Source organism: Phodopus roborovskii, unplaced genomic scaffold, assembly GCF_943737965.1.
Source record: "Phodopus roborovskii unplaced genomic scaffold, PHOROB, whole genome shotgun sequence".
NCBI classification, from domain to species: Eukaryota; Metazoa; Chordata; class Mammalia; order Rodentia; family Cricetidae; genus Phodopus; species Phodopus roborovskii.
Genome location: NW_026125391.1, coordinates 11,656,418 through 11,728,506, shown reverse-complemented (window position 1 = coordinate 11,728,506; position 72,089 = coordinate 11,656,418). Strand labels below are relative to the sequence as shown.

The 72,089-nt window shown below is 41.5% G+C and overlaps 2 protein-coding genes across 2 annotated transcripts; one reads left to right on the top strand and one right to left on the bottom strand.

The window, feature by feature from the left end:
* Window positions 1-24,252: 24,252 nt before the first annotated feature.
* On the top strand, window positions 24,253-31,898 carry Agr2 (anterior gradient 2, protein disulphide isomerase family member). The gene is made up of 7 exons (XM_051175092.1): window positions 24,253-24,393; window positions 24,611-24,674; window positions 24,787-24,839; window positions 26,127-26,200; window positions 27,298-27,361; window positions 29,451-29,534; window positions 31,658-31,898. Exons 1-7 carry the CDS (start codon window positions 24,255-24,257, stop codon window positions 31,705-31,707), a joined length of 528 nt encoding a protein of 175 aa, XP_051031049.1. The 5' UTR covers window positions 24,253-24,254; the 3' UTR covers window positions 31,708-31,898.
* Window positions 31,899-38,828: 6,930 nt separating this feature from the next.
* Tspan13 (tetraspanin 13) lies at window positions 38,829-67,410 on the bottom strand. The gene is made up of 6 exons (XM_051175091.1): window positions 67,147-67,410; window positions 47,316-47,483; window positions 46,299-46,379; window positions 45,214-45,327; window positions 43,707-43,820; window positions 38,829-39,878 (listed from the first exon to the last, which is right to left on the bottom strand). The coding sequence occupies exons 1-6, from the start codon at window positions 67,207-67,209 to the stop codon at window positions 39,804-39,806; spliced, it is 615 nt and encodes a 204-aa protein (XP_051031048.1). The 5' UTR covers window positions 67,210-67,410; the 3' UTR covers window positions 38,829-39,803.
* Window positions 67,411-72,089: the final 4,679 nt, after the last annotated feature.

Genomic DNA, 72,089 nt, shown 5'->3' with positions numbered 1-72,089 from the left:
ACAGCTATCATATAATTCTTTGGTATGAGAAGGAAATCTTTCTTATTAATTTACCCCAAATAATAAGTTAAACTTGATGCGTTTTCATATTGGATTTGGCAAAATGTGGACAAACTTAGAGAAACTACCTGGGAGCCTGAGGAGATAATTCTGTTCACGGTTCAGGCATGTTCACATCGGTCTAGCATATTGGTACAATAAAAACCCCTTTACTGTTTGTTTCAAAAATTTCAAGCTCTAAGATCCAGAAGCCAGTCAATTTTCTGTCTTCATCTTTTGAATATGGATTTTCTCTTTTTTCTTTCTTTTTTTATTTTAATTTTTTTTCATTTTACGTACCAACTGCAGTTCACTCCCCCTCCCCGCTTCCCTTCTCCCAGTGCCCCCCCCCCTTCCCCTCTCCCTACTCCCATCCACTTCTCAGCGCAGGGGAGCAGGGGGTGTAAGTTTTCCCATAAAAGAATCAGGCCAGAGGCAAGCCTTTGGGGTGACACTGTGTGAAACAGAGCTGAAGGCTGTTTTCCATGTAGGCGTCTTTCAGAAGCAAATTTAGCTGCTTCAAGGAACAACTCTCCAATCCAGGATCACTTTCCAGTTCCGGTAAATTCACTCTTAAGTCCCAGAGCAAACACTTCAGGGAGAGCTGTGAGATCAAGTTCAGCTAAACATCCTCATCTAAAACAAGGGTCACTGATCATTACAAAGATACACACCTCTGTGACTTAAGGTTTTTGGTTTTTGGTTTTCTCATTTCCTCTGTCCTTGTTAGGAATGGAGCAGTGATGATCTCCTTCCCAGAGTAGCCAGCCCGGCTGACATGAACATGGCAAGGGCAAGTTGCCAAATGGCTTCTTAATTCCATTCTTTATTCACGATCATCAGAACAGAGAATCCACAAAGGCATCCATTTACGTAGAGCTGATGGCAATGCAGCCCCTTGCTGACTCCATTACTGTAAAAAGATTTCTGTAAGAGAACCTGAAAGCAATCTCTATGGGCTGTGACAAATACACACACCCTTGCAGACATTTTATCCAGCAATCTTAGCATGGGGCAGTTCAAACAAAGCAGGGCCCTGTCTGTCTGTCAATTGCCTTTTCCTGAGATCAGGAGAAACAGGCTACCCACCTGGATCCGGCTCTTTACAGGGGGTGTTGGCTCGTTGTAAGCAGATGGTGGGTTTATGACTTCAGTGTGCTGTATATTTCTCAATAGACAAATATTTGCATTGGACCAGAATAAATAATGGGGAAAAAATCTCCTTGAACTAAGCTTTCAAAGAATGCCTGAAGTTTAGGGACAGCTCAGCATTCAGAGGCCTGAGTGAATGAGTCTCAAGCCCTGCCCTTCCTGTTGCTTAGACCTAAAACCTGTCCTGGAAAATAAAAGCAAATATTTGGAAGGTACAAACATAGTGAGGTGTGTTTGAAAATCAATGTGTTTCCTCCATTCAAAGAAATCTGCAAAAAGGGCCAGAAGAAACATTTTAGTGCTCAAAAAGGAAAAAAAGAAGTGTAAGTCATACTGGCAACTGTACCTGCAAATGTGGCCTGTTGGCTTTTTTCTCTTAATGCTTTGCACTGTGTCTTTCCACCGTACGACAGTATTCACTTTTCCCTAGATATGAATACACTGCTCAGGAAACTTGAGTAAAAGGTTTAGCGGCTTTACCAGAATTTCGGTTTCCCCTTACAACGGTCAGAGCAAGAGTGTGTGGGCCTGTCTTTCCCAGCTCATTTTTCTTGTTTTTGTTCCCCGTGCACCTGGTAAAAGGGCGGGTGCTAAGCATTTGACCTAGCTTCTCAGCTGAACTTAACAGAGCTGCCTGCTGCGGATCTGTGAAACATGGGTTTCAGCGCATGTGGGGAGCTGCAGGGAACGACAGGACACAGGTGCTGGGGGAAACCCGGAAAACGTGGGATCTTATTATAATAGCAACAAAAGAAAAGCAAGCTTCAGCCCCTGGAATATAAACTCAGGGATGGTTTTTATTCCTCTAAAATTTGACACTTTGGCTTCTAAAATTGATGAGGTGGAATTGGAATTCTCTCCAAAAAGGAAGGAGCTTGAACCGTAAACTCTCATCCAACACGGCTGAACATTTATATTTGAGACAATTTGACTCATCTGAGCTTCTCTGAAGAGTGAGATAAGAAACTCAATTTCCAAAGTGCTCCTCCTGCTCCCGGAGGGGAGGTTGAGAGAAACTCAAGAATTGGATCTTTTACTCAAGAATGGTCGCAGGTGGCTAACGCTGGGACAGAATCCCAGAAGCCTCTAGAAGAAGGGAGTGGAAGGACTGGTGGAAGAAGGTGGGACTCACAGTCCTTTGAGTATGGCAACCGAGAGATGGTGAGGAAGTTATGGAGAGAAGCAAATGTACGCATATATCGCCTCATTACCCACATCTTGCAGCACCTCTCCGGCCAGTCGGAGGAAGTTTTTAAATCTCTTTTGTGAAATAGAGAGATATGATGCCTGAGTTATGTGAATTAAATCTGGTCCTTTGGTCAGATATTTTGCTTAATAGTGATTCTTTATCCACAAAATTTTGTCTTCAATGTACAGGTATGAAAATATAAGCAGAAAGCACATTTAAATTATTTTAAGGGTATTTAAGAACCATTTAATAGCTCAAATTTCAATCACGCCTAAATAAACTGACAGCTATACCACCCCTCACCCCACCTCCACACCCACAGCCTACCACTCCTATCCCCGCCTCATTCAACTGGTCAAGATTTCAGAGTAAACATCTCTCCAATACGTGTGTGTGTGTGTGTGTGTGAGAGAGAGAGAGAGAGAGAGAGAGAGAGAGAGAGAGAGAGAGAGAGAGAGTGCGTGTTCTTGGGCGCATGGACATACCTGGAACCAGCTAAAATGCAAGCACTTGGGCACACCTGTGACAGATTTTCCTGATTGATCATTAGAGGAGGGAAGACACACAAGAAAGAAGCTTTTGTTTTTGTCTGTGTGCCTCCATTCTCATCGTTAAGTTTATCAATCCCGATGCCAACACATTCTGTCTCTAGTGCTAACGCAACAGACACCTAGACCTTAGCACAACTGACTCCATGATAAAAGGATCAGATCATGCACCCAGAATGTACACATCACCACCTACCAAAACCAAAACAAAGACCTAATCCGTTGAAGTCCACAGGTCTGGGAAAGTCTCTAAATGTACTAGCCTTGCTTTTTGGCATCTGTAGCGCTGCTTCTAGCTACTTGTTCTTGTTAACTGAAATATGTCAATACAGAGTGTGAGTTTTGTGATTAAAAGCTCACCCAGAGGAAGGTTCAGTGCTACACTGGGATCCCAAACACCCAGTGTAGTGTAGTAACAGACTGGCTATTAAGAATTTCCTATTGGCTTAAACCCATGTCCAAGCAGTTTCTCTGGTGAATACCCCACAGAAATGGAGAGAGCATTCTTAAGCAAAAGTAACTTAAGAGAATTGGTTGTTCATATCCCTAAAAGATTGGCTTTGAAAATAAGAGACATATTTTTCAATATGGCCCTGGGTTAAGTGAAACCATGAGAGCTGAGGTCCTTGAGTTGTGTTGGATTGTGTCCACACTGTTCTCTATCATACACACAAAGTAGATATTAATTTATACTTTGGTAGAAAACTATCAGTGCAGTAATGTAAAGAGTTTTTAAAGAGATTATCATTCTCCTATTATTAACACTAACAATGTTGATATCTTTTATTTATTGACACCTATCACATAGCAGACATCGTGTAAATAAACAATCATTAGTCCTTACAACAAGCCCTGCAAGGCAGCTATTACCACACCTATAAGTGTCTGTGCCAGAGGGTGTGATTCTCTCTGGCTGGCCCCAACCACCCAGAATATGGCAGAATATGACTATAAGGAGAACTATATTGCAAGATCGAAAACAAAAAACAAAAAAAATTGTTTCACCATTTCTGTTAAAAGGAGATCACAGAAGAAATTCCAAGTTCAAGAGAAAGCAATTGCTAACAGGAATTAGAATGCCAAGACTGTGCGGGATGGTTTTGGTTGGTTTGGGTTTTGTTGTTGTTGTTGTTGTTTTGTTTTGTTTGTGTGTGTGTGTTATTTGTTTTTTTTTTTTTTTTTTGTTTGTTTTGTCAACCTTGACACAGGTGACAATCAGTTGGGAAGAAGGACCTTCAACTGAGAAAACCCCTATATCAGATTGACATGTAGGTAAGATTGTGGTACATTTTCTTGATTGATGAATAATGTCACTGGGGACAATGCCACACCAGAGTAAGGATCTTTGCCATGGAGAGTTGGCAAGTACGCTACATTCCTCCATGCCCTCTGTTTCAGTTCCTGCCTTTAGGTTCCTGCTTTGACTTTCCTCAATGGACTGTGACCCAAGATATGTAACCAAAGTAACCTTTTCCTGCCCTTCCCGTCATGTCTTCATCACAGCAATGGGAAATTAACTAAGGCAGCATTCCAGGCAACCCAAAATAATGAGGGTATGTGTCTAAGAGACCAGATAGACTCAATGGACAGCAAAAAAAGACAGAATAAGAAAAAAAATCTGTCCCCCTGTCAAGAAGTAGAAGAGGAGGGGTCACTCTAGCCACAACTAAGTCCAAATTATTGTATAAGAGAATTCTAATATGTTGCTTGAGTATGAATATTCATGCATTTGTGGTATAGGAGAGAAACACTTGTATCTTCTATACATTTTTTTTTTTTTTTTTTTTTTTTTTTTTTGGCCGAAGGACCAAGTTTAATAGGTAAGTTTGGATGCAGTGGCAGAGTTTATCTTCACTTTCTGTAACAGTCTTTAAATATTTGTATGCCAGGAACTTTCCATCCCTGACTTGTGAATACCCAGACTCTTTCACTATAATGGTCTTTCCTTGCAGGGTGGGATAATGCAGGATCTCTCCCACTTTTGCACTAAAGCAGTAGACTCTGATATAAATCCCTTAACTCCTTCTAGCCACTTGCAAAATAAGGTACTTTAACCACTGATTTCTAAAACCATTCTCAAGTGTAAAACCTCATGATTCCACTGAAAATATTTTAGAGGCAAACCAATATGGGCATTACTTTGAAGACTCTTAAAGAGTGATTTGTGGATTAGAACAAAATCTAGTCATTTTTATAACTATTAACACAACTTAATAATGACCAACTTTTATAACTTTTCCAGTTCTTCAGCATCATTTCAATTTTTTTTCAACTGTCTTGAACACACAATATCAACCATTTTCTCACAGAACATCTATTTTTCCATTTTGTTTCCATATAAAGTTGTCTTTCCATGGCAGCTAGATGGTACCGAAGATGTTTTAAATGATGTTTCATGGGAGCCACCACCGAGGTGTTGCTAGAGCCACACATACCAGTTTAAGAATATAACTTGAACAACAATCACAAGAGAAAAAACTATTTGACACATTTGTGGAGTAGAGAGACTCATTAAACAGCACATCTCTGGATGTCTGAGGAGCTAGGATGGCATTGTCTTTTGAAACTATATTTTCCTTTATGTTAAGTCGATGAATAATGATAGTGACACCACCTTCCTGAGTGGTGGTCTTGACAGCTAAATAAGACAGTGTGTGTGAGGAAAATGAATGCACGCTGAAGTGATAACACTGTAGGGTACAACTCTACCTTCTGAAAACTGGTTTCCATATCAACAAAACAGTGGTTGCATTCAATACTAGTTCTATTTTGGTGAGGTACCGTCATTCCTCAATTCAAGAGCTCCTGAAGTTTGTTGCCTGGAATGCTCATGTCTTATCAGATGATATTGGTCATTTTATTAAATGACAGTGCTGAAAACCCTTCCAAATATCTTTCATTGGAATCTCCTAAAAGAAAGCTTGGCTAAGCAAAGTTAAACAGACTCTCTTCTTGCAGAACTTCAACAGGCATTTAATATGCTAATGTCCAATCCTCCACAGGGACATTATACCATGATTTCTAAGCTTATTCAGCCATAGAAGCAGTCTCCAGAGGGCATCTCTGGGCAATAATGTCTAGCAAGTATCACTTAGGAAGCACAGCACTAATAAGCTGTTTTCTTCTGTTTAACTTGCTGAATGAAGCAGAATCTGTTCACTCTGTACCCAGAGCTGCAATTCCAGACACAAAGAATGGAGGCAGGGTAGTAAACACTGAATCCAGCTGGGCTAAGTACTTTACTAACAACATTAAAATAAATAAGGCTTCTGGGCAGCAGATACACTAGAGAAAACACATCTTTCAGTCTCCAGGTTTTCAAGTAAAACTGTTAGGTAGGTGATTGTCATTCTGTCTAAATTCAGGCATACACAATACACACACATCTCACTTCTCACTTTCTGCCCATATTCTACAGGCCTGTGTTTTGGTGATTTTCTTTTTCCTCTCTATTTTCATGTGTAAAGCTCTAAATAATTGGGAAATTTAATGAAAGACAGGGCAGGGAAGCAAATAAGAACTCACTTGGGAACCAGATTTCCTGGGTAAAAGCCACGGTCAGATTCTAAAACTGACCAGCTGTGTGGCTCCAGAAAAGTGAATTTACTTCCCTGGGCTTCAGTTGTCTCCAGTATAAAGTGAAACAAGAATATAAGAATCTGAGAGATTGGGATGGTCCTGTTAGGATAGGGATGGAGAGGGAAAGCAAGAGGGAGAGATATCTTGATAGAGGGAGCCGTTATGGGGTTAGGGAGAATCCTAGTGCCCAGGAAACTCCCATGAATCAACAAGGATGACCTCAGCTTAGACTCCTAGCAATAGAGAAGAAGCAATAGCCTGAACTGGTCATCTCTTGTAATCAGATTGGCAACTACCCTAATTGTCATCATAGAACCTTCCATCCCAGTATAACTGATGGAATCAGATGCAGAGATCCACAGACAAGCAACACTACACACAACATATGCAGTGTTGGACTCGAACCCATGGCTTTGCATATGCTAGGCACACCATCAGAGGATCTTTCCAAGAAAGGAAAGAACAGGAAATTCTAAGCCTGTTGGCCTCTCTTCTAGACCATCTTTGCAGAATCCTAGTTGTAGCATTTTGGGTAAGGGAGCACTTCTGAACTTTCTATTTATCCTTCAGGAAAAAAACAAACACCTACCCTTTATGCTGCGTGCAACTGGCAGAGAAAACTGAATCTAAAACTGCTCTGTGAATAGCAGATTGGGCCACTTAGAAAAGATGTTGTCAAAAGAAGAAACAAAGAAAAATACTGTCCCTTCACTTGAGTCACTTCTTACTCTATTTATGAGTTATGAGCTCATATGAAAGCTCATGGTCATCTTTGGATGTAGAGGAAACCAGAGTGTCACACAAACTGGTGGACCAGTAAATACACAATAGGGCATATAAGAAACAATATTCACCGAAGCAACCAGTGTGCAAGGAATTCCTTCTAGATGCCCGGGAACTCTAGTCAGCCAGCTAGTCTGGCTGAATCATGTATTGTGAGGCTCAGTAGCTGCAGGACTGGATTTGTATTAATGACCATTTCTCCTGTCACATACTATGTAGCTGATCTTTATGATGTCACATCGAATCTTAGCTCAATAGTTCTTTGTTTGTAAATGGCTGTGTACTTCAGGAGACTAGGACTACTGGTAAGTTCTAAAGAGTTCACACTTCCTCAAAAGGAAAGCCTTACTGAAACCCAGCCTCCTTACTGATAGTGTATCAGGGACCGATTCCCAGTGGCAATGCGTGCTTTGTTAGCCATTCCTGTTCCTCTCTCGGAAATTTAACAAACATTATCTGAAAGGTCATGGGTCCTTCCTGTACAGCAGCACTAAAGGTATTTGTGGAGCTTTTAATATTTAGCCAGCCCTTTACAATCTCACTGTACATTTTCCTTTTAGCAAGCCTATGTGGTTTGTTACCATCACACTCTTTGGGGATGAGGAAGCTGAGGCCCCAGCATGCACACCAGTTACCAAGGGTCACCACCAATCTGTCCTTGCAGTTCTAGTTAAATGACAAGTCATCCATTAAGTTGAATGACATTTTAATATTTAAACAGAATTATCCTCCAAACACAATTTACCCTGCAGAAACTTAAAAATGATAGCTCTAAAAATAAATAGATAGATCAATCAATCAATCAATAAATAAACAATAAAGGTTTCAAATCTACCACCTGTACACAATTAAAAACATTCCTATATTAATACTAAAGTTTTTGTTTCTTTCTTCATTATCCTTTCCCTCTTATTGCTAAATTCTCCTTATTATTTGCTAAATTATGAAAATAATTTGTTGTTCTCTTTGCTCAGATTAATATTAACATTACATAAGTGAATACCACAGTCAACTACAATTCTTAAATTTTAAAAAATGGAGGAAGTCAGTAAATGAAGACCACAGTTACTACATGACTTCTGTAATTAAGAGCAGTTTGGTTTCCTGAGGAAAGGCCATAAGCTCTGGCTGTCTGAAGCCATCTCAGGATGGTGATCTCTGGCCCACAGAGGAACTGGACAGTCATTTGCTCACTTTTACTGAGACCATTCCCGCCATGATTATCATTTTGAGTCTTCTTTTCCCAATACCCAATTTCCACTTACGATAAAATCACTTTCCATTTGCAAAGGAGATCCAAGTCCACTTCGCTGAATTGAATTCCTTTTCCTCTCCCTCCTCCAAATTTCTTTCTGCTGTACAAGGAGAGGTAGTGTCCCTTCTTTTAAGAAAAAGCCTTCCAGCACATTCTTCCCCTACATCACGGCTCCTGTCCTTTCATTCCTGTCACCTTTAGGAACCCATTGACCACAGCAGTTGAGTCTCCCCATGCTTTGCTCATAGTGAGCCTACTTGGGTTTTGCTCCTTCCCTGCACATAGTTGTGTTCTCTGTAGCTTATCGTTCTGATGGTAAGTGAGGGGTGAAATAGTGGATAATGGACTGAATGTTTAGAAGAGTAAGTAAGCATTTACAATAGTCTAAGAACAGTGCTTGGAACTCATTAAGAACTCAAAAAATGTTATATATTACCTAACTTGTGACACTGTCTTATCCCCTTACTTGTCTTTCTCATTACACAATCCCATTTCACAATTGTGACTAGAAAACAAATAATAAAAATCCTTTGCCCACCAAGCTTTTCAATATGTGGTGAGGAGGGTGGCAGCCTTATATTATTTAGAACTCTTCCAACCTATTTTCCTTTTTATAGAATATTTAAGAACGAAGAATAATTAAAAGGAAGACTATTTACCAAAAGGTCCTTGGCTAACAGCCAAGATCAAAACCAGACACATAAGCATTTATCACACTGCCCAGTAGGGTGTTGGTGACACAGCTACCCAACCAGCTCTATTGTTGTCTATATCCTTACACTTTAAAAACAACTGTAAGTATTCCCTCTGCGAAATTGTCTCTTACCCATTAGTAACTGTGATGGTGAACATGAATTGTCAGCTTAGTGGGATCTGGACCGCTAAGGAGACAAACTTCTGGGAAGGTCTGTGACAGTTTCAGGACTGGGCTAGCTGGCATGGGAAGACCCATTCTGCTAATAACAGGAGGTACCGTCCCCTAGACTAAAAGAAAAAATGCAAGCCGAATACCACCTTCTTCTCTCTCTCTACTCCCTGACTACAGCTGTAATGTAAGCAACTGCCTGCTGCTCCCAGAATCCTGACTTCTCCACTACCATGGACTGTACTTTGAAACTGTGAGCCAAAACAACTCTTTCCCCTAGGTGCTTTCCACAGGGTATTTTGTCACAGTAGTGAAAAGAGCAATGGATATAGTAATTATGTCTGAAGCTCAATCTATAGGAGCTTTGTAATTATTTTGTGCTTGTCTCCCCCCCCCCCCCCAGGTATTAAGTTCCCTGAAACTTCAGTCACCTTTATAACTCAGTCAGGTACCTAGCACAGTGCCACACTTAGAGGCAAAAGCAATCTTTTTCTGTGTACAAGAAATCAAATTAAGGACAGCCCCCAAGAATGTTGAAAGGGTGCTGCAGGGATACGGAACAGGGTCCAAGGATACTGCAGCAATATAGGACAGCTTCGGAGGATGCTGCAGGAATACAGGACAGGCTCTGAGGATGCTGCAGGGGTGCTCCTGAGATTCTTGTGTCTTCTCTTGGGCTCTTTTCCCTCTGCTGGTTTGTCTAACTGTGATGTAGTAGTTCTTGTTTTATCTAATTATATTTTATTTTGTTATGTTTTCTAAAAATAAAAAACAAATTACAGATGCCCTTCACCCATAATCCCACCCACTCACTCACTTTTCTTCCCTCATCTTGCTTGCCTCTTCCTAATATACTATGCACACCATACAAACTTGTTTCACTGTCCTTCTTTCTTCCCTGAGATGTACATTCCACAGAGCCATGGTTTTACTGCTTATTCATTGATGAATTCCCTACTGCTGGGAAAGTGGCTGAAAATGGCAGACACCCCAATTATTTGTGATGGAAATGAAATTTCCCTCACCTTTTCTTCGGCCACAACACAGAAACATTGCATATACCACACTCACACATTCTTGCACACACACACTGGGTACTATATTGGGCATATTAAAAAAAAAAAACACGCCAATATTTAAATATTGAGTTTCCTCAAATCAAGATAATACATCCTGGGTAATATAACAACATCCGCATCACTGGCTTGGATTTTCTCTTTTTAATGTTTACACTAGTGCAAACATATCCTGAATGTTATCATGTCTCATTTCTAGGAGAAATACATAAAAGCAGGAACCTGATGCCGGAAGAATCAGGTGCTGTTGCATTCCACCCACCCTGGACTGGGCTTCTGCCATGGCACCCATCTGCCACTCTACAACTTTGCCCTGACCACCTGACTTGTTCAGGCTTATCCACTGGTCCCCCTTATCTACTCCCCACCTAGTCTTCTTTTCCAAGGTCAATGTGAGCAAAGCCCAGGTAGGGCTGTCCCCACCAAGACTCCAAACAAAGCCACTCCCATGTTACCATGGAAATAATCACTCTTCAGACAGCACTTTTCATGCCATCTTTCTGCTTCCTGCCATGAAGAGAATAAATACTTAGTTAAGGCAATCACACCAGGAGTTACATTAACACAAATCAATTCAGGCCTGTTATGATCTGATCTACTCTGATTGACAGTTCTGGAGACTACTCAAAATTGTCAGTGGAGGACTGGGAGCATTTGCCTAGCAGGAGGGGCAATGGCCTGAATACAAACCCCAACATTGTTCGCTTGTCACCCCCAACTCCCAACCTGTCCAAAACAAGGGCAAGTGAGATTGGCATCATTTTGACAGAAGTGAAGGCACTAGAATTGACTTCATGTCTACTGAAGCTATGTACGAGGGGAAGGAGCCTGGAAAATACCACCCACTAACCACGCAATGTGTCCTTTGTAGAAACCTAGCAAAGGCAAGAAAAACTCAGTAAGATGTATTCTTATGCTAACACAATAAAATTCTCAGTCTGTCGTTGAGGCACATAGAGAAATGGCTCTTCCACAGCCTTCTTAATGTGTAATCTACTAAAGAAATACTTACAAATGGTTATGAGCCAGAGACATCATTCAGATACCTAACTCAGGGCTAGCTCAAAGGCTCTCTAGAAGGCTGCAGTGTGGTTCAGTGAGAGAGCTCTTGCTTTGAGTGCATGAGGTCCAATCCCCACTATCATAAAAAATGAGACAAAACAAAACCAAAAACTACACAAAGGCTCTCTAGAAACCTGTCTACAACTCAGCACACTAGACTCCAATCTTCTAGTAGAGCTCACAAACAGAAAGCATAGAGTGCTGCACACAATGTATCTCCCATGGAAGGTAAAACAGCAAGGACTTCTTAAACACCACTAATTCAAAGATGCTTACTTGTGGCGGAAATGTTTATAATGAAAGACATACTGTAAAAGAAGGTTATAAAAATAGGCAGGTGGACTGAGAAAGATTTCAATAAATGCCTAAGAATGAAAACTGGGGTGAAGCTGATTTGGTCATGGTGGATGATTTTATTGATATGTTCTTGGATTTGGTTTGCCAGTATTTTATTGAGTATTTTTGCATCAATGTTCATGAGGGGGATTGGTCTATAATTCTTTGTTACATCTTTATGTGGTTTGGGTATCAGAGTAACTGTAGCCTCATAAAAGAAGAAGTTTGGCAATGTTCCTTCTGTTTCTATTGTGTGGAACAATCTGAGGAGTATTGGTATTAGCTCTTCTTTGAAATTCTGGTAGAATTCTGCAATGATGCCATCTAGTGCTGGCCTTTTTTTTTTTTTTTTTTTTTTTTTTTTTTTTTTGGTTGGTATATACTTACTCATGAGTGAATACTAGATGTAAAAAAAAAGGATCCATGGCTCCAGAGAAGCTAGGTAACAAGGAAGGGGGATTAGATAAAATCTCCTGGTTAAGCTGGGAATGGGGGGAGGGGTAAAGGGGAAATGATGAGGGATGAGAACATGAGGAAACAAGGATAGTTAAGTTGGGGGGAAGAATGGAGTAGACAAGCAATGAAAGAGATATCTTGATAGAGAGAGTCATTATGGCATTAGAGAAAAACGTGGCACTAGGGAAATTCCCAGGAATCCACAAGGATGACCCCCAGCTAAGACTCCTAGCAAAGGTGGAGAGGGTGCCTGAACTGACCTTCCTGTGTAATCAGCTTGGTGAATACCCTAATCATCACCATAAAGCCTTCATCCAGTAATTGATGGAGCCTGATGCAGAGATCCAAGCCCCAGGCTAAGCTCTGAGAATCCAGCCAAAGAGAGGGAGGAGGGAATATATGAGCAAAACAGGTCAAGATCATGAAGAGAAAGTCTACAGAGACAGTTGAACCTAGCTCATGGAAACTCACAAACTCTGGACTGACAGCTGTGGAGACTCCATGGGACTGAACTAGGCACTCCATATATGGAAGACAGCTTGAACTATATGAGGGGCCCCTGGCAGTAGGACCAGGATCTATCCCTGCATGAGCTAGCTTGTTGGAGCCCATTCCCTATGGTGGGATGCCATGCTCAGCTTTAATACAGGGGAGAGGGTCTTGGTACTGCCTCAATGTGCCAGGCTTCATTAACTCCCCATGGGAGGCCTTATCCTTTGAGAGGAGTAGATGAGGTATTGGCTGAAGGGGAGGCAAGGAGGGGGGGGGGGTCAAGAGGAAGGGTGAGAGGAAGAACTATAGTTGGAATGTAAAATAAAATTTTAAAAAATTAAAAACTTGGAAAAAGGAAACTGAAATTTTAAATATGTTGAGTGTCGACAGGTCCGGGTTCAGGTATCGGGGTTGGGAAGTGGAAAATGATTCTGAGACACCAGGAGGACATTTTTCATTTTTATGAAAGGGAAACCTTCTGGGGTATTAGAAGGACAGCACCCTGCCTGTATTCTAACAATCTAAGGTACTAGAGTTGACCCTAGAGTTCTGGGGCAATGTATTCACAGAAAGACAGCCTAGGAGGCTCCTAAGACAGAGTCTTCATAACAAGGCACCCTACCTACTGACTGCACAGGCAGCCTTTCCAGACACCTTCAAGACACAAGGTCTAGCAGAGAGGCTGAATGCAAAGCCAGTCAAGGGGTCTCATTAGGTCACTGCACCTGTTAGAAGCACCATCTTATTTCTCTTCCTTCTCCTAAGCACTGAGTTCATATACGATCCTGGAACCACTCTCTTGTACTTCCTGTATCAAGACAGACAATATACTTTTGTGTCCATGTCACTGCTGCTGCTGAACTGTGGTTGGAAGTGACTATAAAACACATCACACACTGACAACACCCAGAATACTGCCAGAAATTGCCCCTGTGGGCACCACTTTCATAGTGCTAACTTCCTCTTTCTGAGTTTAGCAATCTTTGCAGCATTATTGCCTAATCTGAAACGTTCCTCCATGGTGCCTTGTGACAGGAAATCAGCTACAAAATCAGAGTCTCAGAGTGGTTTGCACAGCTTCTGGTGAAAGTTGTCATTCTCCAAATTTGTGCCCTTGTTTTGGTCTTCAGTGTCCCTGAAACTTGTCATGTTCTTATATCATATGCATCAAGGATTCATTTTTAAGTGTACTATTTGTTGGATCACACATACCTGAGTAAATATTAACTGACTTTAGACATGGCTACCAGTTTGTTCTAGCTCAGAACTTGCAGTCAGTCAACAAAGGGCAGCAGTCTTGCAAAACTACAGCAGCATATACTGTTTAGAAGGGTTCAGAAACATATTCCATGGACCACAAAATACAAATTTCACTTTTAACAGTAATTTTATGGATGAATAAATTCGTCCTTGAAATTCATAGAATTTAGAAATCTTTTCATCCACTGAGCTGCAAATGTTATACATTGAGGACTTGGCTTTTGAATAGATTCTGAGAAGATAAAGAAAATGTGGTAGATATATACACAATGGAATTCTACACAGCCATGAGAAAAAAAAAATGAAATTGTGACTAACAGGTAAGTGGATGCACCTAGAAGTCATTACATTAAGCAAAACAAGGCAGACTCAGGAAGATGAATACTATGCGTTTCTCTTACAGGCAGAACCTAAATTTAAAGCTATGTATATATACATGCACACACACACAGGCACAAATATATATTTTTACATATGTATATTTGCTGGTCATGAAATTAGGGGATCATGAGAGGAAAAGATGCGATCTTAAAGGAAGTATGAAATAAAGATATTATTGAAGTACATGTGATAAGGAAGTAGAAAAATATGTATATTTCTTTAGAATAGTAAAATAAAACTTCCTACCAATGGTTTGCTGATTACAAATAACAAAAAAAATCATTTTAGTGCTCATTCTTGCAGTTTTAAAAGTGCTCAATGATTTCATCTGGAAAAAAAATTATAGAAAAATAGTTTGTGCCATGGAAGAAATCAATATTGGCAGCCTTAAAAAACTACCAAAGTCAAGAAATGTCTCAGCATTTATAGTAATTGGTGAGAATAACTTTCCTTTCATATATCAAGCCAATGGAAGATGGGACAATGGGAAACTGACTTAAATGTAATAAAGAGCCACTTGTAAAATTACAATGTCCCCTGATTGAGACTCCTTTTCCTCCATCATGTAGAGTCTAGAGGACAAGAATAATAAACAAAAGGGACCTTTTCCTGTGCAGTGAATAGAGGAAAGCTTAGTCTTCAAATGATGACGAGGTCTTAAAGAAAGTAAATGTGACAAGTTCTGTTTGCTTTCTGGGCTGGCCAACTGCTGAGGATTGAGAGGAAGGCTATAGCAGAGTGACTCATATGGAAAACCCAGGCAAACAGAAGGATGCTGAGAAATATGATACGTGTTATTCTCTCATTGGCATTCAGTATCGGGGATACAATACAAAACCTGAACAGTGAAAGAGATCTGAAAAAATCAACTGGTGTAAAAAAGAGTATTTTTCTTTTCAAATTAATTTAATTTATACCATGTATACATATATATGGTACCTACTGTGTGATGTTTTGGTATATGCATGCATTATACAATCAGGTTGAATAATTTGTCTCAAGTATTTACTACTCATGACAGCAACATTCAAAATTCTTCTAGCTTTTGGATACTCTCACCAGTAGGGTCACTATAGATTGTGGTTGTGTTCTGAATACACCAGACCTAATTGCCACCTACTATGCTGGTGAGATGGCTCAACAGGTAAAGGTGCATGCTGCCAAGCTAGATGACCCACATAGTGGAAGGATAGAAGAGACTCCCAACAGCTGTCCTCCTACACCTACAAACATACCATAATATGAGCACACACACACACACAGAGAGAGAGAGAGAGTGTGTGTGTAAAATAATAATTTTTAAAAAGCAACAATACCTATTACTCATTGGTCAAATTTGCAATGTTTGTTGTTGTTGTTGCTAGCAATTTAATGCAAAAGTCATCCCTTCATCCCAGTTCAGATATTTTAAGCCAGTTCTTTCATTTGCAGAATCAGTTGCTTGAAAGATAAACATAAATGTACTCCATGAAAACAAATTTAGAATCATGGGTTGCTAAAAAGGTAGTTTGATCTTCTCAGAAATATTATGCACATACACACACAAACTATGGTCTTGAAAAGTTACTTATAGCTGCTTGACAGACAACAAAAATACCTCCATGCATAGCATGGTGTTGTTGCACACTTGTAGCAACTTGGGAGGCAGAAGCAGGAGGGTAATTTAAGGTCATCCTGTGCTACATGGCAAGTTTGAAGCTAGCATGGGCTACAAAGACCCTGTTTCAAAAAGAAGAAAAACAAACTTCAAGCCACAAATAGACTATATAACATGCAATATCATACATCATATTTGCCCAGGTTGTATTGATATATGATATAACTGTGATTTCCATACTATGTTAGTATGTATTTACTATTATCTGATAAAACATAGCATTTTACTATACAGGGCCTAGAGAATAATACAGAAAACTTCAGTCATTACGAGAAAATAATCAGGTGACAGTGTATAGGAAAATTATGGCATCTTTTTAAGGAACAAGGTGAATGGATGGATAAATGGGTGGATGGATAGATGGATGAAGGGATAGATAGGTGGGGAACCTCATAAAACTAAAGTCAAAACAGAGCTACATCACAGGTAGTACTATGCTTTCCAAAGTCATTGCAAGGCATAATGAGTGACAACCCTTGATGGCAGCTCTGCTTGCACAGTGCTCCACCCTAAGGAGTGTATTTGTCTGCTAACAATGTCAACTCCAGGGTCAGACTCCAACTGCTAAGGACACGTTACCTTAATGTGTATGACACTGCCTTTCATAATCAGCCATTAGTAAGGTCATTAATAGACACAGATTTAAACAGACAAGTGGCTTCATTAGGAGTATAAGCACTATGGCAGGAATTCCCAGCTTTGAGATGTTTTCTAGTTCTAAAAGATACTACCCAACTCTTCTACAAATGCTCAGCTTCAAAAGATTCAGGCCCATAGGAAAAATCACCTCATGACCCTAGGCACTCACACATTTTAAATTACTTAAAATTCCTCCTTCCTTTCAAAGAGAACCTCCACCACCATTAAGAGGATTCATCTTCATTCAAGGAAAACAATGACTTGGAAAGTAGTGAGAAGAGGCTCCTTTCCAGCTCAGGACAAGGTATAAAAGTTCTGGATAGCTAAGAATAAATGCTACATCATTCTATACATCAAGAGAGGAGAGCTAGGTGTCAAACTCTAACATTATGACATCCCTGAGAACTTTAACATGAGAGCAAGAGTTGCTAACCTGGAAACCATGGACACATCAAGATCCTGGACTGGATTCAGAATTGAAGCAATCCTAGTAGGATAATTGTTAAACCACCTTTCTACAAAAACAGGGGCAGTTCTCCTAGCAAGTTTATTGATTTTAGGCCAGTGAGGTGGGCTCAAAAGGCAATGCCTAAAAACCTGAGTTTGATCCCTGAAACCAACATGGTGGAAAAAGAATTGACTCTCACAAGCCGTTCTCTTTCCGCCACAGCCATGCCATGGTACATGCGTCTACACACACACACACACACACACACACACACACACACACACACACACAATGTAAAAGGAGTATCTTATTAACACTATAACACTATATTATTTATTTTTGAAATCATGGTATGTTTTAGAATGAAAGGCAATATTTAGTGATTATAGCCAAGAGCACGCTTAATCTCAGACCGTTCTCAGCCATCTGGGAAACACATTACCTCCTCCTTGATTCCTGCAACACAGACTTGGACTTAAGGCAACTGATTTTTACCTAGCTGAGTATATTTTCGTGTATTTGGCTCTAAGCTACCTACTTCTGCATCTCACTGATTTGTGACTCTCAGGTCCTCTAAAGCTTGGACTGGGAGCCATAGCAAACTCTGTGGTTCCTACTTTTTTGCTGTATTTGTACTCTGGAATACCTCCTTTCCTCTACCTCTCAAGGGAATGGTTACTGCCACAGTTGATGCTGTGCCTTCTGTTCCCCATTCTGCCACAAGAAACACGTCTTGCAATGTGACATTAATATCAGCCACTGACTGTCCTTGTGGTCCCAAATCATAATAGGTAGCAGTATATTACTGGTGGGGGGGGGGGTCAAGAAGAAGTTAACATACAAATCTTTTCAGCACAGAAGAAAACCTGTTCCTCCCTCAATTGCCACAGATATAAAAGCGATGCTGACAGTGCATCTTTAAATGAGGATGTCCTACTAAGCTCTGAAAACATTGCAATTACTTTAACATGTCTATAATCCTGGCATTGAAAAGTGGCTTGATGGACAGAAAGAAACATAAACTTTATCATCAGCAATGACAGTGTGTCCTCTCTCTACTTGTCAACTCTGTCCCTGGCTTATTTGTGACTAGTTATATGATCAGCATTTTTTAAGGAAAATTATGACATCTATTGAAGTTGTTACTGTGGCAAATAATTATGTGTTGACTACTTAAGACTTGAGATTGGCCTTAATCAAAAAGTAACTGAGGGTCTGCAAAGACAGCTCTTAGAGTAAGAGTGCTTCCTGCTCTTCCACAGGACCTGAGTTCAGTTCCCAGCACCCACATCTGGCAGCTTACAACTAACTGTATCCCCAGTTCCAGGGGATCCAATACCCTCTTCTGGCCTGTGTGAACACCCACACATATATACACAAACAACCAACAACAATAATAGTCATAATAGTAGCAATCATTTTTAAATGATTAAGATTAAAATCATCAAGATTCTCAAGTCCTGGAGCTGACAGCCTGAAACCATAACATATGGAAGTGAGTTTGCATTATTTATTAGTAATTAATATATTGATTAATTACTATGTGCTAATGACATAATTTCCTTTTGTAAAAATGTCTTTATTTTGTTTTATTTGTATGAGTGTTTTTCTTGTGTGTATGCCTGTGTCCCACGAGCGTACCTGGTACCCACTGAGGCCAGAAAAGGGCTCGGTGGATCTCCTGGAACTGGAGTTACGGATGGTTGTGAGCCGCCACAGCAAATGCTGGTGAAGTCTGAGCCATAAATGCAGCCCCAACTCTATTTCTTTACAACCTTTTACATACCCTGTAAAGTATGACCTGCTAGCTCATTTCACAACTGAGTGGCTAAAGCACAGAGATTTAGTCAAGACCCTAGGTTACTAAGGAGGGCAGTGCCATACAGATAGCCTTGAACTGAAATCAGAACTGGCAGCTTGCTTGTGAACCACTTCTTGAAGGTAATATATAATATAAATATTATATAATATATAATATGAATATAAAGGTAATATATAATATAACAAATGTTAACATTATTATACATTAATAATGTAGTAAAAGGTCTCACTCAGGCAAACAGCAGTAAGACACCTTTCTAACCTATTCTGTCTGAGCTATTCCATGACAAGTTTAATTTTTTTTCCTTTTTTTTCCACTTAAATTTTATTTTTTATGGGGGGTGTGGGGGCAGAGGGAGGATAAAAGGGGACAGCAAAATGAATGAGATTGAGATGCATGATGTGGAAGACACAGAATAAATAAAAAGAAAGTTAAAAATAAAGTTCAATCTTGAAAAAAAAAGATATGGTTGAAAAAGTCTCTAAACTGACAGCAAACATCTTTAAACTGACAGCACGAACATTTCAAACATAAACATCTTCATTATAAGAGCTCCAAGGATCATTGGTTCTATTGGTTCAATACTTACTTGGAATTATCAAGTCCTACTCATAGAAATCTCATTAGATATTATCAAAACTATACACCTAGCAATCGCATACTTTTTCAACCTCAGAAGATCACAAAGGATGACCACACAACATTGCCTGATAAGCATAAAAAAACAAGCTTCACTCGCCCATCTCAAAACTACTATAGAGATTTGCTTCACTCGGGATCAAGGCACCAAGGACGCCACAGTGTATGCAGGATGTGGTAATAATTGCTTCCTCCTTGCTGAACAATCACTACCATGGCACATATAAGATCTTTCCAAGCATGAGATTTGGCACTGTTATGTAATTATAATTAATTATAGCAAATCAGAGGTGTTTTTAATTATCAAGAGATATGACTGGCATGTATCTCAAAAGAATCCATGTGTTGAAATCCTCAGTGCCTCAGAGGGTCTTATAGAGAAATTAGGCTACGGTCTGATGGTGTAGTTCTGCAGTAGAACATTGCTAATCATATGTTAAGCCTCAGCATCATAGTAAGTAAATAAAGTTGAAACAAGTCATTAGACTATGTTCTAATCTAATGTAACTGTTCTTCTCATAGGAAAGACAACTGGGTCACAAAGGCTACAGAGGAAGACCAAATGCAGGCACATGAAGACTTTATCAGCAGGCCAAGGACAGAAGTCTTAGAAGTCCCTGAATGACTCATGGACAGGAGGCCTAACCCAGCCAACACACTCATGGTGACAGGGAGCCTCCAGAACCATGAGAATCTCTGATGCTTCCGCCTCCCAGACTATGAGGCTCCTGTTAAGTCAACCCTAAGTGTCTAAGGTTCCAAGTGTCTTCCCCTTCCTTAGTTCACTCTACACTCACAAAAGTCGTGTATGTCACTCAGATCAGTTGTATAGCACCTGGTTACAAATATGGAAACTGCAGTTTCAGAGATGTTAAATGCTATCTCTGACATCAACATCTATCGAATGGAAGAAGGATGCTGACTGAAATCTTGACTATCAATCCCATCCATTTTCTAGTTTCCAAGATGATGGAACAGAAGATCCCTGGCTTTGCTCCAAGCTGTCCCCTCAACCAGTTATAGGGCCTTCAGAAAGACGTTGTTTGTTTGGCATCTTCATTGTACAATCTAAAAAATGAGGGTTTGAACTGAACTAGAGAGCAATTCTACTCTTAAAGCTTTAGCTCAATCCTTTTTTTTTTTTTTAATGGAACTTTAAAAGATGATTTCTGTAGACCCTTTTAAAAGCAGAAACAAATGCAATTATTTTGAGCCACTAGTCCACAGAGTTCAAGTCTCTGCTGAAAGAAATGTATGCACTTCAAACTATTTTTAGATAGGGTGAAGTTAACTCATTTTTATAGTTATTTTCTAGACCTTTCATCCCACAGACTCAATCCTGTTGGAAGATCCCTCTGATCAGTTTTTTTTGTTTTGTTTTTGTTTTTTTTTTTTTGTTGTTGTTGTTGTTGTTGTTTTGTTTTTTAGAATTTTGTATTGATTTGTGATCAAAACACAGAACTGAGTTTTTCTAAGAGAAAACTCAAATTCAGGTTTTTAATTTCTCAGTAATTAGATAATTGAGTGGGGGGGTGGATTCCAGACATTTGTATGAAAAATGTGGATTCCTGTTTGTCTGCCTAGCAGAAGGAAACTTGCTATGCACACACACACACACACACACACACACACACACACACACACACACACATTCCCCAGCATACCAATTATTATCCCACAATGTTAACTTTTTAATAACCTCTCCGAGTTTGAAATAGTCCATGGGTAGATGATCTGTGGGTTTTATACCTGTTGCTAAAGTATCTTTTTAAAAAGAGAAAGTATAGTGTAAAAAATAATGGACATGCTAATCAAGCATGACCAGCTGTTTGAGTATAAGAAGGGTTAGAATTGTGAGTCATCATTTTTTAAGCTAAATAAATGCAATCTGCCCAAGAGGGAGGGAATGAGTATCTAGAAACCACAACTTCTATCCAATCACATACAGACAAATCAACCTTCGGACAAATCAAAAGTCTTCATTTAAAGCTTACCTGGATTTGGCACACTGCCCAGCTTTTACAAAACTACTGACTATAATACTTTGACCAACAGTTCATTTACAATAAAAAAAAAAAAAAGAAGAAGAAGAAAAAGAAAAAAACTTTTGTTATGATTGCTTTAACAAAACAAACAAACAAACAAACGAAGAACTTTTTAACCCAGAAAAGACAACTGTTTGGCAGAAGGAAAGTTTGCCTCTGAGTTAGCCGCTTGAGGAAACAGGATTAGTGGGTGGGATTGGGGTGTGCTCGCTCCATAAATAGAGGCTCAGGGCTCTGCTGGCACATACAGAAGCTTGGACAGCAACCCGGGCAGCTGGCACAAAGCAGAAGGGTGGGGAGCCCAGGTAAGACAAACTGACAATCACTTTGGTGGTGCACTTGCTAGAGTAAGCTATGGCCTCTGATTGCTGTGCGCAGTTGCAGACAGCAACTGACAAGATCAAAGCAAGGCTCCCAGGGCAGGATGCAGGCTCTGGAGAGAGTGTCACCTGACCTGCAGGAGCTTGCTGCAGCCTTACTTTGGCTAAAAGTAGTGGAGAATTCCATTTCTGCCTAGGATCAGTGTGATCCTTTGCCCATCAGGAAACTGGGGGTTTGTGAGTTGGTGGGTGACTTCACAAGTTTTCAAATCTGTGTTAGGGTTCAGGAAATCCTGTGTCCATCGCTGCACTAGGAAATGCAAAGGCTCTGGACTGTGAAAACTCAGATCAGGTTGCCCCCTGGAAATATATTTTTGCAAATCGGGAAATAGTTTTCTTTATGCTTCTGCAGTTTTTAAGACTGTCAGAGGGGAGAGCTAGCACTTTCTGAAGTAACAGCAACAGAATCACTGAAACCTCCAGCAAGGACATTCATTAATACAAGATGGGAATGGAGAGATAGTGAAATGCACCAGTTCCAGAGGATCAGTAGCCTGGGGTGGGGAGAGCCTGCAAATTATCAAAGTCTTGCAATAATGTCTTGGAGCCTAGAGCACTGTAGGCTTTGAGGGGCTTATGCAGATGATTGTAGAGTGCAATGTGTGCAGAACAGACTGCTTTCATCGTGAAAACAGTCCAGTGAATCACAGAAAACCATCTCAGAGCAGGATATTTGTACAGCAGTGCTATACTAGCTTTCCTTGAAGCATCCTGCCATAAAACACATGTGACATATCAGTAGTTCCAGCATATTATCTGCAGAACTATTACAAGGAGACCTAGGAGCCATTTGTACAGCAATTGACAATGATCTACATACAGCACCTTGCCACCAATTTCCTTTTATATTTTTATATAAGTAAGTGCTTATATAAATAATATGTGTACAAATATTTGTTGATAAAGTCAAAGAAATTAATCTATACTTCTGAACCAGCTTGAGTTTCAGAAATATAATAATATAATAATTCTCACACAAGGCACCTCATCCCTTTTTAAATATTGAACAGAAGTCATGACACTAAGACAGCTACTAGGTAAAGCTGGCTTATAGTGTGCTTGAGTTGTTACAGCAGAGTTTCAGAAGATAAAAATCATTATTCACATTCCTGCATCCTTAAAAATGCAGAAATGTATGACATTGTATCAGTGCTTTAGCTCGTATCCTTTCTGTGCACCATGACTTGGATAACTGTCGGCCAGTTTAACTGAAGGCATCACTTGGGTTGGTGACCTTTTACTCCTCTAGCATCTAGCAAAGGTTCCCATTCGGGCTCACAGTTTAGGAGCCTCTTCCCTCTCCTAAGCATTTACATCATGACACTACCTACTTCCTTGGTAGAGTCCACTTGACTTAATGAAGAATGATGCCAATACTAGAGATGGACACTGTAGTTCTGCATTGCTTTCTGGGCACCATTAGCATTTGGCTTTATGAGATTGGAAGTCTGCAGCAGCCCACAGCATAGCCCATATGTACTTTGAGTGACATGAAACACAACCTACTTGGACTTCCTTCCTGCAGATCCTCAGTAGGGAAAAGTAATGAGTCTCCAGAGAAGTGGAAAAGCTAGTGTGCTCTAAATGCAGTAAGATGTGACCATGTTATTGACACCCATTCTTCAAGGGTAAGGTGTCCCTTTCATTGTATGGGTAAACTGTTCAGGGAAGGCAGATGGGAGTTAACGCTTTTGCTCTGAACTCATCTTCAAATCTTTTCACCTCTCTGAACTTTAGATTCTTCAGCTACAGGGTTAGAAATCAGAAAAGGGGGGAGGGGTAACCCCAAATTACCTACCATTATTATGGGTTTTTTAGTGTAACTTTAAAATGTGCATTTCCTTAGCAACCAAGTATATACATTTACCTAGTTATATATTTCCTTAAAATATATGTCCCATTTTATTATAAGATAGGATACAACAAGTATCATATATCCGCTTATAGAACAAGTGAAGATGGTGATGGCACATAGAACAATAGATGGTTAGACAGCACACTAAACATTCCCAGGAAACTCCTGCATCGTGTGGAAGACAGCTATCCATTCCTGTCTCATCTCAGTGTAAGCCTGTTCCCGTTCTTTTCCACTGTTGTGATGCACTCTGTAGATTCTAATTCCTTCCTGTTTGTTTCCCTGTGTAGATTGCCATGGAGAAAATCTCGGTGTCAGCATTCCTGCTTCTTGTGGCCCTCTCCTATACCCTGGCCAAAGATACCACAGTCAAACCTGGAGCCAAAAAGGACACAAAGGACTCTCGGCCCAAACTTCCCCAGACCCTCTCCAGAGGTAGGTGTCAACTTTTTGTTGGCTCCCAACTGCAACTCGATTCATAAAGTCTCCCTAACTCTTCGTATTAAACGTGTGCATGAAGATATTGGGGAGTTTTCCCCCTAGATTTAACATAGTACTAAGTACATATTATCCGGGTTTTTGCCATCACTTTTCAGCAGGCTTGAGCCTGAAACTGTGATGGATTTAAAGATACCAACTCCTCTTGTTCTAGGTTGGGGCGATCAACTCATCTGGACTCAGACTTACGAAGAAGCCTTATACAAATCCAAGACCAGGTAAGGCCAGCGGTTACAAGGAGCGCTTGGAGTTTCTCATGAGCGCCATCTAGTGATGACTACCAGGTGTTCATGGCATCCTAATAAACATCCAGTCTCGTCTCTCCCACAGCAACAGACCCTTGATGATCATTCATCATTTGGACGAATGCCCACACAGTCAAGGTAATCTGTTCTTCTAAATTCCTTTGAAAATGCTTTTGTGTCGGATCAGGGTTTGGATCACTCATCTTTACATTCCTAGGACCTAGTCCTGTTGAACAAGAAAGAATATCTTAAAACATTTAAAAAGAAATTTGAATGTTCCCATATTTTTAATGAACTCTTGGTGCATATTTTGAGTAAGAAATTCTGGGGTTTGGGGGGCTGAAGAGATGGCTCAGCGGTTAAGAAATGCTGGGGTTCGTGATTAACTTCTTCCACCTTTTTCATGTGATACATCAACAAATACCATTGGATTTACTGTTAAAAAATATCTCCAGTCAGCACTAGCTTCGCACAATGCAACCTGCCTACTTGTACAGGCTCCCCGTGTTTGGTGCAATTAACTCATTACTGTCTTCACTTAATAATTCTATCATGAGGAGTTCTGCATGTTCTTTTCCCGATGGTCTCTGTGTATTAGGTTAGCTCTTCTTGCCCAAATCCAAATGCCTCCTATTACTTCAATGCTATCACCTTAGTCCAAGCCAACATTGTACCTTGTCCACAATACCACACCTATCACCACTGATCACACAGGTCAGCCCTCTACACAGAAGCCAGACTGTAGGTATTCAATACAACTCAGATCCTTCACTTGGGTACCCCACTGGCTTCTTGTCACAAGTAAAATTAAAGCCTGACTCCTGGCCATGGCCTTCAAGGCTAGACCCCATCTGGCCAGAGCTTGGTTTCCCTTTCCTTTCAAGATCATTTATTCCCACTCTATACAGCCTGCCTTCATACAGTTCATCCCTATTAACCTTTATAGTCCCCTCTGCCTACAGCAACCTGTCTCCAGCGTCTCAGCGTCACCTCCTAAAAGAGATCTGCCATGACAAATTAGTAGCTCTCAAGCCTTTGCTTCACTTTATTTGTCCTCTGCGTGTGTGTGTCTATATGAAATTACACATGTAGTATGCATTGGCTTATGCTGTGGTTCACACAATAAGCATCTGAACTCTGAAAGTTGTTTGTGCTTTTTTGTTCAAGGTATTGTTCCTAGTATAGAAAATCATGTCTATGGCTGCAGACATGGCTCAGCCATTAAAGGCTAGGCTCACAACTCACAATCAAAAATAAAATCATGTCTGCTACAACACAGTTATTCAAGAACATCACAAACCATCTGCTGGAGGGGCAAAGTAGGCATTGTATTTAAGACACTTTTCAACTTAAAAGTAAACAGAAAGTAAGTGTTCTAACCAAAACTGAGATAATTGCTCAAGGGCTTTTGTTCTTACATTACAGCTTTAAAGAAAGTGTTTGCTGAAAATAAGGAAATCCAGAAATTGGCAGAGCAGTTTGTTCTCCTCAACCTGGTTGTAAGTTCCCCTCATCATCGCCCATATCTCCTCTGGCTTCAATGTCTGATTCCCCCTTTCTATGCATCTCAGTCATGCTGCATTAACTAGAATCTCTCCCAAGTATCCCACCTTACAGATGAGAAACCCACAATCTTTTACTTTATTAATAATCTTATTTTGAAATTTTGCATTACTGTATTGGGGTCAGCACCTGGCACATACCAAGGAATATTCTGTCATTGAGCCACATCCTCCACCTCTTTCTTAGTAAATTTTGTAGCACACAAGTTTTATAGTAATTAATAAATAATCTTAACCTGAAAAATATTCTTCAATGGTCAGGATCTTTGTGCTGATATGGCAACTGTTTTTGTTTTTGTTTGTTTGTTTGTTTTTACAAATCACTGACTTTGCCCATCTCCTTCCAGTCCTGGCTCACAAATCCCTGTTACTTCTTTCTCTCCACGGGAGAGAGCACTGCCTGTCCAGATCTTCCCACGTATCCTGTCCTTTCGCTTCATACCTCCTGCCTCCCTTCCCCATCACCAACCCTCCTGCCTTAGCTATGACCCTACTCTATAACAAATGTCTCCTACCCATCCAATCACAACTCCTCCAACTCTTCCTTCTTGGTTTGTTTTGTTCACTTTGAGTTTCACATCCCTTAGTTTCTTGCCTCCTGTCCTGTATCCCATGCTGCTCCTTCTGCTCTGTGACACTTGTCTTCTTTTCTGTGTTGCAAACTCTGTGGAGAGGTTCGCTGGCAGTACCTTAGGCCCATAGTACACCGAGACACATTCTCTTTTCTGATTAGCTTTGTAAATTAGTTTAAAAAGTAATGGGTCCCACTGTGGCATTTTTAGTTGCACTTTGTTTTTGCTGCCTCTACACCCACTAGTCTCTTTGCTCATCGTTAAAGCCCTCCTTCTGCTTATATATTCTATAACACTTTTCCAGGCCCCCAACACTCTTTTAATTGTTTCACCACTCACGGTGCCCTTTGTAGTTTCAGGAAGATTTAACAGACACATTTTTGCATTGGCAAGTTTGAAAATACCTAAAGAATAAATAAACTGTTGTTTTTGTTCTGTTTTGTTTGTTTTTTTTTACCACAGTATGAAACAACAGACAAGCACCTTTCTCCTGATGGCCAGTATGTCCCCAGAATTCTGTTTGTGGGTAAGTGGGGGTTCCCGTGATATAAGACACACTGAAGATTATGCAACTGCACATTCTGTTTCCCCCAGCATCCCACCTCCCCATCCATGTCCCAACCTCACCAGCCATATCACTATGAGCAAGTTCACTGACCTCTAGAAAAGGACATAACACTCTGGGCAGGATAACACTGTGTCACATACACTCTCATCAGGAAGTGGGAACTACTATCTCCACAAATACGCCTCTCCTCCTCTGTCCATTTTAACTCCCACCTTATGCTCCAAGCACATCTGGAAAGGCAGGGCCATGTTTTCATCATTGGCTACCAATGACTCAGCTTTTACTTGATCCTTATGTGTTACCATGGCAGAGACACATGCTTCTGTTCACCATACAAGCCCAGTGTGATCCTGTGATAGGTCCTCAGTAAGTGTTCAGTGAATGGCTTCACAAATATACAACATTTCGCGTTAGCCAATCATAGTCGCTGAAATTGTAATTAAGTCCACTCCCTAGCAGAGCTCATCAAGTGGGCAACTGGGATAATTCATCAGAACTGGCATTAAAAGTAAAAATCAGGGCGAAGAGAAGCAAGTGATGGGGGAAAGAATGAGAAGGACTGAACTAGAGCATTCATTTGCAGAAGGGTCTGAGCACTGGGGGCAGCCTGAATGTTAGAATCCTGTGAGGGTTTGAAAAAGGTAGCTGCCTTAAACCAGTGCCTCGGGTTCCTTGGGGCTGTGGTGTAGGAAGCCCTGGTTTGTAAGAGCCTCCAGGCAGTTTGAGTGTACCCGCTCCAGCCCACCCCTCAGTCACCCCTTTCAGAACAAGTATCTAAACCTCTCTTCACTCCCTTCCTGTTCTTCTGGATATAGCACACCTTCAAAGTTCCCTTTTCTCATTATTTACATAGTGTCAACTTATATAAAAATATGAAAGAATGAATGTATTTGTTTGGGGGTTTGTTTGTTGTCTTTTGCTTTTTGAGACACTTTTATGTAGTCTAGGTGAACCTCAAACTCTATGTAGCCAAGAATAACCTTGAACCCCTGATCCTCCTACCTCCAGGCCCAAGTGTTGAGATTACTGGCATGCCTCACCATGCTCAACATGATAGATGGATTTAAACCTAGATGAATATTTAAAGAGAGATAAAAGAGTAATTCTTAAGGTTTTTTTTTTTAAGCAGCTGATTACCCACAAAGTATTTTTTTTTAAAAAAAAAATGAAAGTGGAGGGCACCATGAGTAGTTATGTGACCCAGCTGTGCTAAGGGACTTGCTTTATTTTGTTTAAAGAACGAAGATTGGGGCTATAGCTCAGTTGGATGAGCAAAGCTCTGGGTTTCCTAGTATAAGCTGGGCATGGTGGCTCAGGTCTAAAATTCCAGCACTCAGGAGGCTGAAGTAGGAAGATTATAATGAATTTGGGGCCATAGTGAGTTTCTTGCTAGCCTGGGCTATAAAGTGAGACTCTGTCCAAAACAAAGAAGCAAGCAAAAAATAACTAAACAAAAAGGCAGAGAATCAATCTGACCCAGATTAACCTTTTACCCCACCCTCCACCCCGGAAAATCACATGCTTTATCCCATCTCTCACTTTCAGTCACCAAATACCAGCATAAAAGTATCCAATTATACTGTCCATATGATGGCTTTAATCCCAGAACTCAAGCAGAGGCAGGCTGAGCTGTGAGTTTGATGCCAGACTAGTCTACAGAATGAGTTCCAGCAGAGCCAAGACTGTTTCACAGAGAAACTCTGGTGGGCAGGGGTGGAGGAGGATAACCCAATTATCAAGGCTGTTCTTAGGGAAGCCAGTAAGGAGCAATGAAATCACCTGAAAAATCTCATGGTATTTCTGTTGTAAAGAATACTAGGTTTTCACAAGGAAAACCCACAAAATATGCACTGTCCTATTTTCAGGACACTTAGGCAGGATGGCAGGGTTCGAAATTGTTTCCAAAAACAGCACTGTGCAGCTAGCTGTTGAATGTTCCCTACACTGCTCTGCCCTTGCTCGGTAGAGTATAGGCACAACAGCCTCATCACACAATATGGGCTCCCTGGAAGCAGAAGTGTTCCATCCTTACTCTTTATCTTTGCAGACCCATCCCTGACAGTGAGGGCAGACATCACTGGAAGATACTCAAACCGTCTCTATGCTTATGAACCTTCCGACACAGCTCTGTGTAAGTGTTGCCTCCGGCTTGATCGAAGAACCCTATTGCTATAGTGATGTGGGGAGCCCCCTACTGAGATGGGCTAGACCTCTGCCCTGGGGTGCCAGAGAATCAGTTTGACCCAGAATAACTTTTTGCCTGTCGGCAAATCACATGCTTCACTCCATTGCCCATTATGTGAACATCTCAATGAAGGATAAATCGCTCAGTTGAAGTATCAGCTCCTCTAGCAGAAACTATCAGCACAGTCTGCCCCTCGACTTTTCTCCCTGCACAACAGCCCACAAACCCTTCTGTCACAGAACTGCCGCAGAAGTCACAACAGGCTTGCTTCAGCCCACTCTATCCCCCAATTAATGAGAAGGGAAATAATTTGGCTCATGTTGCTGTGATTAAACTCGGTTCAACTTGAGATCGTGGGCAAATGATGCGGAGAGTGGCTAATTCACTTTCTCCAGGCCAAATGTGAGGGGAAGGGGAAAGAAGAGGAAAAGAGGTTGACTTAAGTCAGATGAGGCCAACAATTTCCAGGATATAAGGATTGTGACACTGATTGGTTCTTCTGGGAAGAAATTGGATTTTTGTCCTAGGACCAGGTCTAGTCACTTGCAGTGGCTCCTAGGACCTCCCTATCCAAACCTTAGGCATTACCCTTATACACCACTTAAATTTATGTTAATGAGAAGACAACTTTGGTTTTCGAGTCCCACCACCCCCATTACACCGTATGCACACTGGGGGTACCGCTATCCTCACAGAACTTTCTGTTAGACAGTGCAGACTTAGAATAGTAATTACACTGGGAGGAAAGCCTGGACCTAAAGAATGTGAGTGCTCCCACAGCTCATTAGCAATGTCTCCGGGACAGAGGACAGCATGTTCCAAGCGTGGGCATTTATGAGACTCGGGGTATGTTTTCATAAGGTGAAACTCGTTAAGGGCAGATACCCAAATGGGTAAGATCACCATGCCTTCCCGGTTTAATAATTACTTGTAAAGTGAATAGTAGCCACTCAGAACATCACACATCACCCAGATACCTCGATCCCTTTCACCAGGTGCCACTGATGGGACAATGATCTCCAGTTTGGGCTCTGGAGCAGCAGTCTCATTACTTGTCCACTGTGTGACTTAAGTAAATAACCCAGCCTCTCTGAGCCTGTCCCATTGCTAAGTACAAAGGTTTTGCGGGGATGGGTGAATTCATCTGAACAAAAACACTTGGTGGGCTGACAGTCCTCATTGCTATGCCACAGACTTCTAAAATAACTTGCAGTAGCCACACAACACCTGCTAACATTTCTCATGAACATGATTTAAACTCTGGCTTCTAAGCCAGGTGTGGTGGTCCATGCCATCCTAACCTACATAGCATTTTCCAGACCAGCCAGAAGTACACGGTGGGCCTCTGTCCCAATAATTAATTAAATGAAAATTAAATTTGCTTCTACACTAACCAAAACAGCAGTTTGTTGCTGACAGAGCTTGTGCAGCTCTGGGAGGTAGAAACTGGAGGAGAAGCTACCAAATAAGGATGGAGAACTGGGTTGTCAATGTGTTACTCCACTAGAGAGACAAAAATAACAATAAGGTTACCAACTATTCCCCCTAAGACAATAGGACACTCTGTTAAGCAATGGACCCAGTCCTCAAATGCCAGGGTTTATTGTACCACCCGTGTCATCTTAGTTACTTTTCTATTGCTATAAAGAGACACCATGACCAAGGCAACTTACTATTGAAGAAAGTGTTTATTGGGGCTTTGCTTAGAGTTTCAGGGTGAGTCCATAATCACGGTGGGAGCATGGCAGCAGGCAGGAGGCATGGTGCTGGAGCAGTAGCTGAGAGCTCACATCTAATTCATAAGGAGAGAGAGTGAGTGAGAGAGAGAGAGAGAGAGAGAGAGAGAGATAGAGAGAGAGAGAATGGGCTTGGTCTGAGCTTTTGAAACTCAAAGCCTGCCTGCACCCAGGGATAACTCTCTAACAAGGCCACACCTCCTAGTCCTTCCCAAACAGTTCCTCCAACTGGGGACCAAGCATTCAAATATTTGAGCCTATGGGGGCCATGCCCTTCAGACCACCATGTCATTTCTAATGGGAACTTGACTGTCGTAAATTTTGTCCCACCAGTGCTGGACAACATGAAGAAAGCTCTCAAGCTGCTAAAGACAGAATTGTAGAGCCAACTGTGCATTGCACCAGGTGACGGGAAGGCAGAAGCACTGTGGATTTGCATTACAGTTTAATGTTACAACACATGTATTTTTTAAACACCCATACATGGGGAAACAATATTGTTATCTACTACATGAAGCATGGTTTTCTAAAAAATAAAGTCTTGTGAATACTCCAACTGAAGGGTTGTTTCTGTTGCTTTTTCATAGAAAAAGCTATTTGGACCAGTCAGGCATAGCAGTTCATGGCTAATACCACTGTAGAGGTGGGACCACTGTCCTGAATTGGAGGCGAGCTTGAGCTACAGTGGGATTCTGTCTCAAAACTGGGGGGGGGGTTCAAATTTAAAAAGTAAGGAAGGAGGGAAGGAAAGGCTATTTGATTCTGGTTTACTCACTAAACGGGAACATTGAACGCACAAAACGCTCCTGAAGGAGCAAGAGAAACCTAATTAAATAGCAAAGATAGATGCTAGTAAGGTTGTTGCTGTCATCCTGACACACTAGACGGGATTCTTGACAAGACATGTGCTTACCCTGTAGAAGCAATAAACAGCATATGCTCTAGTGTAAAGGATAATACAGGAAGACAACCCCCACACACACACACAGAATAGAATCACATGTAGAAACAGCCATTACCATATTAGTAGAAACCCCTAGGTACAGTCTTAGTAATTAAATTATAGACAGATCTTTGCTCCACTTAGTGATCTCAGAGAAAGTATCTAGCACATCTGTAGCAGTCTTGCCTGTAATGGTGGCCACACCCCTTTGGGCGTGGCTTCAGGCAGTTCGGAGGCAGGAAGAGGAAAGTGTAAGGTCTCACTTGCACAGGTCTTTTTCTTGGGTCAGTGGATCCAGTAGGAACGGCAGAGAAGCGCTCCCACGGTCCTTTGTATTTTTCTGTGTAAGTGTTCCCCAGTAAACACCCATTTATCATTTATCTTGGGTTTAGTGATATCATTACACCCTCGCCTTCACACATCCAATGTGGCCGGAAGACTTGCCCACTAGAACAGCCACTAGTGGGCCTGTTCTTAGCCTACACTCTAAGAACACCTTAGAGAAATGGAGAAGCGCCCTTCTCCAGGTGCAGTCTGGAGGAGCCAGAAACAGGCCTGGAGTGGGCTCAGACTGATTGCCTCGGCTCATCTGAATGCGACTGGGAGGAAGCAAAAGACAGTAACGGTCTATGGTGAGGTCGAGGTCATAGGGCACTGCTGTTTGGAGACAGGAGGAAGCACAGCATCAGGCAGTAAGGTAGCTTTGCCTGCCATAACTCTATTCTGGGTAGCCACATTGAATCTCACATAGTCATGTGGACTTCCTGCCAGCCACCCCTACTGGCCCCTGGTGCTCTCAGGGTGGGAAGCATCACTGGGAGGTTGCTTTCCTGAATAGATGCTTTGGCACTTTTGATTTTCCCAGAGTGCTTTTCTACCTCTCACAGGGGTGGTGAGCACACGGGTGACCTGGTGACACAAAAGCCTGTGCTAAAATATTACCGGGGCATGAGTACCTCTCACAATCAGGGAATTTGTATGTCTTGAAAAGGGGAAAATATTCTATTTAGCAAGCTGGGGGAGGGGGGAGGCAGGCAAGATGGCTCAGCAAATAAGAGCACCTGCCACTGAGGTCTGAGTTCAGCTCCTGGAATCCACATTGTAGAGGGGAAGACAACTCCTGCAAGTTGTCCCTTGACCTGCACATGTGAGCCATATCATGCATATGTACACACACACACACACACACACACACACACACACACACAAAATAAATAAATAAATGGGAAAGCAACTCCTGCAACTTGTTCCCTGACCTGCACATGTGAGTCATGGCAGGCATATGTACACACATAATAAATAAATAAATGTTTAGTATGGCTCAAAGGTTAAGAAGACTTATTGTTACTGTAGAAGACCCAAGTTCAGTTCCCAGCCACAAGGTGGCTCACAACTATCTATAACTCTAGTTCCAAAGATGTCACACATTCTTTTGGTGTCTATGGGCACTGAGCACACACAGTGCACATTCGCAAATACAGGTAAAACATGCATTTACATAAAATAAAAATAAATCTTTAAAATTCTTTGAAAGGTAATGAGCATGGAAAACCAGAAGAGAACATATGAAAAGAACTGAAAAGTTTCTAGCTTATATTTAAAACTGTAGGAACTATGAAATACATGCACCAAAAATCTACAGGAGTTGGAGATTCTACTCTGAAAGCACCTGTAGAACTTGCTCATACAAACATTAATACCCATTTTTTTCTGCCAAATCAAACTGCCAAATCATCTTCTATTTGTGCTTAAATTTCAATAAGAATGTAACTAGATTATTTCTTTGACAGATAATCACAAGACTGGAGCTAAGTATGGAGGGTATTGTGTCTAAAAGCTGAAGGAAAATATCAGTAAACATGTGACCATGAAATGGTATGAAAAACAGACTAGTGGTGCCTCAAAACACTGGGTGTGAAGAAAGAACCTATGACTATGCATGTCTGTGTGTGTAAGAAGTTAAGGCCTACCAAGGTGAGAGTTGAGCCAACCTGGAGTCTGACAGTTGCTGTCAGTGGTCCTGATCCTGCCCAGCCAAAGAGGCCTGAGGCCCTAGCAACAGGCACTGTCAGAGCGGCCTAGCCAATAGGGGCAACTATGCAGTGTCAATGGGTGAGAACTCATGGGTGCTGAGAGGTTGTGTAAGTTTCAACCCATTGGTAAATAAATGAGTCTGCTGTTTTTCCTTTCACCTGACTCCTGGGGTCTGTGCTGTTGACTCTGTGTCTTCTACCCCCACCCCCAGGAAGCCCTTAGGAAACCAACATCACTCAAAACTGAAAGCAGGGCATAGATAGCTCCATGCCCAAGCTCAGCATGATTCCCAACAGTTAAAAATGAAGCAAACCACATGTTCACCAGTGGAAAGGGAGCAACAAAGTGCAGCTCAGACGTACAACTGGGGCCCTGTGCAGAGATCAGGATGGAAACCCTGCCCTGTGTTACCAAGTTGAAGGAGCATGAAGACATGATGTAAGCTCCGGGGGGTGGGGGGTGGGCAGCAAGCCCTAAAAAAGACAGATACTCTCAAAATGTCACCTAGGTGAGGTGCCAAGAGTATCTTTATGGAGAGAGAGCAAATCTGGTCATTAGGGGATGGATGAGGAAAGAAAGGTATTTTACTGTTTAATGGATGTGGCATTCTAATTCGCAAGAAAAATGAGAATGGCCGCATAGGCAACTATGTTGGAATGGTTGGTCTCTAGTTGGAGGAGGCGTTCAGGGAGGGTTAGGAGGTGCAGCCTTGTAGGAGGAGATATGTTACTGGGAGAGGGCTTTGAGATTTCAGAAGCCCAGGCCAGGCCCAATCTCTCTCAGCCTCAGGCTTGAGGACAGGATGTGAATTCTGAAGCTACTGCACCATTCCTGCCCACCTGGTGCCTTGTTCTCCACCATCATGGTCACACAATCACACTCTGAAACTGTAAGCAAGGCCCCAACTAAATGCTTTTCTTTATATGTCACCTTGGTCCTGGAATCTCTTCACAGCACTAATAAAGTAACAAAGACAGGTGGTGATAGTTGTGAAAGGTAAATGTACTTAACAACATGGACCTCTGTTATAATGTTTAAAATTTTATATATATGTGTGTATGTGTGTGTGTATACATATCCACAATATTTCCTCTAGTTTTACTTTAGACCCTGTGTCTGAGAGGTGTGGAAAGAAACTGGTTTTAACCAACTGGGGACACATCTTTAATCCAGCACATGGAGGCAGAAGCAGGCAAATCTCTGTGAGTTTGAGGCCAGACTGCACTACACAGTGAGTTCCAGGGTAGCCAGGGCTACTTAGAAAGATCCAGTTTCAAAAACAAATAAATGAATAAACACTGTGGATAGCGTGCATCCCCCTTTAAGGCCACACACTGGGGTTAGCCACTCCCGCCTGCTGCAGCACCAGCCTCTCTTAAACCATCACCTGATAGGTTCAGGGTTTGGTGTTTGTTTGCTTTTTGTTTTCTCCTTGCACTCAGTAATCTTACTTAGCTACTGAGGTCTTTCCATTATCACTACTGAGAACAGGAGACAGAGTAGGAAGGACGGGAAAAGTTCTAAGCTAAACCCGAACTCTTCATTCAGTTTAAGGAGCTGTGATCACATCAGCTTCAGGCCCCTTGCCGAGTTTATGACCTCACTTCTTGGAAAAGAATGAGGCACTGAAAGTGAGCAAAAGCGGCTTCTCCCTCCACAGATGGCAAGGCCCATTCTTTGACACACATTTTAGCATAGGCAACTCCCCCCCCAACAACTCGTTTGATAATGAATTTCCAAAATAGTTTTCTTAAGGAGAGTGGTGACAAGTGGCTGGACTCATAGCAGGAGAACCTGACTTTCTCCTTTCCAACTGTCTCAAGGACCACTGTGCCCAGCTATGACAGGACACTCAAGGAAAACATGGGGGCCGGAGAAACGGCACAGTGGTTAAGAGCACTCGCTGCTCTTGAAGATCCAAGTTCAGTTCCCAGCACCCACACAGGCAGCACAGAACTGCGTGACTCCAGATCAGGGGATCCAACACCCTCTCCTGGCCTCCATGGGCTCTGTACTGACACATACACATAATTAAAAATTAATTTTAAAAATTAAAAGAAAAATGAAAATAGGACTAACCCCATCCTCTCTACATCTCGTTCCCACAAACACTCTTTGCATAATCCCCTTCACTAACCAGAAGCCTGGTAAATTTGGTCTTTAATGCTCATGTCATCTCCAATAAGACCATTCTTGCATAAGCAGTCGTGTCTATACCGTTACAGTATGCTTTTCTATAAACTACTTGGTGGAAATGTGCTCTTGTCTCAGTATTTTCTCAGCTAAAAGGTAAAATAGTTTCACATATTTAATGTATTTATAAAGTCATGAATAAACTGAAGCAAGATTAAACAAATATTTTTGAACACCAAGGAGGGTTTGGCTCAAAGAAACTAAGAACTGAATGCCTGGTTTCCTCTCCCTGTCTAGAGGGTTCTGTCTGGTTGTTATTTTCAAGGTTTAGCATGCAGATCTGGTTTTCATAGCAAACACAACACTACCCACAGAGCACAGTCTCACAGATGAACTTCACCCATGATGAGCTCGGATGTGAGAAATAACAGCCAAACCTTTTCCCTTTGCACTAGCTGTTATTTTCCTGAGCTAAAATGTCACCTTTAACACCAAGGCTAACAGAGCAAATGTTAGGAACATTCTCTAAATGAAACGTATAAACAGGGACTCAGAGAACTGCTTAAGCAGTGAGTTTCTTTTCATAGAGATAAAGGTTTGGATGGAAGGGATCTTTTGGTGTAACTTGAGATCTGCACTCCTCCGCTCCAGACATCATGCTCTGTGGCTGCAGGTACACAGAGGAGCACCCATACTGCTTTGGGAGCCTGTACACAGGGGAGCACCTATCCTGCAGTCAGAAGGAGCCTTGCCGGGGCTCTGTAGGCTCACACCTGGGCCATTCATGGAACAGGATGGGATGGACCTGTTCAGAGGGCTTTTCAGTAGAGGCTGAGACACCATGAAATGGCAGGATGTATGTCTTCAATCAGAAACAAACAGGGACACAACAGCATCCTAGAAGAGAGCAGATGATCAGCACCTGCAGATCCTAAGCAAAGAAAAAGTTAGATTCATTTGACAGAGAATGCCCCAGCTCTTAAAAATATGCATCCCGACTGCCTAGTCATTTATTTATTGTTTATTGTTCACTTAAATAACCTGGCAATTTCAAAATCCTAGTGATTTACCATGGGGTGTAGTAACACATCAGGAGAATCACCTTAGACTGGGCTACATAGGAAATTCAAAAGCAGTCTGAAATAAAATATTCATCAGGGACAGACCCTGATTTAAAAAACAAAAGCAAAAATAAGTTTATTTTTCGTGTGTGTGTGTGTGTGTGTGTGTGTGTGTGTGTGTGTGTGTGTGTGTGTTGGGGTATGCAGGCGCCTAAAGGAGTCCAGAGGCTTCAGATTCCCCTGCAGCTAATGAAGTTACAGGCCATTGTGAGCCACCAATGTGGGTGCTGGCAGAACTAGGGTCTTCCCCAAAAGCAAGAGTGCTTTCTGGACAGTTGATCCATGTCTCCAAGCCCCCAGACCCTGATTCTAACTGTCTGACTGCAATAGAGCCATTGCTATCAGAGCACAAACCAAGTCATAGGCAAGTTTATGGTTCTTTGTGCAATGGCCTTTCCATTTGCAGTCATTTACACCAAGATGAGTCGCTAAAGATCCAAAACCTTATAAGATATTCTGAACTACAGCTGAGTAAACAGAAAAAATACAGGGTGACTGGAAAAAAAAGCAGTTCCCTTCGACATGCACCCTTCATGAGTCACATCCCATCTTATAGCACACACAGTTCTGTCCAACTGGCCACAGTCTCAGCATGACACCCTAGAAATAGCAGGGCTCTATTTCTATACAAGACTTGCCAACAGCAGAGAATCACAGAGGAACACCAACGTCCATTAATCTGTGAATCGGTGAATCGGTCCTTTACCAGTGGTCTTAATCTAAAACTTACCCAAAAAAAAAAAATCAACAATGATGCATCACATGCTACTCCACACCAAGACAGGAAATTAACTGTCACTAATGGGAATATGTGTACTTCCCATATAAACACCAGTGACTTCTCCAAATAAATAAAAGCACCTTTCTCATCATGCAAGATAATACTAACCACTGAAATAGTTTAATAAAGCATTTATGAGCCAGGAGGTTGATCAGTAGTAACCATGCTTCCCACCCAGACTGATGACCAAGTTTGATCCCTAGAACCCATATGGTAAAGGAGAGAACCAATTCTTACAAAATGTCCTTTGACACACACACACACACACACACACACACACATACAGGCACACACACTTTTTTTTTTTTAACCTAAGAAAGGATTTGATAACCACCAATAAACATCATTGCTGGGAGTTTATTTCCAAGGCTTGATTAAACACTATTTTGGTGTACAAGAGAAGGCCAAAGAGCTGAAGAAAAGATGCTGACTTACCTTAGTTTATCAATGCTCCCAGGACCTTTTTTTGATTCAAACACCCATACACAAACAAAGGTTTCCAGCTTTTAATTTTTAATGTAACATACAGAGCCACAAACACCATTTCTCTCTCAGCTTATGGGAAGTAGCACATTTAAATATGTCTGTCTGGATTTGACAACTCACTATCACAAGACCAAGAAATGTCAATAAAAAGTTATTTTTTAAGAAAATCAAATATCTTTTTGTTGCATGGCCAACATATTGATTGCACGTTGCTTACTAATACAGTGTTTTGAACTTCAAATTATTAAAAAAAGAAGAATGTTAATTATGTAGATATATACAATCTTCTTCTAGCTCATCCCATTTTGAAAGCTGAAGATAACTGTCAAACACCAGAACATTCCCCAAATGGTACCTCCTTTACCCTTGACTATAAAAGTCAGAAGCTAAACTTAGGTTCCTAAAGACACAGCTATTTCTAGAATACACAGAAGTCATCATGAGAGACTACTAGAACTAAATGATCACTTGTATGCTAACACTTTTCACTACAATGTAGCTTTCCTAAAAATACATAAAGTGGAGGGAACTTAGATTTCTCCTAATGACTGAACATTACAGACTCTTGCTTCCTGGTTTCATGAACTTCAAGTGTCTTCGATGGGAGCCACCCGAACGGCACAGAACTCCATACAACTACCTGGTGAGGTGGAGATTGGGGTTCACATGTCATTTCCCCAGGGGTGCCAGACACAGTTTTACAGCACATAAATAGGCTAAGAAAGGCCACAGTAAACAGTGCCAGACACCAAGAACAGTAGATTACAGGGACCACTGAGGGCCAGTGAACACCATAAATTTCAACTGCTTTCTCAGCAATGTCAACAACAACAAAAAACCACTTAGAGAAATGTAAGAGTGAACATATTTAGTTCCACTGTTGATAGTGTCGTTTTCAGATACTGTTTCCTGTCAAATAAAGAAATTAGTTTAAGATTAGAGAAAATGAGCAAGATGGGAGAACTTTTCTTTGTTTCCTCCTCAAAGGAAAGCGCTTGGGTTGGCGCGAGGGTCTTTCTGATTCCTGTATCTGTAGGTCAGCCAAACACCCAGAATCTGGAATTAAAAGAAGAAAAAGTAAGTGCTGGGCAGACTTAGTTAATCAAGAGAATAACTGCAATTTCGGAATTACCTTTGCATGCCTTTTGTTCAAAGAGAAGAGACTTCAGGCAAATTAAAGGACAGGCCCTAATAACACAGATATAAGCACTTTGGTAGACTGTATGTATAGTGGAACCTGCAAATGTTACTTTCTGAGGTAAAGGTATGATCTGATTATGCTAGGGAGGTATCTTCCAGGTGGGCTCAAAGGTACACACAGCACAGCCCTGAGAAGAGAGAGCTAAGATGGATAGAGATAAGGTGACAACGAGACAAGAAGGCAGAGGTACTGCATGTTCCACACTGGTGGCTGGATTTGAAGCTGGAATAGCAAGTTTGACTTTTCCATTTTGATAAATAGCCAAGTGTGAACTCTGTGTGTTTTTTTTACATTTATTTTTATTGTTCTTAATTATATGTGTATGTGCACATGTGCAGGGGTGTCCCCCAAGAGTCCAGAGGCCACAGAGGCCCCTGAAGTTTGAGTTACAGTGACTATAAGCCACTTGACCTGGGTGCTGGGAACCAAACTGTTTGTGAACCTAAATCTCTATCTCCTATGGTAACTGCGTTACGCAGCAAACATTACTAACCACTGAGGCGCTTCTCTCCAGCCCTGTCAAACATTTTTAATAACACAAATATCTAGAGTTAGTTATTAAATCAAAAGTTGATGGTAGATTCTTCTCAGAAGACAGAATTTCATTTGTTTGTTTTTGTTTCTGTTTCTGTGGACAGGCTCTCACTATGTAGATAGACCAGGCTAGCCTGGAACTCAGAGAGATCCACCTTCCTCTGGTTCCCAAGTGATATGAGTAAAGGTGTGTGCCACCAAGCCCAGCTTATCAAGAACTCTCGACTCTTCCCATACTATGTTGTATTTTATACCTAGCAAAGCAATGACATTCCACATACAGGAGGCAACTGTGTAAATATTTACACATTAAAAAGAAATCAAGTGGTTGGGCTGACAAGATGGCACAGTGGGTAAAGGCACTTGCTACCGAGCCTCATGACCTGAGTCCCTCGACTTTGATTCCCAAGATCCACACAGTGAAAAGATAGAACAGACTCCCAAAAGTTGTCCTCTGAGCTCTACACGTGTGTCACGGCACAAGTGCACCCACACCCAGGTAATTAAAGAAATGTACGCCAGGTGGCTATGGTGGCTCACAATGTCAATGCCAGCACTCAGGAGGCAAAGGCAAGAGGATCTCTGAGCTCCAGGCCAGCCTGGTCTACAGAGCAAGTTCTAGGACAGCCAGGTCTACACAGAGAAACTTTGTCTCCCAATTAATTAATTATGCTTTTCTAAGAGGTGGCTTTAGGTGGGGACACTTTTTGGCAAAGCCTGATAACCTGAGTTCACTCTTCAAAAACTATATGGTAGAAGGAAAGAACCGACTCCAGAGGACTGTCCTTGTGACCCTGACACACCCACTGTGGCACAAGCATGTCCCCCCCCCACACACACATAATAAATAAACATAATTTTTAAAACAAAAACTAAATGGTCAACAGATTAAGCAATCCCACGCATGGCTAAATTCTAACCATATAAAACACAGATTTTTTTTTTTTTTTTTTTTTTTTTTTTGCAGTTTTGTAAGGACATATGTTGCTCCTCTAAGCAGCCTGCTCCGCTTCTGTAGCTAGCTATACAGACAAACTCTGTTAGAAGAATTATCTGATCCATATTCTTCTGCCATCTGTTTAAAATGGATATGTGATGTGGACAGCTCATTTTCAAAGAATAATGGCATACTGTCTCTTTCTAATATGGCATAATATGATATACACTAATATACTTCATCAATGGCTACAAAACACTAGTTACCCCTCATGCACCAAGTACTGCTCACAGCACCCATTTTCCATGCACTGGCTCTCTGTTGTTGTGATACTCCTCGGAGGGCGAGACACACAGTAAGATTAAATAACTTGCCCCACGGCACACAATGAGCAAGTGGGTGCACTTAGCCCCGACACTTCCTGTGTGACACATATCTCAACTGATCCAGCATACTGTCAAAAAGCAAAGGGGGGCCCAAAGATTTATCAGAAATAAATATGCCGAGGGCCAGAGAAACGGCTCAGCAGTTAAGAGAGTAAGTACATGCTACTCTTGCAGAAGACTGGAGTTTGCTTCCCACATCTAGTGGCTCACAACCATGTATACCTCCACATCCAGGCATTCTGACACCCTTTTCTGGCCTCCACTGACATCCACACCCGAGTGCATTTACCTGCACGTAGATACACATTCGTGTATGTAATTAAAAAAAAAAAAAAAAACCTTTAAAAGTTACTTGTAGATAAGCCTTGTGTATTCATTTTGTGTTGTTATATAATTGTTTCCATGAAATAAAATACTGCACGTAGAATTTGTCTGTTAAAAAGGAATGCTAAAGCCATCAAAGTAGTAACAGAGGAAAATGGGAGACAGCTTCTGTTCCTCCTCACCAGCCTGCCTCGGCCTTTGCACTGGCAGTGACATCATCATCACCTGCTGGTGACATCATCACCTGCTGGAAAGGGCCAGCCACCAGCTGCAACGCATTTCCACCAGCTAAACCACTCACACACACTCCTTAAAAGTGTTTGTCCATCACAGCCCCTCTCTAGCTCCCTCTTGCTCCTCTCTTGCCTGTTCTCTCTGTCTGTCTGTCTGTCTGTCTGTCTGTCTGTCTCATTGCCTGCCTCTCTCGTGGCCCCACTCTGAGATGGCCTTTCATGCTTTTGCTCTCCCCTCCCCCTCCCCCAATAAATCTCTTGCATAAGATCTGTTGATTGGTGTAATTTCTCAGTGGCACACCTTGGCGGGGCCTGCCAAAGGTGCCCTTTTTTGTCACTTTTTAATCCTTTAAGTTTCAGAGGCAATTTTTTTTTAAGTTGAAAGTACAATTTTTATATATATATTTTTTTACTTTTGAGATTATAAGTACATTTCTCCCTTCCTTTCTTCTCTCCAAATTCTTCCATATATCCCTTGCCATTCTCCTTCAAATTAATGGTCTCTTCTTTCAGTAGTTATTATTGCAAGCATAAATATATATGCATATTCCTAAAAATAATCTTCTCTGTCCATATAACGTTATTCTATGTATGTTTTCAGGGCAGTCCATTAGGTATTAGATAACCAGCTAGTGAGCTCTTCTCTGGAAAAGATCACCTCACGTCTCACACTCCCAGCTTTCTTCAGTTACAGGGGCATTTTATTTATTTATTTATTTATTTATTTATTTATTTATTTAATTTTTCAGAGGCAGGGTTTCTCTGTATAGCCCTGGCTGTCCTGGAACTCACTCTATAGACCAACTCAGAGATCTGCCTGCCTCTGCCTTCTGAGTACTGTGATAAAGGCATGCACCACCACTGTCCAACAACAGGGACAATTCTTAGAAACAAATTTTTGTGGGTATATATGCATATGTGTATCATAGTAATAACATATGCTAAATATAACATATATTAAGTAATGTTCTACTTATGAAAAAAATTAAACTATAATTTGCCATATAAGTCTAGAAAAATGAAGACAGCCCAGACTAATCTCTTCATTCATTACAATTTACTCAGGGTAAACAGAACAAGAACAGTGCCCCATCCTAAAGCTCATGCTAGACCTGTCAGATCTTCCTACTCTAAGCTAGGCTGTTCCCATCACACTGAGCAATATCAGGGAAAAAAGAGCTTTTTAATATTAGCCTTTACACTGAAGTGCAATGCTGTGTCTTCTTGACATAAAAACAGAACTCCCTGTGACAAAGGAGAAAGACAAACCTCTGTAAAACTGAAGAAGAGACCAATGCCACCAACGAATCTCAAAACCTCTCCAGCATACGCTTCGATTATGGGGGCACATGGTAAGCACTTGTGTCCATTTTTATTACAGCTCTGTATCAATAAAAGAAAAGACCCGTTACTTCAGTGTATATTTATTTAAAAAATAAATAAATACGTTAGAAACTAAAACTACACACAAACAAAATTCAGATCTAGGGTGCTACATCCAATTTGAGTATGGATTTTAAATTGTGTGTAAATTTCCAAGATGTTCATTTCCTGTACATGCTCTGTAGTATCCATCCCTATCTAGGAACTATAAATACAATACGATGGGTAGGTATCTAGACTGCACTGTGTAAGACTTTATCCTTTATCCTTTATCTCATGATGACATGCATGCATTGTAAGACACCCCGCTGTGGCAATTTGCATAAGAATGTCCCCCATAGGCTCATATATTTGAACTCTTAATCTCCAGGGAGTGGAACTGTTTGAAAGGATTTGGATTACAAGGATTAGGAGGTATGGCTTTTGTTGGAAGAAGTGTATCATTGGGGGTAGGTTTTGAGGTCTCAAAAGCCCTCGATAAACCAGTTATCTCTCTATATATATATATGGACACACTACTTTCCCAGCACCATGCCTGTACATTGTTCCCCTCCATGATGATAATGAAATAAACCTATGAAACGGTAAGGAAGCCTCCAACTAAATGCTTTCTCCAATAAGAGTGGTCATAGTCATGGTGTCCCTTCACAACAATAGTCACCAGCTGGCAGCTACCAAGCAAACAGGACAATACTACAAGAATAATGAGTCTACAAACAACCACTGAGCAAGGGGGGAGGACACCAAGCCTTGAGTGATGCAGAAGGGAAAGACAGGAGGGTAGCTTTATGTGCCTTCTACCTTGGAGGTGATGGGCTCGTTAAGAGAGTCAATTTAATATAGACCTTTCTTTTACTACCTCCCTAAAAAACTGCATAGATAGAAATCTCTGAGACTGATCATAACTTGTAGTGAGATATTCACTTTGTCCACACTTGTGGCACCGACCATGCCCATTGGGGGTAGGGACAGGGGCAGATGTTACCTGAGGGAACTAGTCTGGGGAAGGGACCTCCCCTGCGCACAGATACAGAAGAGCATCCAGAGGCATCCTTGGGACCAGGAACCTGCTATCTCTGTTGTAAGTTATTTCTCCCTGAATAAACATCTATTCAGCCTGTTTGTTTTTCCTGATCCTTATTAAACCACAATAACAACTTGCTATAGAAAAGAGCTGAATGAGAAAGAATTACAGGAAAGAAAATAAACACAGTGTGTCTCACTGGACATGGAATGGGAAAATGTGTGTATGTATACAAAATATAATAGGAGCATATGTCAAACAATTTTGAAAATATAATTCATCATCAGAAAGGCCACTTCTTCCCTAATTATTATTGAACTGTATGTAACACATTCAAGAAAAAAAAAAGCTTTTAGAGTTTGGACTTACAGCCAGACAGGTGTCATTTGGGTTGTAACTTCGGAAGCCACAGCAGTTCAAGTTCCTCTGGAGGTCATTTCGAGCACTTGCTGTATTGTTCCAACCAACCTCTAGCAGCTGACCCTAGCAAACGCAGGTCATAGATACATTAAAACTTATCATCCCAGCAGGGCAGTGGTGGTACAGGCCTTTAATCCCAGAACTGGGGAGGGAGGCAGGCAGATCTCAGTGAGATCAAGGCCAGCTTGGTCTACAAAGTGAGTTCCAGGACAGTCAGGACTGCTACACAGAGAAACCCTGTCTTGAAAAACAACCACCAAAAAAAGAAAGAGAGAAAGTGTATTGTCCTACAGTTAGCTGTGGAGTGTACATGAAATTGTCTCTATAAAATTATTACAACTTTTCAAAGGCACATCCCTTGTTCTGAAAGAGAGAGAGGGGGGGCAGTATTTCTGTCTATCCTACAAAAGAAAAAGTCCTGGGTTTTTACAAACAACTTAAAAGCAGTACATGCTTCAAAGGCATAATTCTCTAAGTGTAACAATACAAAGTTTCAGTTGCTCCAAGACAGAAACCCACTTTTTCTCTACAAATTAAGAGTTTTTAAGAGTGATACAAGGAAACCACAGACACTTTGGAGCACTGCTCTGCAGTGGAGAAAGAAGAGACATCTTTTAACAGCAGCAGTTTTCACTCAGGGAGAGTGAAGTCTTACTTATGGATACAAATTACCAAGACTTGATGGCACTTCCCCTGTACTTATTACCAAGAACCACTCAGGAGCAAGAAATTTAGGTAGTGGGCTAAAATGGCATTCTTGGCAAGAAGAAATATTTATTCTCAGTCACCCCTCCCATCTTTTTCATGGTTATTCCATGCTGCATAATAAAGTAAAAAAAAAAAAAAAAAAAAAAAAAACTCCACACTCAGCTGGGAGCAATGATGCATGCCTTTGATACCAGCACTCGGGAGGCAGAGGCAGGCAATCTCTCTCAGTCTGAGGCCAGCCTGGTCTACAGAGATCTAGGACAGCCGGAGCTACACAGTGAGACCCTGTCTCAAAACAAAAAGAAAAAAGAAAAATCCTTACTTACCTGTTGGTCCTGATTCAGAGCTAAACAAGCACAAGACACCGAAAACTGAACAATGAATACAAGGAGGAGAATAATCATATACTGAAAGTTACAGGTTAAGGACTATTCTATTTATTACACTTATGTATTCATTATATGTGTGATTGTTGCAGGGATGGGAGTATACACATATGAGTATACCTGCATGTGCCATGCAGGAGTCAGCTGTCCTACCACCATGTGGGTTCTGGGCATTGAACTCTGGTGCTTAGATTTGGCAACAGGTGCCTTTACCTGCTGCTAGAAACATTGCAAATGTTCTGAAAGAACATAAAACAGGAGTGTTGGCAGTATACTCTAGGTAATTCACCTAGAAACTAGAACAATGTTACCTAAATTCAAAGTGATACACTGTATTATTTTGCTAATACACTATAACTAAAAATTCATTTAGAAAAATATAAATAATTATATACAGCAGGCATGGTAGGTGACACTTGTAATCCCCTGGACTAAGGAGCAGAGACAGGAGGACTGCCCAAGCTTGAGGTCAGCCTGGTCTGTCTCAAAATGAGACTCTGTCAAAAAATGAAAGAGAGAGAGATGTTTCGATTTTGAAAAGCTCACATCCAAAGTGAAATACAAGTTCAGAAACCTGTAAAATAAAAAAACAGATCTAGACAAATGTATAAGCTCTCTCAAAACTAAACTTAAATTTGTAGCCAAAGATTAATGTGTTAGGAAGGCCTAGAAGTAACGAAATGATTTTAATTCTGAGTTTGTAAAAGAAAATCAGAATTATGCCCAATGTGTAGAACACTGAGATGTCACAAGGAAGGGTTGGGGATAACTAAACATACGGCTTTTTCCTTACAGTTATTCTTACATTGTCTTTCTAAGGGTTGCTTCCTGGCAATGAATTCCATAATAATAGCATTAAGTTAGCAGCAACCACTGAAACATAATCGATAATGAGTGAGAACTTCGCCTGATGAGGTAACAACCCTGATTTTTTTTTTTTTTTTTTAAAAAGGATACAAAAAATAGCAACACCTGATGATGTTTTACAGCGCCAATCAGTCCCACCAGTGCAATCAGGAACAGGAAGATGCCCACAGCAATGACCACACCCACCACCCGGAGACTGGAGATCAGTCCAAAGCCGATGCCCCACGCAGCAATCCCAATGAGCAGCAGACTGACCAGCTATGGAGAGATGGGAGAGGTTCAATTATACACTGTCCAGCTGTTTACATCTTAGTAATGTTCACATGATTGAAGGAGTTCCTCAGGCTCTCCAGGGTGTTGGTCTCAGGACCTGCCACATACACCAAATTCAAGTTGCATATAAAAAGTTGTCATATTTGCATAACTTCTGACAACCTCCTTTAAGCATCAAACCACCTCTGGATGACTCAGACTAGCTAAGCAGTATCAAGGCTATGCAACATTACCCAAATTCTCAGGGGATTAATTAGAGACAAAAAAAGTATCTGTGCTCACGAAGCAATATTTGAACCAGGTGGTTGAACCCATGAATGTGAAACCCACAGACACAGAAAGCAGACTGAAATGCACAACCTTCCCTGGATATTATTGTTTTAATTAATTTAATGTAACCCTGGATTAAGCCTTTTTAAAAAGACCGAAAATAATCCAGAGAGCAATCACGGAGTCTTGGAGGGCATCTGGATTACAAGACTTACACTTGGGCAAGACCAGCACATATAAAACTAGACAGCAACACACTTCAATGCACAATTCTGATCTGTTCACATAAAAATTATTTCTCTTTTCCTTCACAACCCAGTTGGCCTGCAGCCCCCTCTGTCCTCCCACTCCCCAAAAGGCTCAGCCAATCCTCCCTCCCCTGTCAAGCTGTGTTAACTGAATGTGAAGCTATTGTTTCTGTTCTTGCACTAAAATCTGTTCCCCTATCTGTCTCTCCAGGAGCAAGAAGAAATTTTTGCAAGTAAGTGTTGTTATGTTCTTACCTCCAGGTACCCTGAGCTCTGGAGAATACTCAGAAATTGTTTTCAGAACTACTGTTGATGTTAATTGTGCCAACATCGAGTATGTTCAAATATAGAGGGACAAAAGACCGTTAAAGTCACCCAGATGAAAATAGGGTAGAAGAGCTCAGCTATTTAAAATGAAATGGCATGAAAGCAAGAAGAAATCACATAACATTTCAGCCATTTTATTTATAGGTTTGTCAAGCACCATCAGAAGAGCTGGCACACCTTAGGAATTATAAAACTCAAAACCACAATTACTTTAGAAATACAACAACAAATAAATGGCAAACCACAAAGGGCTAATAATTAACCCAGGTTAGGGAAGACATATCTAGCTTAGTCAGGTTTCAGAGAAGGGGTAGAAGAGAGGTCTGTAGAGCAGGGTAGAGCACCATTAGTCAATCCATCTCCTGGAGTAATGTGGGAGTGCAATGCCCAGTTTGGAAAAATCAAAATTCAAAACTAGATTTTTTCTAGTATCATATTACTGGAAGGCCTGGTAAAATCTGTTTAGAAATATATAAATTACCACGTGGATTTTTCTGCTAATATGTATCATCGTTTGTGTTAAGCAATACTAAACATGCTTTAAATGCACTCATTTGTTTTTTTTTTAAAGATATTTACATATGTAGAGATACAAACGAAACTGCTAACTAGTGTTTTTAAATACTCTATTTGTATTTTTATCGAAAACATTTTCTTTTTGGAATCTTGGCCAAAGAGCCAAACCATGATAACAAAAGAAATTATCTGTAGGACTACAGAACCAGTTTCTGGTGACAGGGACCTTGTGGCCTCCACCACCGTGGCTAGCACACAGGCAACACCGAAAGCATTCCCTGAGTTCCATTTCCCTTGTCACATCTGTTCCATCACTCCCTCAGTCAGCTCATAACTTCAAACAATGGTGAACTGAGAAAAAGTCCTCTGCACCTTTACAAGTGATCTTATTTCCAACATTGTAACATCCAAACACAGCACATTTCCTTTCACAGTCAGTAAGAGCAGAAGCCTAAGGTGGGTGTGAGGAAGGGCCTCCCCTCTTCCTGGCTTAGCATCATTGCTGGGCTTGGTGTGGGGCACAGACAGCAGCACACACACACACACACACACACACACACACACACACACACACACACACACACACCAGAGTAGCTAACTGCAACAGCCAGGGTCTAGCAGAAACAGACCCAACAGAAAATATGTGCATCTATATCTATTTATCAAAGAAAATGAGGCTCTCAGACAAGAGAGGTTTTAAAGATCTGGCACATACAACTGTGACTGATCTGTCAGAAATCTGTAGGGCCCAGCACACTGGAAACTAAGCAGAACACCCCTTTCCTTGGGAAACTTCAGAGGATGTGAAGGCTTCCCACACACACAGTGGAGGGTAGTCTGATTCACTTAATCAACTGATGGTAACAATGCCCTTACAGCAGTATCTACACTAGAGTTTGACCAACAGCTGGACACCACAGCCTGTGCCCATGGTAACACAGATTTCTCACCCCCTCTGCTAACACCAAGTTCAGGAGGCTTGCTCACTAATTCAGGTGAACTCATGGGATAAGACCACCAACCTGCATTTCATTCAACATAAAAAAGTCCTTCTGGGCGAGGACTGTGGTTCAGCAGGGAAAAGCACTCAACACCTAAGCCTGGATACTCAAGTCTGCTCCCGGAACCCTGTAAAATGCCAAATGCAGTGGCATCGGCTGTTCTCTGAATACTCCTCAGGCAGAAGACAGAACCAGCTGGAAGTACTCAGGCCACATGGCATGGACTACACGGCTCAGCAACAGAAACAGGAGACACACCCTCAGCATGGTGGAAAGCTGGAAGCAGTCCCCAAAAGCTGTCCTCTTCTCCCACAGGCGCACTGGGTGGTATACATGTATACAAACTCGGCTTTAAAGAACCTTTCCAAACTAATGGAATTTTTAAAACTTAAGAATGTTAAATGTTAAATATTCTTAACTATTAAACTGAAAAAAGTAAGTGAAAGACTTAAAGATGGGGCAGATGATGGAAAAGAAGTTGGGAACTGTTTCTGTTACTTAACCTGGTGGTGCAGATGACTGCCCTGCCCCAATCATTCCGATCTGATACTGTACACAGTGCAGAGACACACAGTACAAACAGGATGTGCAAGCTTTGCTGACACCAGCCCCCACCTTTTAGTTTTATTTGGCTGAAGTTTTGGAGTTTTTGTTTTGTTTGGGAGTTTTGCTGTTGTTGGTTTAGATTTTGCTTCATTTTTTGTTGGGAGGATTTTAGAATGGTGTAGGTAAGGTCAGGTAGCTCAGGCTAGTCTCAAAATCAGGATTGTCTTGCCTTGGCTTCCCAAGTACTAAGATGACATGCACATAACCACCGTGACCATCAACACTTTCACTTCAGACTGTGGAGTCTACATTCATGAATTCTCATGTATCATGAAGTATTTTTCTTCCTTTGATTTTTTTTTCAGACTATTTAAAAATCTAAATCCAGGTCAACAAGATCATGACTCAGCAAGCAAGGGTGACTGCTGCCAAGCAGGACAACCAGAGCTCAATCGTCAAGACTCACACATGGGAAAGAGAGGACTCCTACAGTCCTGGAAACTGTACATACATGTTTGGGTGTACACACACACACACACACACACACACACACACACACTGAGAAATAAGCTGTTAAATCAAATAAATATCATCTTACTGTAATGAACTCACAAATAAAAACACCATGCATCTGCAGTAGTGTAGCCTTTCATAAGACAAAGAATGCAAAGAGAATACATTACACTCCCCTTTATGAGACAAGGTATCCCCCTGATGCCTTAGCTGGCTCGCATGTCCCTCCCAGACTTAAGCAATCCTCTGTGACCACAGTACACCATGATACCCAGCTCCAAAGATCAATGTCCACAGTGTGATTCCAAGGATTGGCCAAGAGGACTTTGAATGTGTGCAATTGATACTCTCAAGATATGGCCACTCTGCATTATCTGAATATGACTTAAATAGTTCCAGAGTCCTTGCAAGAGGCAGGGGGAGGGTGCAAGTCTGAGGACTTAGCTGAGGGAAGCAGGGTATAGCTGAGAGGTTTGGGGTAGCATGCTGAGTGTTGAAGGCAGAAGAAGAGCTCTATGCCAAGGAATGCAAGGATCAGACTCCAGGAGACAGAGTCTGAGATCTGTAGTGGCTTCTGCCGTCTGGTGTGGAAAGTACGGCCTGCTGTTTTCAGCCACTACACTTGCAGTAATTTGTTACTAACAGGCAACCTTCGGGGCTTTTGAAAATTTACCTGGTCTGAACAATGGAAATAGACTGGAAAGCACATTACAAACATCAGAACCTAAGATTACGCAGCATCTTTGAGAGCAGGTATTACTTGGCTTACCACAGACAGTTCTAAACTACCACGAATTCTTCCAGTGTGACATGATGGTCACACTTGCAATCCCTGCACTTGGAAGGCTAAGGCAGGAGGATTTCCAAGAGTTGAAGACCAACTGGACTACATAACAAGTGCCAAGCTACCAGCCAGACCTCCATTGTAAGACCCTGCCTCTGAAAAAATAAAAAAATAAAAAATAAAAGGAGGGGTTGGAATGGTGAGATGACTCAGCCATGCAGAGCACTTGCTGCTTTTCAGAGGACCTGGTTTCAATTCTTGGCTCCCACATGGCTGAACACACAACCTGGAACTCCCAGTCCAGGAGACCCAGCGCCCTCTTGTGACTTCAAGGAGCACCTAGCATGCATATGTGGTACACACATGCAGGCAAAACGCATGAAGCATAAATAAATTTAAAAATTTAAACATTTTTAGAGGGGAGGGGGGAAGTGGGGAGACTGTTCAGCAGTTCACAGCCCTTGCTGCTCAAGGCTGAGTTCGATCCCTAGACTCCCCCTCCACAAGTCCCCCGAGTGCAATGGCACTTGTCACTCATCCACACATCATGCACGTTAACTGATTAATGAATTAAAATAAAACAACAATCCGTGCTGCCACAATATATTTCAAACAAATGAAAAAGGATTTAGCATATACACAGAAACTACAGGAAATCCCGTAGATGCCCCACCCTCCACCCCCCCCACCCGCTCCCAGGAAGGAGAACCAAAAGCCTTGGCTGTCCTGGCCCAGCTGGTAGAGAGCAGCCTATGCAGGCATCAGAGTCTAAAGGAAGAGTCTGGGTTCAGGCCAAGCAGAATTGGGAAGTGGAACCGGAGCCCATACACAGCTGGGAACTCCAGGTAAAGTGCTGTGGAAGACAGAGATCTCTGAGTATCTTCAAACGTCCTGAAATGGAACGCCCAGCCTTCTAGGCGCTAAAAGCCACTCTACCCATGCATGTAGGAATCCGCATGCCGCAGTTCAGATGGAAGCTGGTCACCAGCTGGAATGACAGAAGGCGAGGAAGACCTGAGAGAACTAGATGACTCAGAGAGACATATGCAAACCCCAATCCCCAAACAGCTCCAGATTTTAAAAAGACAAGTTTTGTTATCAATCAAAACTCTCAAACACCTAAGTGGGGGGATCTATGAGAAAGATGACAACAACAGAGCTCCCAAGAGCCTGGCATATACACAGCTGAGACTGAAAATGGCATATTTAAACAAGGTTGGGCGTGGTGGTGCATGCCTTTAGTCCCAGCACTCAGGAAGGCAGAGCTCTGTTTATTCAAGACAGCCTGGTGGTCTATGTAGTGAGTCCCAGGACAGTCAAAAACAAAAATAATTAATTAAAGGGATTAAAAAAAAAGAGTGGGGAGTCATGTTTTATAGATGTAGACTTGCAAAGGAGCCAAATACATCAAATCAAATAAAGAGAAACAGTAGGGCGGCAGTAACTAAAGGCACTTTCTGCAAGTTGACAACCTGAGTTCAGTTCCCGGGACCCACACATCAGAGGAAGTTGAGAAGAGAGTCCCAGATGTTGTCCTCTGATCTCCTCACACATGCACAGTGACACAAACACCTATACACAATAAACATAATTTTAAAAGAGTAATTTAAAGATAGAGAGCAGAAGCAGACTAAAGCAAGGGTGTGGGTATAGTGGTACCCACTTACAATCCCAGGATGGCAAAGGCACAGCAGAAGGATTGATCAGGGGCTGATGGGCAGCCTCAATAAAAGCTAATATGAGTCCAGCCTGTGCTCTGAGAGACTGCCAAAAATGGGGAAAACAAAAACAAACAAACAAAAAAAAAACAAAAACAAAAACCCAGCCATTCAAACATTAATTAATTATTAAGAAAATAACTAAATTCCACAAAACTTCACTGATAAGAGACATCCAACAAAACCCCAGAGCAAAAATTCATACTCAGTGACAAAACATGAAATTTCCTTCAAATTTCGGGAACACGGGAGATAAAAAGCAAAGATGAAGGACAGCACTGTCATCATGAGTAACTAATGACTACCACGTAGAGAGGAAATCCAAGCATCCACACAGTATTAAAATGTGTAGAAACAAGTGGCCACCACCAACAGAATGAAAATAGAAAAACCAAAAGCATGGCTGGAGAGATGGCTCAGAAGTTAAGAGCACTGGCTCAAAAGTGGCTCCGAGGAATTAAAAATAAGAAGCAACCATACCACGTAGAGAGGAAATCCAAGCATCCACACAGTATTAAAATGTGTAGAAACAAGTGGCCACCACCAACAGAATGAAAATAGAAAAACCAAAAGCATGGCTGGAGAGATGGCTCAGAAGTTAAGAGCACTGGCTCAAAAGTGGCTCCGAGGAATTAAAAATAAGAAGCAACCAGAGAAAACCAAAAAGGCCAATCAACAAACAAAATCCTACATATTAGACCAAACAAGCTCACACATACTAGAGTCACAAACATTCCATGACATGGCCACGGGGATCCAATTCACCTCCTGGCAAAAGGGTAAAAAACCCTGGGCACTTTACAGAGTAAGGATGTGGCACTCACTAGCCTAGTAATTCTGTTTGCAGGTTAATCCCCAAGACTCATTCTACCAGCCACACACACCAGGCAGGGCACAGCTGCACCCTTGTGTGGGTCAGGAAGTCAATGGATTTAACCCTACACCTATGACTGCGCATCCATGAACCCAGTGTAACCACATAATAGAATACAAGTGATCTGAATCGATTCCTATGAGATCAATAGACTTCAAAAACAAAAGATATGTCAAGCATCATACACATCTTGATAAAATATGTCAATTTCCAAACACAAAATAGCAATGCAATTTCCCATGGCTCAAGAATTGTCTTATATGTCATAAACGGACATGTACATGCCAGGTGTGGATTTCAAGATAGTGACTACTTACACTATCTTACTATGGGATCAAAGGGGTGCAGAGTGAGTGTTGGTTCCACTAACATTTACTTCTTAGAGAAGAAGTCATAGCAGAACACTGGGCATCTGTAAAATTCAGCTGCTAAGTTCACAGGACCCTATCATGTTATTATCTATGTATGTATATGAGATTCCTAGTTAATAAACTATGAAACATTAACAGCACTTTCTTCTATGTGCACCAACTTGAAACCTTCTGCCTTGCCTTTCCCTGTAAATCAGACCATCCTGCCTCATTCAAATAGTTGTTGATGCTTATCTATGAGTCATGGAGTACCATCCACATTCCTTCTGACACTTCACTCCCACTCAAAAAAGGAAAACCTGCAAACAAACAAAAGAGATATACACCCAAAGGCAGGCCACTGGCAATAACTTACTGACTCTCCATTCACATACAGTCAAAAGCATTTCCAGGATTGAGATGACAGCTCAATGGTAGTGCTTACCTAGGACACTTAAGGACATGAGTTAGTCAGTACAAAGATAAATAAATGAAGACCTCTAAGTCCATCATACCTAACAGACTGAAATGTGAACCAAGACACCACCACCCTAGTCCCCTCTCACACACACAAGCACAAGTACACAAACAAGGATCACCATTTGTATGGGACAGTCCCAAAAGAAAGAAAGAACATAGATTCAATCCTCTGATGCAAAACCAGTTCTGCATCTGTGTCAGCAAACATCAAAATCACATGATCATGAACTTATGTGAACTAATTAACTTCTCTGACTAAAACCCAAGCAGGGGCTGGAAAGATGGCTAAGCAGTTAAAAAGGAGTATTTGATGCTCTTGCAGAGGACCCAGGTTTGGTTCCTGCACAACAGCTCACAACCATCTGCAAATTCATTTCCAGGGAATTCAACACCCTCTCCTGGAGGTCACAGGCAAAACACTCATACACTTAAAATAAAAACAAATAAATCTCAAGGAGAAAGAAGCTGAAGGAGGGATGGCTCGGCAGTTGAACATCAGTACTGCCCCATGCTGTTTCCAGCACCAACAGGCAGCCCACAATAGCCCTATAGGATCCCATGTCTTCTTCTGAGCTCCACAGGCTCTGCGTGAATGTGTACAAATCCACACCCAGACACCCACACACACACATAATTAAAAATAAATCTTTAAAATAAAATCCTGAAACAAATGAAAGTCTTTTAATTTAAATGATCTGAAAACAATGTAAATAGGCTTGTGTGTGATTTGTGTTTGTAACATAGCATAACTGAAACTCTCCAAATAGTCACAATTAAGTTTTCGAGCTAGAAATAACACCGAGAGAGACTTAATGTACTTCTAAGATAGATCATCACTGTTTAATTTTTACTAAAAGGAGCCTTTTCCATATAATAACAAAACGACTTATTCTCAGCAGTGATAATTAAATGCTACCACTGGTTTACAATTTTACAATTTTAAGGAGAATGAGATTACAAGTCCAAGTTCGTAATCTAAAAATTGCGGCTTCAGATGAAATCTGAATGTAGCTACATAATTAAAAAATCTAAGCCTGTCACTACACCTTAGGAGACAAAGCAACTGCCGAGAATCTTTTGTTCAATAATAACAGTTTTCTTATGAAAGCAGTTGTAATGGAACGTAAATTTAGAGCCATGACAAATAGTTTCCTTCCTCTGGGAGACAGAATGCTGATAAAAAACAGATCGTGCCTCCATTAACTCCTTGATAGTGGTGTTTTTATGATCAGGAAGCACCAACCTTTCCTGTTTTCTCTTTAAAACAAAGAAAACTTGATATATAAAAAGAGCTCTAAAGGGGAGTTAAAAGGGCTGTGATGGGAAAAGGCACACAACAGCAAGGTTATGAAAGTGTCTAAATCTAGCATAGCTTCCTCTAGACAAATCCCCAGGCGGAGCCCCAGATGCAGCCAGTGCGCCATTAAGGGACACATCCTCAGCTAATGCTCAAAACAGCACAGGCCAAGGAACAGCACCAATGTGTCCCACCTTAACTGGGAAGGGGGCTTTTGGAAGGCGATGCAGGTCACATGTGGTCCTGAGGGCAGGGCCTCGATGATGGGTTAGAAGCTTTATGTATGCAGGAAGGGCCCTGAGATGCCAAAGCCCTCTGCTCTTGTGCCATGGAAGACCTCCCTGCACATAGTAGTAATGATGGGGATGATGGGGGAGTGTCAGCATGTGATGTTGGACTTTTTACCCTATAGAAACTGTGCGGAGTATGCTTTTTTCCTTAATAATTACCTGGTCTGTTATATTCTACTATAGCAACAGAAAATCGAGCAAGTTACTTTTCTATTGCTATGATGTGACACTGTGACAAGGCAACGTAAAGAAAAAAAAGGAGTCTATGGAGGGCTTACAGTGTCAGAGTGTTAGTCCACAAACATCATGATGGGAGCATAACAAAGATAGGCAGTCAGGCAGGACACTGGTACAGCAGCTCAGAGCCACAGCTTAATTAGCAAGTAGGAGGCCAAGGGGGGGGGGGGGGGAAGAGCACTGAGAACAACCAGGGCTTTTGGAACATCAATGCTCAACCCCCAGTGACATGCTTCCTCCAACAAGGCCACACCTCCCAATCCTTCCCAAGCAGTTCCACCAACTGGGAACCAAGCAATCAAACATATGAGTCTATGGGGGCCATTCTCATTCAAACTATCACAGATACTAACTGATGTTTAATTGTTCTTTGAAGCCAGGGAAGATTAGGCCATTCCCACGCTGGCACCCTGCCTATCTTGTTTTAATATTGTGTCTGTACTCCTATGCTCTCAAAACGCCATGATGTGAAAGGTCTGACTACCTCTGGAGATAAGCAATTAACTACCACTCTCCAGCTCTGACATCATTAAAGGGGATGCCTGCAGTCAATGCTATGTCAGCTTCATAGTCCCAACATTTGGCTAAATGCCTAGAGCAGAAGAGGCGGTCCACTGAAAACTGCTGGATGAAAGGGTTCTCACTACTCCTCATCAATGTATGGGAAATGCTTATTCTTCAGTCTGTACATTATTTAAGGGAAAAAAACCTCAGTCCAACCATGCACCAGATTTTTCTTTGTACATATGATACATAAAATTACATTGTTTCATCAAATATCCACCCTATTCAAGAAATAGGAAAGGAATATTTCTAAGCCAGCTACTTCTTTTGATCACCAGAAATAGATTAGATGATGTAATTAAACTATTCAAATGTCTCATTAGTTGTGAATTGAAGGGGGTGTTCTGATGGCCAGGCATGGTGATACACACATACCTATAATCCCAGCACTTAGAAGACAGGGGCAAGATAAACACCATATACTTGATGCCAGCCTGGTCTACCTATTGAATTCCAAGTCATCCATGGTTACATATCAAAGCCCTGTCTCAGAACAAACAAACAAGGAGCTGGAGAGATGGCTCAAGGGCTTAAGAAACTTGGCTGCTCTTGCAGAGGACTCAGATTTGGCTTCCAGTACCATCACTTGAAGGGTCAGAACCACCTGTAACCGGGGAGCCTGATACACTCTTCTGACCGCCTCTTCAAACACCAAACATGCACATGGTACACAGACATACATGCAGGCAAAACACAAGACACATAAAAATAAATTAAATTTACAAATAATAAATAACTGCAAATTTAAAAAGCAGAGCTGGAGAGATGGCTCATTAGTTAAGAGCACTTATGCTTCTTCCAGAATCCATGTAGTGGCTCACAACTATCTGGAACTCCAGTTCTAGGGGATCCTAGACCCTATTTGTGTCTCCACAGACTCCTACACACACAAGGTAGACATACACACATAAACACACACACTAAAATAAATGGAAGGAAGGAAGAAGGAAGAAAGGGAGGGAGGGAGGGAGGAAGCTGGCATCTCATCCTCATTTGGCTTGCTGTGGCACACATCTTCAATCCCAGCACTCAGGGTACAATGGCAGGCATATCTCTATGACCTTTAATCCAACTTGCTCTACATGGCAAGTTCCGGCCAGCAAGAGCTACACAGTGAAACTTGGTCTCAAAATAAACAAAAAGCAGAAGTTCTGATGAATTAGCAGGCAAGAAAACTTTGAATACTGCTATGAGAGTGTAGGATGGTACACCGCCAATGCCACACAGAACTTGATTTACACATAAGCACAGGCCTCAAACCACCTCTCCCCTAAGTCCTTCAAGCATTTTGTAATGAACTTGTGATTTCAAAGACCAAGCAAAGGGATGTATTTGTGACATAGAATATCCAGCTGAAGACATGAAAGCCCATGAGTAATCCAGATATTGCTAAAGAGCCAGGCATTTAGCATGAAGCCAAAATCCCAGTTCTTTCTTCATTGTATTCTTCAAGTGACACAAGACTCTTGGACATATCTATAGGGTTCTCCACATTACCATTGTGTTTTGCTTACAAGGCACTGAACACAAAGCGCTTGACTCCTATAATGAACTTATATAAAAGGGAACTAAAAGTAAGGCATCCCGACTGAATCATTTTCCAAGGTCAAATATTTTGAAACGGTACCCACAGCTGCCAATAAAATTCCACTCCCTTTTCCCTTTGCAGCGGTTACAAAGACGAGGTGGGGTTACTAGCAAAACAGCCCCTTGCTGACATCTGTATTCAATAACTAATGCTGGGGATGCACTGTGCACTAGCAAAGAAAATGGTGGAGACTCGCTGTTATTGTAAAAAGAAAAAAGGGGATGTAGTGGCATCTTGTTCTACCAATAGACTTGAGGTAATGTGTTGCTGGAGATTTTTTTTCGGCCAGCTCCCACAACTGCTTCAGCCCCAAATAAACACACGGACTCTATGTTAATGATAAAATTGTTGGCCAATGGCTAGGGCTTCTTATTGGCTAACTCTGTCTTAAATATTCACCCGTTTCTATAAATCAATGTATTTCCATGTGACGTTGGCTTACCAGAGAATGCCTGGATCTGTTACTCCTTTCACAGTTACATGGTGCCATTCCAGGCTTCCCCCACCCCCAAGCACTCTCCCAGTCTCCTAGCCCTGCCTATCTTCCTGCACAGTTGGTAGAGTAACGGTATAGCATGCACAAAGGTTCAGTCACAGGAAGCCAGGGGCTCAATCCCCAGCACCAAATAATTCAGGAGTGGTAATGAGAGTGTGAAATAACAGCTGTTAGCCTTAGTTTCTTCATCAGCACCACTCAAGTCCATCTCCTTGCAGCTGCTGCACTCAGATTCTCCAACAACCAACTCTATCATGTTCTCCTCCACTTAAACGGCTATCCCATTCTTGGCTCCTTTGCAGAAGTCACCTTGTCACCTAAACCTCATAATGCCATTGCTTCAGTCAATGGGTCACTGCCCTTCTCCAGCTGCCTTTACTGACTTATGATTTCATCCCATCACAGTCCTGCTAATGCCACTCATATGCTCAGGTACCTTCAAAGGCATCTCCTGGTAGCCCTCTCCCCTAAGTCCAGTCTAGGCTGGTTACCAACTGTCTGAGAATCTCTGACATCACATCTACTGATGAGTCTTCTCTGGTCCTACTAATCCTATTCCATCTGGCCAGGTGACACCCGTAAGGCATCTATCACCCGCCCCTTTCTCTAATACCTCATTTTCAATCCAAGAGAAAGAGTGTGGGCCCCACCCTCAAAACAGGCCCAGAATTTGTTTCTTTCACTTTCGATAATATTGACTCCCTAGCCTCTATTATAGCAATAATTTTGTGATTACCCACGGTGCTTCTGTGTGCACACCTGTAACCTGTTTCCTCTGAGGAGATTCTCCATGCTTCTGTGTACACATGTGTAACCTGTTTCCTCTGAGGAGACTCTCCATGCTTCTTTGTGCACATCTGTAACTTGTTTTACTCTGAGGAGATCCTCAATGTTTCCCTGTGAGGAGGCCCTCCACGCTTCTGTGTGCACACCTGTAACCTGTTTTACTCTGAAGACACTACTGATTCTGAAGTAGAAGGCCACGAGAAAAGACAAGCCCTTTCCCTCCATCTTCTGGTTCTGATTTGTTTCTTGCTGGCTGACAGCCAGGAATTTTGACATCACTAACCCGAATAGTACAAAAGAATTGCACCCCTACCTCTCAAAACTTCACAAACAAGATTGACTAATGGCCTACACCTGAAGTCCAATGTCCTGCGACCCAAGGATCAATGTCCTGTTCTTTCTAGATCCTGGGTGTAAGCCTAAACAAAAATACCTAAAACAGCTTCCTCAAGAACAGAATTGTGTGGCGGTGGGGAAAAGGAGTACAGCAGAATGAATTAAACTGAGTTGCAGACTCTATGGGGGAGAAGGTAACTGCTTCCTTCTGAATTCTGAACTTCTTTTTAGTGATGAGTGTCAAGGACCAAGTGGACATTTAGTGGTTTAAATAATAGGGATATTACTACACCCATCTAATCACACATCAAAACATCAAAGTAATTTGAAGAGCTGGGTGTGGTGGCACGTGCCTATAAAACAGCACATTCGTGGCAGAAGAAGAAACTAAATCTTAACAGCTCAAGCTGCATTGCAAGACCCTGATTAAAAAATGCAAATGAGGCTAGGTATGGTGGCTCATGCCTTTAATCCCAGCACTGAGGAATCAGAGACAAGTGAATCTGTATGAGTTAGAAGCCAGCATGGTCTGCAGAGTGAGTTCTAGGCCAGTCATAATTATATAGTGAGACCTTGTCTCAAAATAAGCAAACAAACAAAGCAAAGCAAAATAAATTTGAATAGTTTAAAAAAATGATCAGAATTTTGAAAAATGCTAAACAACCATTTGAAAGCAATTTCAATACTTTCCTTAGCTGGAGTGCAGTGTCTTTGCCAAAATTCTAATGACTAGATTAGGACTAAAAACTGTACTAAAGATAAAATATTTTAAAATTCATTTTATATTAAAATATATTTAAATAAATGTATAATAGCTAAATATAAAATTCAGGAACTGGGACTATAGATCAGTTGGTAGAATACTTACCTTGCATACATGAAGCACACATACACACATTTAACTCAAAAAAAGAAAATAATCTAAAAACTGTAATTCTATGCTTATAGTCAAAATATCCCAGTCGTTACTTTATCACAAGTAAAAGGCCAGTGTTCTTATTTGTGGATATATAAACTCTTTGTTTTCCTGACACATATTAATAGCAGCCTGTATGTGTCAAACTCCCAATGCTTGAAAAATCCTTCATTATAATGCACACGTTTGTAAGTTCAAAAGTTATAGGTTCAAAAGTTTTGAATAATTCCCCTTTCATACTTGAAGCTATAAGAACTTAAATCTATTTCTATAGTGTCCATCTAAGTGTCTTACACACACTAAGTTATTTTATCTTAACCACAATCCCATGAGGGAAGAATGAAATTCTCATCATTTTGCAAATGAAGAGACTGTAGATAAAACAACAAAAACAATAAAACAAAATCCCACGCTGTGAGGTTTAGAGTTCAACAGTGACATTTTTCTCCTACCACTTTATGAACTCTTTTTCATTCTATTATAAAATATATCTCAATTTTATTTTTAAATTACACCTGTTTATTTGTTTACTCATTGTTTGGGGTGGGCTTAGTACACACATGCCATGGTGTACATGTGGAGGTCAGAGGATAACATGTAGGAATCGTTTCTCTCCTTCCACCACGAAGGACCCAGGCTCCTCCTAACCTAGCACTCATGTTAGACATGTTAAAAACAGAAATCTAGAAATCACTATAATTTTTGATGTTTCAGGGGAACTCTTCTCAAGAAGGAAAAATTGTAAAGTGAGCTACTTACCAAAGGAAGAAGAAAGTAAAAGAATTCAGCTGGGCATGGTTACGAACGCCTGCAATCCTACAGACAAGAGACTGAGGCAGGAAGATGACAGCAAGTTCAAGGCAACCTGAGGTAAACAGTCAAGACTCTCACGCTCTCACATTAAGAAACAGTGAAAGCAAAAAGGCCTGGGAAGATTTTAGAGGAATGAACACACGAGCAAGCAAACACACACACACACACACACACACACACACACCTTATGAAATTTCTTTCTGATTTTCAACTCTGTTATTTTCTGTACTCAAAACCCATATATATTAAACTATGTATATTACATATCAAATCATGCCTACAGTTTAAATCCCAAAATGATTTTTAACCATATTACACCATTCCTATGTGTATAAACTGACCGTTCAAATCTCTTTTATTTGGGGTTAGAGGATAAAATAGGGTCTCCCTACACAGCTAGTTGTCCCCATACTTGTGGCCATCCTCCACCTCAGCCTCCCAAGTGCCAACTGGTATGTGCCACCACCCAGAAGTTGGCAGCGCAATTTTCCTTTCTTTGTATTAACCATGTGCCTGTGTATATGGGAGGGATACAGGTCACAGCAGAGGTGCAAAAGTGAGAGGTCATCTTGTAGGAGTCACTTCTCTCCTTCCACATGTGGGGCTCAGGGGTCAAACTCTGGTTGTCACATGCCTTTCTTTACCCTGCTGGGGCATCGGGTTGGCACGGCAGAGCAACTCTGACAGGCCAGGGTACAGGAAAAACACTTTGTGTCCTGTTTTTCTATTTGATTCTATTCTACAAAACCATCTGTCCAACCAATTAATTTTTAAGTTATCCTCTCTTTTGCAGTTCAACACTGGCTGCTTTTGCAGAGGATCCAGGTTCAAATCCCAGCACCCAACATGGTGGCTTCCAACCATCTGTAACTGCAGTTCCAGGGCATCCATGCCTCTTCAGGCAATAAGCACATACATGGTACACAGGCATACATGCACTTAAACACTCTTACACAAAAGAATTAAATAAACACATGAATGTACAAATGTACTATATTATAGAGCATGGTGGTAGACTTCTACCCTGGCATTTAAGATTCTGAGTCAATAGCTTTGAATACAAGAAGCATTAGAGTCTGTGAAGTTCAAGGGAGAATACTTGTAAAATGAGGCATCTGGAACAATACAGAGGGTTCTGGAATTTCAATTTTCTGTAGGAAATGTGATGAATGGCTGACATCATAGTTAATATCTGAAACCTTTACTACCTCTTGCTATGAAACCTAGAGACAGTTATTTGAATTTGAGATAAAAATAGTAGTTCTGTTTCATAACTGAAAGTAACATTTATCCTGCTACCCTTGAATTTTGGAATTCTGCTTTAATAGGAACCAATGTATTGGACTAACTATGTAATAAATGGCTAATTAATTTGAAAGGAAAAAGAAGCTAAGGCAGGAAGATTCCAAGTTGAGGGCAGCCTGGCCCACATAGTTCAAGACCAGATTGGACAGTGTCCTGTCTCAAAATAAAGAAATAAAGTAATTAATTTCCCAAGCTAATTTTAATTTATATGTATGGCTGAAGGTATGAAAGAGACTAGATATCCTTTCATTTCCTCAATTCAAATACCCTTTCTTTATTCCTAACTCAGGAAGATTTCACTCAGTCCAAAATTTTAAGTTATCTAAGTTCTTAAACACCATCTGATAACCCCAACTAGAGCCTATATTCCTACAGGGAAAATAAATATTCACACAAGCCTTCTATGTTAATTTCCCTTAGGTTTCAGGGCAGTGGAAGATAGACAAAAATTTTACTGGTAGAATACTGTCCTCAAGATCATATGAATGAAATAAATGAAACACAGACTTCATCAAAACATACTTTAGAGCCCTGTATTTGCAGGCTACAGTCAACACACAGGAGGCACACAACCAACACTGTTGACTAAAGAAACTCGTCATCTCTAAATACAGGAAGTTCTGAAGCAAGTAGTCCTTTCCCTTACAACACTGCTTGGGCTTCCCCTTTCCATCTACACTTGCAGACTGCTTACACACACTACATTAACCCAGGGTCATTCCAGTACTGGGAATCCCCCCTGGTTATAGGAACCATGGCAGAAAACCCACCACTAACCTCCATAGGGTCACTGAATCCCCAGGACATATTAGGGGATGCTCCCCCCAACTTGTTTCAGGGACCTGCTTTCTGTTTCTAGACTGGTCATACTGGCAAAGCTCTGGCTCCTTGTATCACTTGAGGATGCACACGGCTCTGCTGCTAGAGTCCCAAGTTCCTCAGGAAATGATTCAAAACAACAGTGCTGACGTCGAACACAGGCATGGGCCTTTCTACCTGCCACTCCCACATGCAATCGTCGTAGCTCTAACACTTGGAGAAATGAGCTCATATTTAATCCTGCAGCATTGAACAGACCTTAGAGGCAGTTACCAGGGCCCGAGTAAAACCTACAAAGGATCTTTTTATTCCTGATCTAAAAAAAAAAGTACCTCCTAGGACCCAAGCTCAACTTTGCCAGCAACCACATAAAAAAAAAAAAAAAAAAAAAAAAAAACCTTAAAATGTAGAGGGAGAGAGACAGAACGTAATTGATAGCTGCAGAAGATTTTTCTGCCTTTTAAAATCTCATCCAACTTTACCTCTCATTCACCTCCCACTTAAACTGTTACATTTACAATACTATAACCTATTTGCAACATATAGGAGGCAGGCAGAAAATACCATATTTTAAGGACTGTCCCTTTGTTTAAAACAGTCTAAGACTTTAAAAAAAAAAAAAAAAAAAAAAACTAACCATACTTAAGTCCCATGAATTTCCAATTGGTTAAGTTTTACTGTACACCTGTTAAAAATCACTGTTGGGGGGGTCAAGTTTAGAACATATGTTAAATAATCTTAACATATCTCTCTAGTGTCTAGTGTCAACTTTTCTTTCTCATGGTGTCCATGACATGTTGCATATACAGCCAGAAAGAAAAAAAAAAAAATGTATCTTGAAAGCAATTAGTACTTGGTTTGAAAAAGAAAAAAAAAAAACCTTCCTGTTTTTAAAAATGTATCTATTGCACATTGATGTTTACAGCCAACAAAGCACAGAAGCAGCCATTGTACTCGGGCACAGTAAGAAGGAGAATCAGGTAAACAGATGACCGAATCACTGGAGGGGGAGGGGGCTCAAGGCACAAAATAGAATGCGACATTTCAAGCAAATAAGAGAAAACTGTTGAAGAACGGATGGGAATTAATAAGCAACATGGTCAGCATGCCTCACGTGAGACTGGTGGGTTTCGATATGAAACATGACATGTATCTCCAATTACAAGGTGCTACATCACCCTGTGTTCTAGACTCTTTCTTCCAAGCCTACCATTTGTGAACCTGTTGTCTATATTCCTAAGAACAAGCCAGAAAAGCTTACGCCTATTTCTGGCTTGCCTTCAAAGATTTGCCATCTTGTTCACACACACACAGACACACAGACACACACACACAGACACACACACAGACACACAGACACACACACACAGACACACACACAGACACACAGACACACACACACACACACACACACACACACACACACACAAAGAGGTAAAATGACCGGTTGCCTCTGTTCTTAACCCCAAGCAGCCCGCCTCGATTGCCCATGGATGTAACCTAAGCTGGCCCAGATGGCCTGGCTCTGCTAAAGCAGGGGAGCCGGGTTTGTTTTCAGGGTGGATGCTGCAAGCACCAGGTGTATTTATAGAAGGGAGCACGTCTGCGATGGAGTGAGATGGCTGAGAGGAAGTTTCGTCCTCCCAGTGGAGACAGCTTATGGAAAGATCTAGATTCCACAGCTCGGTTCCACTCCAGACCCACCGACTACCAGTATGAAAACGTATTTAAAACCCTTTTTTGATCTTTGCCGTTATAAAATACAGACAACCCCGCTTGCCACAGAAAAATAATAGCATGATAAATGTCCATGAAAAGGAATATAGAAGGTTTTTAATAAACGTCACCTTGTCTTCCTCCTGTTCAGCCAGAATAACTCAAAAATGAAAACGGGCTTTCAACGTTACCACTGGGAAGCATGAACTGATAAACAGGGACAAAAAACAAACGACTTGGGTGGAGGATTATATACTAAATGGAGTTTGGATATTGATAAAGGGGGAGGAGGAAGAAGGCATGGGAAAACCATCAAGTTGGAACCTCACTGGCAGGAACATCAACAAAGAGACTTTATGTAAGCACTAAACAAACTTCGGAAGCCACGGATATCCTGTGAACTCGCTTGGAGGCCTCCATTCAAAGGACAGCGCTCAGACCTGAGCCAGAAGCGCGCCATCCACAGGCCGCCTGGTCCATGCCAGGCCACGCTATCACGCAAAAACTGTTCTCCAAGCTTGGGCTGTTCTCCAGCCTCCGATCACCATCTAGATGGGATGGCCTGGCCGGAGCGTGCAGCTGGAGGGAAAGGGATGGGATCCTGGGGAGGGATGCGAGAGCAGGGAGGGACGGATGAGTTCGAAGGGAATGGCAAAGAGAAGGGCTGCAGAGAGCCTGGCGAGGGGCGAGCGCCACAATGAAGGACGGGGCGGAGACTGCGACAAGGATTGGGGTCTCGGGCGGGGGCCGCGAGCGAGGCTGGGGCATGGGAAGGCGGCAGAGGGCGTAGAATGGGGCTCAGGCGGCTAGTCAGAGGCTGGCGGCCCCCGCAGGTGCCACCGGGTGCAGGCTACTTACGGTGTATAGCAGGTTGAGTGCGCACAGGCAGTTCTTGGAGCACGAGAAGCCCCCGCACACCATCGTGGAGCGTGAGCTGGCGGGCGCCTGCGAGTCGAGGCGTCCTCTGCGGGGCCGGGCGAGTAGCCGCTGGATCCTAGCCTCTTGGGCCTGTGGCGGGGCCTGGGTTCGGGGTTCGGGCTCGGGATTCAGGCTCGGGGCTGCAGTGCCGCGCCCGCAGCGGCTCCCACCCGCTCTGCAACCTGCGGCCGCAGCAGCTCGGCCGAGCGCACGCCCCGCCCCGCCGCCCCGCCTCGCCCCGCACTCTGATTGGCCATGGCCGGGGAACAAAGGTAGAAATATGCAAATCAATGCGCTCGGCAGACCGGGATCCGGGAGAGGCGGGGCAGCTCTGCAGAGGGGGAGGGGGTCTAGACCGCCTGGAGGGAACCGGGCCTCGGGCTCGTGACAGTGGCCTCTGTGTCATCCCCCCCCACCCAAGCAGGTGAGCAGCAGAGGGCGGGGCTCCACGCTGGAAGCAGAAGTGACAGCACCTCTCTCCATTCTGGCACGGAGCGGGTGGGTGACGTGGCACCATTTTGAATGAGATGATAAAACGACGCACCTGGCCTCGTTTGAATGAAAAAAAAAAAGACAAGAATGAAAGGTTTAGAGGGTGAGGGTGGAGGCAATGAAAGGGAAAAAAAATGATGAAAGTAAACCAAAATCTACTTCTCTCAACATAGGTCAGAAATGTGGCCTAGAATTGTGACAGATTTCAGGTCAAGGAGACTTATTCTACTAGGAATCTGAGATATACTATTAAACCTCATGAGTACATATGTACAAAAGCAATCACGAATCATTATTCTTGTGGTAGGATCCTGAATTTTAGGGTTTTTTTTTTTTTTTTTTGGTTTTTTATTTATTTATTTATTTATTTATTTGCATAAATAAGAGCTGGGGAAGACTTTCAATAACAGATGTGGTTAATTTGTTATCACTTGATTTTCAGCACCTTGAATTCTGTTTCCTTGCCTCTAACTAGATTAGACGAATACAAAGCACTTTCTGACAGACCATTGCATAGAATAAAATGTCTTATCGATGCTATCAGCAGCACCACCACCACCCGCCCCCAACGTGTTTTAAGCACCACTGCTGTGTTCTGGCTGCTAACTTAAGGCTTGGTTATTTCATCGTACTTTCTACCAATAGAGTATTTTATAAAGAGTTATTCAAGGGCATTAAGAGTAGGTTCAGCAGTTGAGAGCACTTACTGCTCTTGTAGAGGACCCCCCAGCACCCAAATATCACTCCCATCTGTAACTCCGGGCCCAGTGGATCCAATTCCCCCTTCTGACCTCAGTGTCATCAGACATGCGCAAGTACACACACACAATCATACACAGGCAAAACACTCATAAACATAAAATGCTTAAATAAATCTCAAAAAAATTTTTTTCAAATTTACGGTACATTTTGAGCTTAAAACATCAGTTACCTGAATGTGTGGATCAAAAAACATTGATTTAAACAAGTTAATTAAAAGAACTTTAAATACTCCCTCTTCTAGCCTCTCCATACTTTAACGACTCCATACGAAAAAAAAAGGGGGGGGGATTCTTTGTCTTTTGTAATCCTTCTCAATCTTGTATAATATTTTCCAGGTTTATAATTTATTATACAAATTGAGTATTACATGATAAGTTGACGTCAGCTTTTTCATGCATGGGACTTAGCAGATGAGGTTCATTTAGGATGCTTTCACTGCTGAAGTTCTATTAGGCCTTAACTTGAAGTATAAAACCAACAAAGTGATGCCTCCGTATATGGTGAGTACACAATTCATTCTACCTGTGAGAGTAATACCAATGAACTGGAATTTGCCATCACTTTCCACACCAACGATGACTTCAGTCTTAACCCAAGTCACAAATTCTGCAGCCGATGTCCTTCAACAGACCCAGCTACAAGCTCGTCCCGCCCGGAAGTCCCCAAACTATACTTTTAATTCCCATTTTTCTTTTTTAAAATTCATAAGTTTACACCTTGTGCGGTGGTGAGTGTCTTAAATTCCAGTACTCTTGAGGCAGAGGCAAGCAGATCTCTGAGTTCCAGAATAGTCAGAGCTGCATAGGAAGACGTTATTTTAAAATAAATAAATAAATTCAGAAGTTTACAAAGAAGTATCAACAAGAAAATCTGAGACACCAATACCCAATCAAAATAAAGTGTAAATAATTTTCAAAGCTTAAATATCTAATTCAGCCACAAATCTTTTCTACATATTCACACATAATTTAAAAATTCTGAAAAATTCTGAATGGGCAAGAAAATTGGATTTAGAAGCCAATCTTGGTAGTACATCCCTGTAATCTCAACACTTGCAAAGCAAAGGCAGGAACATTATGAGCTGGAGACTAGCCTAGACTAAATAACGGAATCCATCTCAAAACAGAAGACATGGAAAGACTGGCTCAGCAGTTAAGAATGAACATGGATCTTGCAGAGGACTGGATGATGTCCCCAGCACTCACAACATCCTACAGCTTCCTGCTCCAGGGATCCATTACCTCGCCACGGGCACTCAAGTGCATACTTATACATACCCATATTCACATCACTAAAAATAGCATGAATCAAAAAAAAAAAAAAAAATAAGTGCTAAAAGGAAAGACATCCTGACACTGAGCAGATGGGGACAAGCAGATGGATTCCTAGGCTCATGAGTTAACCAGTCTGCCTATATAGCAAGCTGGGTCACTAAAACTAAGGAGATGGATGATGAATATAACTGAAGTTATCCTCTGGCCTCCACATGCATAAACACACTCCTGAGCACCTGTATACACACACACACACACACGTTACAACACAGACCATGCATGCACACTCACAAGTATATATACACAAGCAAAGAAAACTTGATTTAAGTCATTATTGGCTACTATTTAAAATGTATGTTTTCTGTCAGCTGAATTGTCAATAGAAATGTGAAGTCAGGCTTTATAAAATGTGTTTCGGTATGAAGTACATGATCCTTTCATGAAGAAGTAAATGAATTGAATGTTTATGTCACTCCAGTAGAGCAGCAATAAACTGATGTGGTGGTCACCTCCTATCCAGTAGATTTTATTTCCGTTATTCCTTTGAGCACTGTTCCTTGATTTAATTTCTTTTAGAATCAGAACTGATAGGAAAGATTTTAATAGATAGCAATTTAATTAGCATTTAGAATAAAAAGAAGACAAACGATTGAGATCGCTAAGTACACTTCTACCCTCTCTCTGCCTCCTTCCTGCTCCCTTTTTCCTACTTTGTCTTTGTTCTTCCTTCCTGTCTAGTTTTGTCATTATTGTTATTATTTTTCTTTTGTTTTTCTGAGACAGAGTGTGTGTGTGTGTGTGTGTGTGTGTGTGTATATATATATATATATATATATATATATATATATATAATCTCCCAAGCTAACTTAATGCTGCATCTTCCATCCTCAGCTTCCAGACCACAACAGCCAGCTGTTTGTGATGTGATTCTGAGCATGGCAGTGACAAAATCTTGTGAATCTTTCCAGATATTCAGAGTCCAAATGCCAAGACTGAGTGGGTTAAATGAGCAAGATGTTCAATGGGGAGAAAAACCTCAGTGTAGGACCCAGGAAAGGATGGGAGTCTGGAAATGATAGACAACCACGATGCAGGTATACCAATGCAAGAAGAAAAGGGTATGAGCGGAAAGAACAGAGAGAAAGATTTTAAGATCTGCAGAGGCAGCTACTATTTGAATACAGTTTAATGCCTCCCTAAGACTCTATGGATTTAAACTAATTCCTTATTGTGAATATTAAGAAGGTTAGAGAGTTTCTTTGGGGTGGAGCCCCCATGATTGTACCTTGGTGGCATTATAAAAAGAATGAGAAACTTTGACTGCAGGACATAAAGATTTCAAATGCAACTGATCAGGAGACTTTCTGCTGGATAGCTACCAAACGGGCAGAAAGTGCAAAGCACATTACTGAAGAAGAAAAGGCATCAGCAATTTTACTCATCTGTGAATCCCGTGAGCTGTTACCAATCTGCAAGGCAAGAGGGTCTGAGTGTCCACAGGTGTGATAGTGGCATGACTGTTATGGAAGAAAACTGTGTTCTGTTTGGATTTGGGGCCCCCATGGGAGGGAATATATGCCTTATTATGTTATACATACAACCCATCAAAAGTGAGGGTATGCAGATCATAGGCCCTGGAAGAGAGATGCACTGCAACTGTAGTTTTGTTAAATGGACATGAGATGGAATTGCCTTCTCAGTATGTACTTTGTAGGCACAGAGCATGCTGCTCAAACATTGGCCAGAGAAGCTTCTACACAGGTGACAGCCACTGCAGAGACTGATAACTGGTCAAAGGCCTGAGAATAAGAGACTGTCGAGTGCTCACTCACAAAGGGAAACGTATCACCCACTCCTAGGCTCAGGGATATCCCAGAGGAGGAAGCAGGAAGAATGTAAGAACCAAAAGATGGTGGGTAGTGCTTCAAAAAACTGATATCTGGATATAGCATGGCTGTTGCAGTTACTCACAGCAGTTGTGACTTGCTCAAGCTGGGGCCTCATCAACATTCCACATGGGGGAGGGGCTTGTGAAGCATCACTGCTCCCAAAGGAGCTGTTGGCAGTTAATGATTGCTGGGGGAGGGGAAATCATGATATTCAGTGGCAAGTTGCCTTGATCCAGTAAACCTACCCCCCCACCCCCTGCACTACTCATGCAAGCAACTCTGAATTAAAGTCAGCTAATACAAAATAAATAATAATAATAAATAAAATTAACTCAGTGGGTCACAACATCAGCAACAAAAAGATGTGAAAATATTAGGTGACTGACTTGTTTAAAGAAACAAGGGCTCAGCAGGAGGGGGAGGGGGGATAAGGGTGCAGTAAGATTGAGGGAATAACCAGAATGCA

Excerpts from the sequence above, each read along its gene's own strand:
- Agr2 (XM_051175092.1), top strand. The coding sequence starts at position 24,255 with ATGGAGAAAATCTCGGTGTCAGCATTCCTGCTTCTTGTGGCCCTCTCC. Across the intron at positions 24,840-26,126 it reads CGAATGCCCACACAGTCAAG|CTTTAAAGAAAGTGTTTGCT; the intron begins GTAATCTGTTCT and ends CTTACATTACAG. Across the intron at positions 26,201-27,297 it reads TTGTTCTCCTCAACCTGGTT|TATGAAACAACAGACAAGCA; the intron begins GTAAGTTCCCCT and ends TTTTTACCACAG.
- Tspan13 (XM_051175091.1), bottom strand. The coding sequence starts at position 67,209 with ATGGTGTGCGGGGGCTTCTCGTGCTCCAAGAACTGCCTGTGCGCACTC. Across the intron at positions 47,484-67,146 it reads CACTCAACCTGCTATACACC|CTGGTCAGTCTGCTGCTCAT; the intron begins GTAAGTAGCCTG and ends ATCTCTCCATAG. Across the intron at positions 43,821-45,213 it reads CAAATGACACCTGTCTGGCT|AGCTGTAATAAAAATGGACA; the intron begins GTAAGTCCAAAC and ends TTATTGATACAG.